Genomic DNA, 72,089 nt, shown 5'->3' with positions numbered 1-72,089 from the left:
CGTAACGTTAACAAAATCTGTGAAGTACCTGTGGATCTAAAATGCTCACTATACCCCTAGATAGAAGCCTTGAGGGGTCTAGTTTCCAAAATGGTGTCACTTGTGAGGGGTTTCTTCTGTTTAGGTACCTTAGCGGACCTGTAAATGCAACATGGTGCCCGCAATCTATTTCAGCCAAATTTGCTTTCCAAAATTCAAATATTGCTCCTTCTGTTCCGAGCCCTCCCATTTGTCCAAACAGAGGTTTCTGACCACATGTGGGGTATCAGCGCGCTCATAAGAAAGTGGGGAACAAGTTTTGGGGTCCATTTTGTTGTGTTATTTCTTCTAAAAGTGAATAAATTTGGGTTAGAGCAACATTTTTAGGTAAAATTTAATTTTTGCTTTTTTTCATTCTACATTGCTTTTGTTCATGTGAAGCACCGGAAGGGTTAATAAACTTCTTGAATGTGGTTTTGAGTACTTTGGGGGGGTGCAGTTTTTAGAATGGTGTCACCTTTGGGTATTTTCTGTCATCTAGGCCTATTGAAGTCACTTCAAATGTGATGTGGTCCCTAAAAAAATGGTTTTGTAAATTTTGATGTAAAAATGAGAAATCGCTGATAAACTTTGAACCCCTCTAACTTCCTAACAAAAAAAAAATTTTGTTTCCAAAATTGTGCTGATGTAAAGTAGACATGTGGGAAATGTTATTTATTAACTATTTTGTGTCACAGAAATCTCTGGTTTAACGGTATAAAAATTCAAAAGTTGAAAATTGCTAAATTTTCAAAATTTTTGCCAATATTCAATTTTTTTCATAAATAAGCGCAAAAAATATTGTCCTAAATTTGGTACTAACATGAAGTCCAATATGTGACGAAAAAACAATCTCAGAATCACCGGGATCCGTTGAAGCGTTCCAGAGTTATAACCTCATTAAGTGACACTGGTCAGAATTGCAAAATTTGGTCTGGTCATTAAGGTGAAAATTAGCTCCGTCACTAAGGGGTTAAAAGACATAGCAAAAACTATGTTTTTTATTTTTTTTACTGTTCACTAAAGGGGTTAACTAGTGTGACCATTTTATAGCTTTGATTGGTATGGACTCGGCAATACTAAATGTGTTTGTTTGTTTTTTGCCCAAGTATAACTATTTATTGGAATAATTTTTTCTTTTTGTTTTCTGATTATTTTTTATTTTTTCACTACAGGGGGCTTTACACGCTACGATATCGCTAATGCGAAGTCGTTGGGGTCACGGAATTTGTGACGCACATCCGGCCGCATTAGCGATGCCGTTGCGTGTGACACCTATGAGCGATTTTGCATCGTCACAAAAACGTGCAAAATCGCTCATCGGTGACATGGGGGTCCATTCTCAAATATCATTACTGCAGCAGTAACGAGGTCGTTCCTCGTTCCTGCGGCAGCACACATCGCTCCGTGTGACACCGCAGGAACGAAGAAGCTCTCCTTACCTGCCTCCTGGCCACAATGCGGAAGGAAGGAGGTGGGCGGGATGTTACATCCCGCTCATCTCCGCACCTCCGCTTCTATTGGGTGGCAGTTCAGTGACGCTGCTGTGACGTCGCTGTGACGCTGAACGAACCGCCCCCATAGAAAAGAGGCGGTTTACCGGTCACAGCGACGTCGCCGGGCAGGTAAGTACGTGTGACGGGTCTGGGCGATGTTGTGCGGCACGGGCAGCGATTATGGGGGCGGGTATCCACACTAGCGATATCGCTACCGATATCGCAGCATGTAAAGCCCGCTTTAGTCTCTTTTTGGGACATTACCCCACATTATGCTGATCGCAGCTGCAATGTTCTGTTGAGCTCAATCACTGCAGAATATTGCAGCTGTCAGAGCTGCAGGCATGATCACACAGACTTTCTTTATAAGGGTATGTGCGCACGTTGCTTTTTACCTGCTTTTTACCTGCTTTTTTGCTGCTTTTTCTTCTGCGCTGTTCAATGCCAAAATGGATGTGTTCTTCTATTCAAGCAAAGTCTATGGGAATTTGGGTTTCTTGTTCACACTATGTTGTTCAAAATGCTGCCTTTTTGAGGCAGAACTTTGGTCAAAAACTCAGCTTTTCAAAGAAGCAACATGTCAATTGTTTTTGCCATTTGGGTTTTGCACTGCAAAGCTGAGTTTTTGACCAAAGTTCTGCCACAAAAAGGCAGCATTTTGAACAACATAGTGTGAACAAGAAACCCAAATTCCCATAGACTTTGCTTGAATAGAAGAACACATCCATTTTGGCATTAAACAGCGCAGAAGAAAAAGCAGCAAAAAAGCAGGTAAAAAGCAACGTGCGCACATACCCTTAGGCTATGTGCCCACGTTGCATTTTTATATTCGTTTCCGCAGCGTTTTCAACTGCAGCGTTTTAATGCCAAATTGCATGCGTTTTGATTTCCAAGCAAAGTCTATGGGATATAGAGATTTCTTGTCCGCACTTTGCTGTTCAAAACGCTGCTTTTAATTTGCACATTTTTGGGCAAAAACTCAGCGTTTAAAGAAGCAGCATGTCAATTGTTTTTGCCATTTGAGCTGCGTTTTGCTAACATTAGAGTCAATGAGAAGATGCAAAATGCATTCTACATCAAAATCCTAGCGTTTTACATGCATTTTGGATACAGAAAACAAGCGTTTTTGACATTTTAATTGCCTGCGTTTTTGACATTATATTAAAGGCATGATATGTCCCTTTACACACACACTTAATCCGACAATTAAAATTAAGAAAAACGTTAATTTAATGTTATTTTATACATAAATATTAACAAACATTTATCATTTTAATAAAATCAGCTATTTTGTTTATGATTATAATCTTGATATTTGTTATAATTTTTTTCCCATTTTTTCATAGAGTTTGAATGTTAAAACTTTATTTAGCATTGTATTTGTCATCAAAACGCATCTGACTTTAAGCAATGAAAAAACAGGAAAATTGCGGTAAAAACGTGGCAAAAACGCGGTAAAAACGCAAGCGTATTTATAGCGTTTTTGTGGTCAAAAGCAACTTTGGCAAATACCATTTCTGCCAAAGGGTGCGTTTAGAACTGCAACTACCTCGACGCATCGTGGGCATATAGCCTTAAGGTGACTTGGAGTTTGGTGACCTCAAGTCACCAAGACAATGATTGGGCCTTCACGATTACATCGCAAGAGTCCCGATCGGAGGGGAGAGGGAGCGCAATCCCTATCCCAATCATTTTCTTAGTGCCGCGATTGGTATTGATAGCGGCAATTAGGGAGTTAAACAGCCAGGGATAGCGGAGGCACTGTCCCTGGCTGTGAGGGCTGTGTCTCGACTGTCAGGTAAGCTGAGCCCCCTGTGTCCCCACGATTGCTAGGACGAACTGGTACATCCCTGGTCATTAAGTAACAGTAAGTCCAAGGTCAGAAAAAGGTTAAAGACACGTCTCACTAAGCTAGCTGAGTCACGGTTTTTGTGACGCAACAGCGATCTTGCTAGCGATGTCGCTGTGTGTGACATCCAGCAACGACCTGGCCCCTGCTGTGAGGTTGCTGATCGTTACACACTGCTCTGGTTCATTTTTTGTTCGTTGCTCTCCCGCTGTGAAGCACACATCGCTTTGTTTGACAGCGGGAGCCAGCGATCTGAATGTGCAGGGAGCACGGAACCGGCTTCTGGTAGCTGCGGATGCTGGAAACCAAGGTACATATCGGGTATCAAAGCAAGGCGCTTTGCTTAGTAACCCGATGTGTACCATGGTTACGAAGCACAGCCTCGTTACACAGGTCGCTGGTGGCTGGTGGTGGATCTCTGATCACTGTGGAGATCTGTGTGAGAATTGACAGCTCACCAGCGACCATGTTGCGACGCTCCAGTGATCCCTGCCAGGTCAGTTCGCTGGTGGGATCGCTGGAGCATTGCTTAGTGTGAATGTACCCTTAAAGGGAATCTGTCAACAGGTTTTTGCCATGTAAGCTGAAGCCAGAATGCTGTAAAGCTGGGTTTACACACTGAGACTTTCTAGCGATCCAACCTGCGATCTCAACCTAGCCGGGATCGCTACAAAGTCTCTGGTGAGCTGTCAAACAGGCAGACCTGGCCAACGACCTAACAGCGATCCGGACCTGCAGAGCGACTAGCTGGTCGTTGGGGACGTGTCAAAAAAGCAGGTGAACTTCACCCGACTTCATTTAATGCCGCGCGGCTCTGTCTGTGTGCCGTGTAAATAAATAAATAATTAAAAAATCCGGCGTGCGGTCCCCCCCTATTTTAATACCAGCCAGATAAAGCCATATGGCTGCAGGCTGGTATTCTCAGGATGGGGAGACCCACGTTATGGGGAGCCCCCCAGCCTAACAATATCAGCCAGCAGACGCCCAGAATTGCCGCATACATTAGATGCGACAGTTCTGGGACTGTACCCGGCTCTTCCCGATTTGCCCTGGTGCATTGGCAAATCGGGGTAATAAGGAGTTATTGGCAGCCCATAGCTGCCAATAAGTCCTAGATTAATCATGTCAGGCGTCTCCCCGAGACACCCTCCATGATTAATCTGTAAATTACAGTTAAAAAACACACACCCGAAAAATCCTTTATTAGAAATAAAAAACACAAACACATTCCCTCATTACCAATTTATTACCCACAACAAAGCCCTCCATGTCCGGCGTAATCCACGGTCCTCCAGCGTCGCATCCAGCTCTGCTGCATGCAGGTGACAGGAGCAGCAGAAGACACGGCCGCTCCTGTCACCTCCACGCAGCTAATGAAGACAGCCGTGTGATCGGCTGAGCTGTCACTGAGGTTACCTGGATCCAGCGGTGGATCCAGCGGTGGCCGCGGGTAACCTCAGTGACAGCTCAGCTGATCGCGCTACTCACCGCCGCTCCGGTCAGCTCCACAATGAGGTGAGTAGCGCGATCAGCTGAGCTGTCACTGAGGTTAATCGCGGCCACCGCTGCATCCACCGCTGGATCCAGTGGCGGCCACCGGGTAACCTCAGTGACAGCTCAGCTGATCGCGTTACTCACCTCATTTGCTGGTGATTTCCCCCCCTCTCTCATACTCACCGATCCCCGATCACCGGCGCTGCACGGCGTTCACACTGCTCCGGCGGCTTTTCCTTTTTTGAAAAAGCCGGCCGCTCATTAAACAATCTCGTATTCCCTGCTTTCCCCGCCCACCGGCAAATGTGATTGGTTGCAGTGAGACACGCCCACACGCTGAGTGACAGCTGTGTCACTGCACCCAATCACAGCAGCTGGTGGGCGTGTCTATACTGTGCAGTAAAATAAATAAATAAATAATTAAAAAATCCGGCGTGCGGTCCCCCCTATTTTAATACCAGCCAGATAAAGCCATACGGCTGCAGGCTGGTATTCTCAGGATGGGGAGCCCCACGTTATGGGGAGCCCCCCAGCCTAACAATATCAGTCAGCAGCCGCCCAGAATTGCCGCATACATTAGATGCGACAGTTCTGGGACTGTACCCGGCTCTTCCCGATTTGCCCTGGTGCATTGGCAAATCGGGGTAATAAGGAGTTATTGGCAGCCCAAAGCTGCCAATAAGTCCTAGATTAATCATGTCAGGCGTCTATGAGACACCCTCCATGATTAATCTGTAAATTACAGTAAATAAACACACACACCCGAAAAATCCTTTATTAGAAATAAAAAACACAAACACATTCCCTCATTACCAATTTAATAAGCCCTAAAAAGCCCTCCATGTCCGGCGTACTCCACGGTCCTCCAGCGTCGCATCCAGCTCTGCTGCATGCAGGTGACAGGAGCAGCAGAAGACACAGCCGCTCCGGTCACCTCCACGCAGCTAATGAAGACAGCCGTGTGATCGGCTGAGCTGTCACTGAGGTTACCTGGATGCAGCAGTGGATGCAGCGGTGGCCGCGGGTAACCTCAGTGACAGCTCAGCTGATCGCGCTACTCACCTCATTGTGGAGCTGACCGGAGCAGCGGTGAGTAGCGCGATCAGCTGAGCTGTCACTGAGGTTACCCGCGGCCACCGCTGCATCCACCGCTGGATCCAGGTAACCTCAGTGACAGCTCAGCTGATCGCGCTATTGCCTTCATTAGCTGCGTGGAGGTGACCGGAGCGGCGGTGTCTTCTGCTGCTCCTGTCACCTGCATGCACACCTGCATGCAGCAGAGCTGGATGCGACGCTGGAGGACCGTGGATTACGCCGGACATGGAGGGCTTTGTTGTGGGTAATAAATTGGTAATGAGGGAATTTGTTTGTGTTTTTTATTTCTAATAAAGGATTTTTTCGTGTGTGTGTGTGTTTATTTACTGTAATTTACAGATTAATCATGGAGGGTGTCTCATAGACGCCTGACATGATTAATCTAGGACTTATTGGCAGCTATGGGCTGCCAATAACTCCTTATTACCCCGATTTGCCAACGCACCAGGGCAAATCGGGAAGAGCCGGGTACAGTCCCAGAACTGTCGCATCTAATGTATGCGGCAATTCTGGGCGGCTGCTGACTGATATTGTTAGGCTGGGGGGCTCCCCATAACGTGGGGCTCCCCATTCTGAGAATACCAGCCTTCAGCCGTATGGCTTTATCTGGCTGGTTTTAAAATTGGGGGGGACCGCACGCAGTTTGTTTTAATTATTTAATTATTTATTTCAATGCACAGTATAGACACGCCCACCGGCTGCTGTGATTGGGTGCAGTGTGACACCTGTCACTCAGCGTGGGGGCGTGTCTCACTGTAACCAATCATAGGCGCCGGTGGGCGGGGAAAGCAGGGAATACGAGATTGTTTAATGGGCGGCCGGCTTTTTCAAAAAAGGAAAAGCCGCTGGAGCAGTGTGAACGCCGTGCAGCGCCGGTGATCGGTGAGTATGAGAGAGGGGGGGGACACTTCAGTCACTCGGGGGATTAGCGGTCACCAGTGAATCCTTCACAGGTGACCGCTAATCAGGACGCTACACAGACAGAGCCGCTGAGTCGCTGTAAAGTCCCCTTTACACACTGAAACTTTCTAGCGATGCATGCTGCACAGCGGGAAACAAAGGACCTAGGAATGGTCCTGAACAATTTGTAGCGATTACAACTTCACAGCAGGGGCCAGGTCGCTGATGTGTTTCACACACTGCAATGTCGCTGGGGAGGTCGCTGTAACGTCACAAAACCGGTGACGTTACAGCGATGTCGTTTGCGATGTTGCAGTGTGTAAACCCAGCTTAAGTGTTAAAAAAAACAAAAATTACAATGCCTCTCTTATCAGGTGCTTTGCTGTTGTTTACTTAAACTAATGGCTTTATTATTTTGTGATTAACATTGCTTTGTCTAGCTGGCTTCTGCCTTGCTGTCCTGCACATCCCCTGCTATAATTGACACTTCACTATCAATGTACAATCTTTATACAGAGCCAGCTGTGGGGGGACAGCTCTGTGGATTCTGCTATGTGACTTAAGGCCCCGTCACACTAAGCAACATAGCTAGCAACATCGCTGCTAACGAACAACTTTTGTGACGTTGCTAGCGATGTTGCTGTGTGTGACATCCAGCAACAACCTGGCCCCTGCTGTGAGGTCGTTGGTTGTTGCTGAATGTCCTGGGCCATTTTTTAGTTGTTGCTGTCCCGCTGTGAAGCACAGATCGCTGTGTGTGACAGCGAGACAGCAACAACTAAATGTGCAGGCCGCAGGAGCCGGCTTCTGCGGAGGCTGGTAACCACGGTAAACATCGGGTAACCAAGAAGCCCTGTCCTTGGTTACCCGATATTTACCTTTGTTACCAGCCTCCTCCGCTCTCACTGTCAGTGCCGGCTCCTGCTCTGTGCACATGTAGCTGCAGCACACATCGGGTTAATTAACCCGATGTGTGCTGTAACTAGGAGAGCAAGGAGCCAGCGCTAAGCATTGTGCGCTGCTCCCTGCTCTGTGCACATTTAGCTGCAGCACACATCGGGTTAATTAACCCGATGTGTGCTGTAACGAGGAGAGCAAGGAGCCAGCGCTAAGCATTGTGCGCTGCTCCCTGCTCTGTGCACATTTAGCTGCAGCACACATCGGGTTAATTAACCCAATGTGTGCTGTAACGAGGAGAGCAAGGAGCCAGCGCTAAGCATTGTGCGCTGCTCCCTGCTCTGTGCACATTTAGCTGCAGCACACATCGGGTAATTAACCCGATGTCAGCTGTAACTAGGAGAGCAGGGAGCCAGCGCTCAGTGTGCGCTGCTCCCTGCTCTCTGCACGTGTAGCTCCGTGCGGTGGTAACCAAGGTAAATATCGGGTTGGTTACCCGATATTTACCTTAGTTACCAAGCGCAGCATCTTACACGCGGCGCTGGGGGCTTGTCACTGGTTGCTGGTGAGCTCACCAGCAACTTGTGTAGCGACGCTCCAGCGATCCCTGCCAGGTCAGGTTGCTGGTGGGATCGCTGGAGCGTCGCAGTGTGACATCTCACCAGCAACCTCCTAGCAACTTACCAGCGATCCCTATCGTTGTTGGGATCGCTGGTAAGTTGCTTAGTGTGACGGTACCTTCAGGCTATGTGCACACAGTGCGTTTTTTTGACGCTGCGTTTTTGTGCGTTTTTGGCCGCTAAAAACGCACCTGCGTCGAAAAAACGCGGCAAAAAACGCACGCGTTTTCCCGCGATTTGGTGCGTTTTTTTGCTGCGTTTTGCTGCGTTTTTGCTCACTGCGTCCTTATGCGTTTTTTATCAGTGAACAAAAAAAAAAGGTCTGATGTCATTTCCTTCTTCAATGTGTTCTTCATTCTCCACTAGTGTATGCAGAAGAGCAGACAGCTGCAGAACTACAAGGCTCAGCATACTCCATCCAATAGTGTATGCAGGAGAGCAGACAGCAGCTGCAGAACTGCAAGGCTCAGCATCCTCCATCCAATAGTGTATGCAGGAGAGCAGACAGCAGCTGTCGAACTACAAGGCTCAGCATCCTCCTTCCAGGACTGTATGCAGGATTTCTTTGCCTCCCCCAAACAAAAAAAATGACGTGGGCTTCGCCATATTTTTGTTTGCTAGCCGGGTACAGCAGGCAGGTACGGGCTGCCCCCAACCCCCAGCTGCCTATTTGTACCCGGCTGGGAACCAAAAATATAGGGAAGCCCTTTTTTTTTTAAATTATTTCATGAATTTCATGAAATAATTAAAAAAAAAAATGACGTGAGCTTCGCCCAATTTTTGAGTCCAGCCGGGTACAACTAGGCAGCTGGGGATTGGAATCCACAGTGCAGGGTGCCCATGCTTTCTGGGCACCCCCGCTGTGAATTGCAGCCCTACAAAAAAAAAAATAATACTCACTTATGTGTGTGCCTAAAGCTAAAAATTTAGATTATATCAGAGTGGCTACACCCAGTAATCTAAGCGATACACTGTTGGATTCAGAATTTCTTTGCATATATCATGCTTTTAGATGAGGCAGCAAAAGCCTGTTGATTGCCTTTTAAGGTTCACAGCATTTGGCTGGTGTCCTAATGGAAACTAAGCAGATGCTATTATAGATAAAATAATGTCTGATGATTTTTGTGTGCGTTATGTGACAAATACAGCTTGATGGTTCTGGTGCAATCGATAGTAAATAAGTCATTAGAACCACCATCAGTACATGAATGTGGCACCGGCCCACCATCTGTCAGTGTTTGGCTCTAAACTCGAATGTCATGGTGGCATTTGATGCTGTTCACACTGCAGAATCTGATACTCCACACTATGCATTCTCTGATGTTTCTGAGTTGCACAGACAAGTTTGGGTGTTGACCAGGTGTGTGCTCATTAGTGATCGGGCTTGCAGGAGTTAATTTATGCTAGCCTGCTGGATCACCTGTTGCTCCCCGCCTTTTTAAGATGGTGGAGCCTGTCTTTCCATGCTGACTATAGCTTTTAGTAAACTGGTCCATGTGCTGTTGTGTTCCAATTGCTGGTGATTTATTCCATGCTGTTTGGTGTGGAAATCCTCTTGTCTGCTTATTTCCTTCCTGTTCTTTATTTCCTACTTATCACATAATGTTTTATATCGCTGCGCGTACTAGCTGTGTGATAGAGTTTTTGGTTTCCCCATTTGTCTGTATCTGTGGGTTCAACCATTCCTGTCCTGCTCCTCCCCAGGGGTGGGGGAGATGGGGTATTAGATCAGGGCTGGCCAGGAGCAGAGTCAGGAAGGCAGTCCAGACATTTTCACCATTAGAAGTATCTCTGAGATTAGGGACAGCTATGGCCCTCTAGCCTGAGAGCCAGTCTAGGAGCCCTTTTCTTGTTATCCCCTTTACACCCCATGACACCATCAGTACATGAATGTGGCACTAGATCCATCATCAGTACATGAATGTGACAGCAGACCCATCAACATTATATGAATGCATCACCAAAACCACCATCAGTATTTGACTACAAGAACCAATCTTCGTACAGCAATCAGATCCATAATATAATAATAATGCATCCGCTCAATATACATTTGTTATGCATGAATTTTCAACTCCCAGTACTTCCTTATGGGCAGCAGGATTTGCCCCTACTAGATAATTACAGCGCCTCTGTGTTTGTCATTAAATACTGGTTTCATGCAATCCCAATGTTAAGGGGAAGTTACTAGCTAGCATAAATGTAGTGTCATCATTATAGTCTTTAGTTTCTACATGTGCTAACTAGGTTGACTAATTGTATTGGTGTGTACTTGGTGCTGAGCAGTCCCGCTATAGCCAGCTGAGATCACGCCCATAGAGGTGCAGTCTTTGTAGTGCCTCCTTGTTTCCTCCCAGTATACTTTATCACACCATTTCCTGGTGGCCACTGTGACCCACACCCGAAGTCTGACCAGATGAGCTCTTCCCTCTGCTACCTGTTACTGTGCTAAGCCGGGAGGTAGTGGCTCATACAGTGAACTCGTCCTATGTGCATGCCACTACATGCGGACTCCGCTCGATACACGGTAGCACAGTACATCTGCTGTAAGATTGCAGACAGAGGAGCTCGGTTCATGGCTTTGCTGCAATTTTGTCCTTATGTTTCACTACTTGCCAGCTCACCTGTTCATTAAAGGGAACTTGTCACTGTGTACATAGGGGGAGACCTGTCATCCAACTGGAGAGTGATGTAGGGAGAAGCGAGTTGGGGTGATACTCAACTAATCAGGTCTCTCCCTATGGTCCTCAGCTAGCCTTTCAGACTGCTTTCTCTGAAATGATAGTGTTTGCAATCATGTAGCCAGGCTCTGCTTCATGTTGCTAGTGGTTCTGGCAGCATGAATCTAGTGACCTTTTAAATAAAGTATCTTTTTTTCAGAAAGCACTGATATCATTTTATATTAGTTTCAGCTAAATAATTCATTCTATTTTAACATTTTTACTTTCAGTCTCCTGTTTAATAGACCAAGCTGTAAAATATTCAGGCTTCTGTCTAGCCAAACACTTTACGCAGTGGCCACTTCTACAATTGATACTGCAGAAATGTCCTCTTCTATATAAAATCTAATATATTATTGATTTGCCTTGAACCTGTCCTGCAAAGCCTTTCCTTGGTCTCTAATTCTTCTTTTTTTCCCCCACAAATGTTTAATTTTCTGCAGAACTGCTATGTTTACTTGAGTTTACTTTAGATTTTATTTTACATTTCTATACCTATTTTTACATGACTTTTTTTTATTAAATGCTCACTCTATTTAAGCAGTTTTCCCCTGCTTTAGAAGTTAAAGACTACCTGAACTCTTAAATATCTTTTTAGAATAAGCTGTCAGGTGGGTGTACATCAGGAATACTATTTACATCCATTATATGACTTGTATTCTGTATTTTCATTAGTTTCCCCTCTGCATGATCTATTTCTTAAGTTGCTATTCACTCCAAGCTAGTAGAATGAGACTAGTCACTGTGATCCCTTCTATATATAACACAAGTGACATAGGTGATCTTCATTCAGCTTTTAGCGTATAAAGTCCAGCAATAGCAACAGGAAGGCTATCATATAGCAGTGCTGAGTTGTCTTAATGTGGCACAATCTCTGATGTGAGATAAGAGTGGTTAGAAAGGTTAGAATGATTTTTCTGTGTCACCCTCTGCCTGTTTCCTCTCCCTGCTCATCACCAAATAGATTAGATCATCACATTCAGAAGATCCCTCACTCTCAAAAACATTTTATCTCCCAGCAGATTAAAAATTGTCACTTAATTCAAATTTCACTCATGTACAGGTAACCCAGGGAGCTACGAATGTTTTTCCTGAAAAAGTTTATGTTGCAAGATAATGCAAGATAAAAGCAATTTTTTCCCTCTGAAACAGAAAAGGATTGGGGTTTTTTTTCCTTTTTTTTTAACACACATGTCATGTCAATCCAAATATGTTGTTTATCTGGTAGAATGCCCCTGAGGGAAACAGTATGTCGGACACACCATGCAATCTCTCCACAAGATATTTAGTTCTCACAGACAGAGCCACCATCAAGGCATGAAAACTATGACTGGTGTATTAGGCCCGGTAAAGAGGAGTTGCCCGGTGGTGCCAGGGCAATTACTTAGCTTATTAATCCCCGGGCCCTGGCTGGGCCCCACTCTTCACCGGGCCGCAGTCACAGCCCTAGCAGAGGGGCCTGGCAGTGTCATCTCAGTGTACATTGCTAATTTGCATGCAAAGCCCTTCTAGGGCATCGCGTGCAAATTAGCTATGTGGTTGAGGCAACGTTACTGGAGCAGATCAGGGCACCGGCATGTCATCGCACGGCAGTGTGCAGCAGCGTGATGAGATCATCACTCTGTGACCTTATCATACACTGCTGCAGGCAACACGGAGGTAGCAAGGACGTGGCATCCAACGGGGAAAAGTAGGTGCTCTGTGAAGATCACCGGGGGTGGTAGGGGAGCCCACTGACCCCATTCCCTGCCTTGCTTCAGCTAGATGTGCATTGGAGGGTGCATATCCAGCTGAAATGCATCACGGCTCAGAGAAGATGCTGCACGACATGAGAGCCAGGGAGGGTGAGTAAAATGTTTTTCTTTTTTTTTTTTTTTTTTTTTTTTTTTAAGGCAGATAAATATACAAGGAGAGGCCCAGGAGGGGAATATATATATATATATATATATATACCAGGAAGGGGACAACAACCAGGATAGGGACTTATGTGCCAGAATGTGCCCTAGAGGAAGGAGATATATATATATATATATATATATATATATATATATATATAATATATATATTACACACTACAAAGGGTGCAGGATGGGGCCATATATGCTGGGAAGGGGACAAATAAACCAGGATGGGGACATATAAACCAGGCAGTTCCCAATATGGGGACATATATACCAGAATGTGCCCAGAAGGGGGATATACATACCAGGATGGGACATATATACCAAAATAGAAACAAATAAACCAGGATGAGGACATATATAAAAGGCAGTTCCCAGGATGGGGGCATATATACCAGAAGGAGGACATATATTCTAGGAAGGGGACAATAAACCAGGATGGGAACATACATACCAGGAAGGGCCCAGGATAGGGACATATAAAGTAGGAAGAGGACATATATACCAGGAGGATATTATACACAGGGAAAATGTGTGTGTGTGTGGGAGGATAACATACAGAGTAGCAGTGTGTGTTGGAGGAGATATATATAAGGGGCGGCTTGTTTGGGAGGATATTATACAGAGGAGCAGTGTGTGTGTGTGTGTGAGAATATTATACATGGGGCAGTGTGGGAGAGATATTCTGGAGCGGGGCAGTGTAGAGGGTGTATTATGGAGAGGGGCGGTGTAGGGGGTGTATTATTGATTTTCTGAGGAAAATACTTCAGTTTCTGGGAAAACTTCAAGAATCCTAACACTGTTGGCCATGACTGTCTGTATGTGTATGTGTGTGGGTGTGTATATGTATATAATATAATATAATTTTCACATTTTTCTAAGAGTGGTGGTGAGCCTGTCGAAGGTTTGTGGGGTGGATGCGGAGCTGGGGTGGATCCTGAAATCCGTACTAATCACTACTCACACGAAAAGTACGGCTTTCAGGTTATTGCTACTTAGCGAATATATCTCAATGACTGACATTGCACCTGCTACTCGTAACAAATATGCGAGTAGCGGACAGTACTCGCTAACAGCATAGTGAGTACGAATAATTAACTACTCGCTCAACACTATTAGTATTATGTCTTCAGCACAACCTGATTTAGCTTTTTCATGGCAGGTTAAACTCAGATAACCCTTGGAGCATGTGCACAGATAAAACTCCTAGGGCTATTGAACTCTCTTGACCTTGTCATGTCCTGGTGCTTACCGCATAGTAGTTGTCGATTTCTACACTGTAAAATAAAATCAGAACAATTCCGGTATATATTAGATCAGATTTTATAACAAAATATCATTGTTTTGCTTATGCGCTATCAATTTTTAATAATTGTTAAAATATAAAAAATGAGATATTGAATTTTATTTATATAAAATTTTATAACCAAGTTTAAAATGAACCCTTCTCTCTCTTTGTAATATTTTTTTTAATAGATTCTATTAGTTCAGAATCCTTTATTAATGAGATGACCTCATAAATTATTTAATAAAATGTATGTATGTATGTATGTATGTATATATATATATATATATATATATATATACACATACACATACACATACACACACAGTACAGACCAAAAGTTTGTACACACCTCATTCAAGGAGTTTTCACTATTTTCATGACTCTGAAAATTGTAGATTCACATTGAAGGCATCAAAACTATGAATTAGCACATGTGGAATGAGATACTTAACAAAAAAGTGGGAAACAACTGAGAATATGTCATATTCTAGGTTCTTCAAAGTAGCCACCTTTTGCTTTGATTAACGCTTTGCACACTCTTGGCATTCATTGGTGAGCTTCAAGAGGTAGACACCGGAAATGGTTTTCATTTCACAGGTGTGCCCTGTCAGGTTTAATAAGTGGGATTTCTTGCCTTATAAATGAGGTTAGGACCATCAGTTGTGTTATGCAGAAGTCTGGTGGATACACAGCTGAGGCCAAAAACGCACCCGAAAAACGCGCAAAAACGCCACGAAAAACGCACTGTGCGAACATAGCCTAAGTCCCGTTTCACACGTCACACGTCAGTGAAAAACAGACGTTTTTCACTGGCGTGTAAAACACACACATGTCCCTGCGTGTGCCGTGAATCTCGGCACACGTGGGTTGTCTAAGTGCAATCCGGGCTCCGTTCTCCGTGGCCCGTGATTGCACTTAGAAATCAACTCACCTGCGCCCACTCCCGCTCTCCATGGTGCTGAATCCTCCCGCGGTGCAGCATCCGGCCGGCGCTGACCCCTGCAGCAGCTGCTTCCGGGTCGGCTGTGTCGCGCATAATGAATATGCGTGACAGTAATCAGCCGGCTTAGAAGCAGCAGGGAGAACGGGCTGCAGAGGACATCGCTGGACGCCGGGTGAGTTAAAATGTTTATTATTTTAAATGCACGTTTTTTTTCTGGCACGTGTTTCACGGACCACACCACTGCGTGGTCCGTGGAACATCAGTGATGCCAGAAAAAAATGGACATGTCTCCGTGCAGCAATCACCCACACGCGGGTACGCCGCACGGAGACACGTGCAGTGAAAAATCACTCACGTGTGAGCAGACCCATTCATTATAATGGGTCTGCGTATGTCAGAGATTCTGGTACGTTTAAAAAAAAGCACAAACGTCCCAGAATCACTGACGTGTGAAAGGGGCCTAAGATATATTTTCAGTTGTTTCACACTTTTTGTTAAGTATTTCATGCCACATGTGTTAATTCATAGTTTTGATGCCTTCAATGTGAATATACAATTTTCAGAGTCATGAAAATAAAGAAAACTCTTTGAATGAGAAGGTGTTTCCAAACCTTTGCTCTGTACTGTGTGTGTGTGTGTGTGTGTGTGTGTGTGTGTGTGTGTGTGTGTGTGTGTATGTATAAACTCTTTTCATATTTCCATATACTACTGTGCTGGTGTTAGCATATAGGACCACTAGAATGATCATTTCACTCAGCGCATTAATGGCACAACCCACTAGTTTGATCTAAGCTGTATTCTGCTTACATTATTCAGAGTTTGACTCCCAAACATAAGCTCTTCCTAGAGGCATTGCATAAATGTGTCTCGACTGACTGATTTACAAAGTATAGTGGTGTAACACCATACTAGTTCATCGTTAGCTTTACCGTATTCCTACTTCTTCCAGGGTTTCGTTTCCAATATAAAACACAAATAATCATTATAATTATTTTTTTTTATCTTTATGAATATATTTTTTAATAATATGTGTTTTTTTTGTATATTTTATTTTTTTGTGTATAATTTTAAAGACATATGTGAGAACAATTGCTAATGATGTGTCGCTGCTGATACACCCCCTTTATAAAAAAAAAAAGAGGGGCGTATTCTTCAGTATAAGGTTTCTATTTAGTCCTGACATCACAATTTACCATTTCATGTGATTGTGCATGAGGAAGGAGAGGGCTTTATCTCTGAAACGCGTTGAACTGAAAATCACTGTTTATACCCTCTAGGCCTTTTTCATCTTCATGGCAGTGCAGCATCTTGTCTATCCAATGGTTATCCAGTATTTGATCTATTGTTACCTGACTTTGGACATTGCTTTTGGAGATCCTTTTGCCTAGCGCCTTTGTCTTGTTACTCTACCTTACTAGAATTTTGACCTCGAATGACCCTACTACACTTTTCTCACTCCTTTGTTTATTGCTTGCCCTCTTGGTATCTGACCCAGGACTTCTTGACTACCCAGCCTTACGGCTAGGCCCTGAGTAATGACTGGCATCCCAATTATAAGGTTATATTTATTACTCCACCTTACGTCCAATAATATTAACTTTTAAAGTATCACACAACTCCTTCAACAATGCAAGAAACTTGCTTAGCCTGTCTGCCAAAGAAAGAATCTGAGTATGTCAACAAAGCTAAGGCAATCTTTGTGCCATGTAGTTATGCTAATAAAACCTTGAATTTTTTGGCATCATGCCATTGGATATGGTATAAAAGCCCGAATGTTTTCAATGTCTTACCAGTCCACTGAATTCCAGTGAGGATACATCGAGACTATAAGCTATCCGTCAAGGTAATGTAACTTTTTATTTCCAAAAATATACTTTAGCTGCACATAAAAGAAAGCTAAATGTAAATCTTTGAGCACTTAAGCTGGGTTCACACTAAGCGACAGCGACAACGACGTCGCTGTTACGTCACCATTTTCTGTGACGTAACAGCGACCTTGTAAGTCGCTGTTATGATCGCTGCTTAGCTGTCAAACACAGCAGAAGCAGCAGCGATCATAACGTCGCTGTGCTACATGTGCAGAGAGCAGGGAGCCGCGCTTAGCGCTGGCTCCTTGCTCTCCTAGGTACAGTACACATCAGGTTAATTACCTAATGTGTGCTGCAGCTACATGTCACAGTGCAGAGAGTAGGGAGCCGCGCACACTGCTTAGCGCTGGCTCCTTGCTCTCCTTGCTACAGTATACATCGGGTTAATTACCCGATGTGTACTGCAGCTACATGTGCACAGAGCAGGAGCCGGCACTGGCAGCAAGGGCGGAGGCTGGTAATGAAGGTAAATATCGGGTAACCAGGGAAAGGGCTTCCCTTGGTTACCCGATGTTTACGCTGGTTACAGCTTACCGCAGCTGCCAGACGCCGGCTCCTGCTCCCTGCTCGCTTCATTTCGTCACTCTCTCACTGTCACACACAGCGATGTGTGTGTCACAGCGGGAGAGTGACGACCAAAAAATGAAGCTGGACATTCAGCAACGACCGGCGACCTCACAGCAGGGGCCAGGTCGTTGCTGGATGTCACACACAGCGACAGCGACGGGACGTCGCTGCAACGTCACAGAAAATGGTGACGTAGCAGCGACGTCGTTGTCGTTGTCGCTGTGTGTGACACCAGCTTTAAAGCTTACACTCTTCATTGTTCCAAAGTGGCATTTGGCTTGAAATAAGAATCCCCTTGTTTACTAACTTAATTCATTAAATTGCTTGGAAATCTTGTGTGACACGCTGGAGACGATAAAGCTACAAATTTAGAATGATTCAGGTTTCATAAGTAATTTTCTTAAACTGTGAACAATATTTTTTCTTTTTCTAGGATCCACTGTAAACATCATGGATGCCATTAGTAAATCAGTTCACAAGTTCTCGTATGACCTGTTGAAAGAGATCTTAAAATCTGAACAAAAGAAGAACATCATTTATTCACCTTTCAGCATAGTCATTGCGTTGAAAATGGTTATGTCGGGAGCCAATGGGCAAACGAAGTCTCAAATGGAAAAGGTACGGTACTTATGTTTGTGTACCACCCCGAGGCCTCGGTTGCGGCCGCCGAGCTGCTCGGATTCGTGTTCGCGTTCTACGGGTGGTGGCTCGAGCCTCTCACGGACTCGGGGGTCATGTCGCTCTGCAAGGGGGTTGGCGTTACACACGGGGGATGCGGGTATTTGGTTTTTGGGATGATTGTTCGTGACGCCACCCACGGGTTGTGGTGATGGTGGAGACCACCGCTGCGGTGAAGGTACGGGGACTCCCGGGAGTGGTGTAGTGGCGCAGCTAGGTGTTGACCCCACCGTGGGTAGTGGATGTTGGGCCCGGTCGGGCTGTGGGCAGGGGTGCAGGGCGCAGTGTTGTGGTGCAGCGCGGTGCGGTGCCTGATGGCACTATTGTACTCATGATTAAACCACACAGAGTCACTGGTAAACCAAATGGAGGAATGAACGGGGCCCACAGCTGGCTGCAGCTTCCTAGTCGGGTTGGCAATGTCCGCCTTTCTCATGCACCTGTGTTTGTAGTGTGACCACTGTGCCTGGGCACTGGTAGTCTGCTCCCCAGCGTGTATGTGTCGTAGGAGCCCCTGTTGCCCGCAGACGCTGGCCCTTGGATCTATGGCCTCTGGTGGTGGCTACTATCCGGACAGGTTGGGCTGTTGCCTTCAATCGGGACTTTGGTGGGAATGAACCCCTGAGGTCCAGACAGCAATCAGTTAATCTGACTATAGTGGTGGCATATAGCCTAGTCGGGGTCTGACTACCCTGCCTGGTGCTCCGGTATCCAGTTAGCTCCCCGGTTTGGTTCCGGCGGGCCACTACCCTGTCCCGGTCCCTTACGGTTCCGCTGGTAGTATTCCCGGTCTCCTGCAGGCGGCCACTGCCGTCTGCCTGCCTGACTGTTGCACTCCACTCCTCTCCACTGCACTGCACTGACTGGACTGAACTGTCTGTCTCTGTTTTCCTGCCTCAGGCCAGCAGACTCCTCGGGGGAGGTGGGGGCTTTCCGCCTGACTCCGCCCACCTGGTGTGCCTGTCTAACACTGAAGGAGGCAATCAGGTCTTTGTGGTTGACTGGTGGTACCTTTTCTAGTGTGGGGGTGTATGTGGTGAGTCTTGTGACTTGTGACCCCTGGGGTCCAGGGCGTCACATTTGAGCCTGTCGAGTATGGGTCAGTCTGTCCATCATATTCTAAACTGTGAAATACGAATGTGAGAAACCAGACGCTTTTTTTTTGTTGAAGCAGTAATTAATTATGCAATTTGTCTTTTTCATTCAAGGTTCTTCACTTGTTGCAAGAATGTCCAAGTCTAAAGGTACAAATTCACCTAATATAAAATGCCATGCCTTTAATCTTAACTATGTCATGCCCTTACACAACAACAGGGATGTCTAACTACTTAATAAATATACCGTAGTTTACTTCAAGACCTTAGGTACGCTTTAAGTATATAAAAACATACTATCACCAATATGGAGATGCCATTTTTTTAAGAAATTAGCAGGCCCAGAATTTCCTAATTGTAAGTTATTGTTACAAGTGTGCTGAATGTTCCCTATTGTCCCCCAAAAGGGCCTGATTTTCATCTACAGTAAGGCCGAACTTCCCAAAATGGATCCTACAACCCTCTGCAGCCCTTCATGCAGCAAAAGAATATCTCATGAGATCTCACTGTTTACACAGTGCTACAAAGAATTCTACAAAGCTGTTAGCAAACAGTAACCCTCAAGTCATGTTCCTGTTCTGTAAGGCTATGTGCACATGTTGAGTATTTGGTTGCAGAAATTTTGGCACCATTTCTGCATGTCGTGGCAGGAAAAGCACAACTGCAAAATGTATATTTTTGGTGCGTTTTTGCATAGGTTTTTCAAATTTAAGTCAATGGGTGACAAAAACGTTGAAAGAGATCATTTTCTGCACCAAATCTGCAAGGAAAAAAACTTAACATGTCCCATACACTTCAGAATTCTGATTGACTTTGCTGGCATCAAGATTTGCTTGCAGTTTTATTACAAATCTGCACTCAAAAATTAATCAAAAAGTGTGATAAAAATGCAGTGCTGTCTTCTCTGAAAATTGTTGGTGGAAGGTTTTGTGATCTTTAACTGTATGCTGGGATCTCACAATTGGGAAGGGGACATTTAGGAAGCGGTCATTTTAGAATAACTTATATTTTGAAAATTCACCAGTACAGGCCTGCCTGTTTTTTTTATTAAAACACTTCTCCAGTGTTTTGTTTCCAAGCCCTCTCATAAACTCATATCCAGGCGTCTTCCCCTTTTTTCAGCATCACTCTGGTCTTGCTGTGCCACCTTCTGACTTTAACTTCTGACTGTCTGAAAGTCAGAAGCTGCGTTACAAGCTCCCAATGCATCTCTATGAGAGCCAGAAGAAGGTTCTCATAGAGTTGTATTGATTTGTGACCTTCAATGCGCTCGATGAAACTCTGGAGCTTCCGGCAGGTCACAAATAACAGCAGACCGACCGGAGTAACGGTGATAGTAGATGATGCCATCCAAATGTGATTAGAAGGGTACGGTTCCACTTGCGCCCAGCTTCCGTTGCGAGAGAATCAGAAGGGATATGCTAATGACCCTCTGCTGCGAGCGTGAGCAAAGGGTCATGAGACAATGATGCGATCTTGCAATCGTATCACAGCTGCGGAGAAGAGGGAGGGAGCACTTTCTCCCAATCTCCTCTGCTGCCTGTCTCTGCGTACATCACACTGTAGTCGGATGACATGCAAGTGCAGTATGATTGTATGGGGGTGCATGAGCCGAGAATCGCTGCCAAACGCAGCATCCTGCAATTCATTTTTCAGGCTGACATGGCATGAGAAATCAGTCGCAGATGGACATTGCCCCATAGTTTTGCACTGGTGCGAGTGTAGTCCGATGTTTTATCGCATTATACTCGTCCGTGCAAAATGCAAGTGGAACTGTGCCCGAAGACAGAGTTCAGGAAACTTAGATTTAAAGCACTACTCCAGCGTTGCAATAATAAAAAAACACTAAACAAAACACTGGAGTGGTGCTTTAAAGGAAGCCCCAGACTAATGATAGGCAAGGTTTAAGGCCCTTGTACTCATCAGATTTAAGACTATGAAACCCAAGTGGTGTATCATTATATAATATCAATGCTTGACAAATCACATACGTGAAAAACACATAATAACTAACTAGATCTGTGCTCATAATCAAGTGTATAATTACAATTAAACTTTTTTAGCACTATAGATGTAAAGCGATATTAGATGCTTAGTAAACTAATAAAATGGGTAAACTTACTAAAATATATGTACAGTATACAAGGGGATCCAACAACGCAATAAAAATAAGGTACAGATAGACTAATTAGTCTATTCAGGAATCAGCACTTGGGCACAGTACAGGCCAGTAGTTTCCTGTAGCAAACATTGCTAATCTGCTAGATTTGGCCCCCAATATGTATTTGTGGCGCCCCTGAGGCTTCCGTCGCCACAGGACATTGCACCCCATCCAGCGGTGTGATGTACCATTCTGGGTAAGGAAAGGAGTGAACGCCGGTCCCCAGGCAAATCTACACTACACCCATTGTTAGGTACACACTGGGACCAGGGATAGTGGCAGCAACCCTCCCATGCTGCATGCTGGGAGGGGCCGTAAGACCCATCCCTGCTCCTATAGGGTACAGCTTAGCAACTGGGGAGGTGGGAGGAGCCACCAGAGTGCAGTCAGAGAAAGGAAGGTCAAGTGTAGTTAGTTGAAGTGAGGAGTTGAAGAGAGTGAGGGGAAGGAGGAGGAGGTCTGCAGGAGGCAGACGAGAAGGAGAGAAGGAAAGACAGCTCTAGTCAGACAGGAGCTAAGGAAAGAAAGTGACGCTTCCTGGTGAAGAACCTGGGACTCAGAGGGTCCAGGTGACACCAAGCAGGGAACGAAGGGATTCCAGGGCCACGGATAGCTGGTGAGCTGTGGTGGCCTGTTCCACAGGAACATCGGGGGAGGGATCAAGCTGCAACAGGGGACGGTCCCTAGAAACAGAAGGAGTGCAAAATCATCTCCAACAGTGAAAACCGAGGCCCAGGGAAAGTTGTAAACTCCCCGGGCCACAGCCTACAGCAGAACCTCTAGAAAGGGGGCAAGTAACCGACAGGCGAGCTCCCAGCCTGGAGGCTGTAGTGGAGGCCGAGCAGGTTCATCCTAAAAGAGCTAGGCTTAAGGAGACAGCTGAAGACAGACACTTTAGAGAGAAGGGTACCGGCTTTCATCCCAGAAATTACCCAGAAACGGCGGAGGTCCCTGACAGTGGGTTCCAGCAGTCCAGAGGCACCAGTGTGCATCTACCAGGATGTGTGAGTAAACAACTTGAAACTGCACCCTTGGTGTTGCCTCTGTTATTTCATCTGCATAGACTTCCACTACACCATAAGACTCTCACGAGCACCAACAGTGTCCCCGGGGCACCGCTCCACCTGTGGGGAGCAGTACCACCATTGCTGCCATATAATCACCCCGGAGGCTTCACACAGCAGCAGCGGCTTAAATTAAATAGCCGCATACCACAGGTGGCGTCACGAACACAAAAACGTTAATTACTCCCAAGTCACCAGTCATATTTCTACTGACACCCACCAGGGCCACGGAGCCGGGCCCCGCCACCACTGATGACCCTCGGACTAGTCCGGCCCGGCACCGGGTGTCCCATAGCCCTGGGGTGGGTGAGTCATATTCGAGACCAAATTAAAGGGAATCTGTTACCAGATTTTTGCTACTCCATCTGAGAGCAGCATAATGTAGGGGCAAATACCCTGATTCCAGTGATATCACTTACTGGGCTGCTTGCTCTGACATTTCTGGCAGTTCTCTGAATACTGACCTCTGTATAACCCTTCCCACACCACTAATTGACAGCTTTCTGTGTACACTGTGCATAGGCAGGAAGCTGCCAGTAAGTGGTTACACAGAGTTCAGGAAAATGCTTGACTACATGGCAGCAACTTTAATAGTTCTCTGATAATCTCCTGCTGATAAATCAATGATTTTATGATTTTATCAAAGCTATACTAAGCACCCCATTAAGTGACACACCACTGGAATCAGGGTCTCTGCCAATACTTTATGCTACTCTTTTGCAGGGTAAAAACCTGGGGACAGATTCCCTTTAATGCACCATTTAGTCTAACAAGTTCCTGTTCTCATGGATCTTTTAATGTAAATGTACAATGAACATGCTGAGATATACAATATTTCAGCAATGCCAAAAAAAGTCATGACTTCATTTAGTATGAAATAGTTTCTCATAGAAATAATTTTATCTGTAAATTGCACTAATGTAAATTGTATGTGCATTATAGGAATGTGAAGAAGAACTCCAATCAGATATCAAAGGACTTCTGTCTAATCAGAAAGACAAAAAGTATGAACTGAACATTGTGAATGGACTTTTTGGAGAAAAGACATTCACATTTCTAGATGTAAGTTGCACATTTAAATACTGTTCTTTTAGCTTCGTGGCATTAGAATGCTGTGAATTTTGTCATGTAACTTTTCCCATGGTCTGTGTGTTGTGAAATGTTGTTATTCATTTTCTGCCTTTGTTAGCATATATAATTTGTGTGCAGTTTATTAGGCCATAAACAGTGACTTCATTCAAAAAGTCCAATTTCTAATTAATTTTACTGGCTTGGTTCTCAAAGGGTAAAAAAGAGAGAATTATTATATGATTTCTAGGGCCCCTGTCAACTTTTTGTTATTTCAGTTTGTCAATCCTTTTTTTTTTTTTTTTTTTTCCTCATAACACTATATAAACGATCTTATAATTCTGCCCTCTTTTATTCCTGGTAGAAATGAGTGAATTAAGGGGCAATTTAGCTTTACCATGCTCTTAGTTAGTTGGGTATGGAAGAAATTACTGGGAGAATATATTGACCAGAAAATAGCAATGCCTCGGAGATTTCCAGGAAGAACAACACAATCCTAATTAATGGGTTCCTGCATTATTATTTTTTATTATTTTTGGGGGAAGGCAAGTACATAGAACTTCAATTCAGATTTACACACCATGTCATACTGCAGCAGCAGGGGCCAAGCAGTAACATTGACTTTGGGGGCCCAGTGATCAATCAGATGCAAATATTATATTCACAAATGTAACTCTGCTCCTATATAATAATATACTGGGTAGTTTGTAAAATGAATGATGGGATGCTTCCTTTGTACATAGTGAAACAAGTGTATTGTGCCAACTATTGGTTATGTTGAGGGGTAAGTGACGTACTACGGCAAAGGGGCCCACCGGAGGATTCTCCTGCTCTCCTGTGGGCCAGTCCGAATCTGCTTACACATTATACAAAGCTCTGTGTGTTAAATGGATTAAAAAATATCCTACTGTACTTCATAACCTCTAAAGATAACATCTATAGTGTTGTTTCTAATACTGACCGTACCTGTTATTGAATTTTGGCGATGTTTTGTCACAGATCAGGAGGCATGGCCACCTCCTGGCTTTTAACAACCAGCCCCCTGATGCTATCTCCCTCCATACCGTCTGAGATCAAGGTACGTGGCCAGTCTCTTAAAAGCTACAGCCATTCTATCTGTGCTCTGCCTCCCCTCTTGACTCAATATCCATGCTTGCTAGTTTCACAGCTTCTTTATTCAGAAGGGAGTGTAGAAACAAGGAGCAGATCCACTATCACATTCAATAGCAGGTACTGTCAGCATTAGAAGCACAATAGATGTTAGCTCTATACTTTATGAAGATATATCTAGGAGAATACTTTAACCCCTTCATGACATATGTCATGTCCCTTGCTTTTATACGGGCTCTCATATCTAGCCTGTGTAGCACCCACGGGGCAAGGGGTAAAACCGTTACTCGTCGCCGAGCTCAGTGATGTCAGGTCTGGGGATGTCACGGGTGGCCCTTGCCCTGTTTTGTGGCCCCAAGGCATACAATAAAGAAGGGGGTATGATAATGGAGGTTTGTATCGTGACACCACCTGCGGTATGTGGCCAGGGATTAGCCACCGCTGCTGTCGCTGTCCTGGGGAGTAGTAATGGCGGACACCGAAGCGCGGGGCACCGGTGATGGAAAGGACAGCGAACACAGTCTCTGTGGGTTTAAGGTTTTCTTTACTCACAGTCCTGGTTTTACACTGGAGATGCCGGTCACCGCCATGATGGGCCCTAGTTGGTCCCGAGCAATTCGAGCTCACCGCCGGTGTTCCCACTGTGAGTCCTTTCTGGTCGGGGTCCCTCAAATCCCGGTGTAGGTGGAATATGGAATAGGCTGCGGGTGTTTTCTACACTCTCCGCAGACCCTGGAATCCCGTGTAGCTGTGAGAACCCGGGCCGAGCAGCTTGCTCCAAGCCACGGGCTTGCAGTGCTCCCAGAAGTGTATCGGTAGAGAAAAAATGTGTCTGGACCGAAGCCCTGGCTGTGCTTCTCACCCCAAGCTGTACTCGGAGCTAGCTAACTATGTGTGAAGATGCTCCTTCCCTTTTTCCCCAAGGGGTCCCCGCCCCCCAGGTGGTTTTCCCAGTGACCTGGAAAATCCCATGTTTCGTGATGGCCACCCCCCTATATACTCCAGGCCATCTCCCCCGTTGGGAAAGCACCTAACTGTGATATGTGCCACACCTGAATGTTCCCTGGAAGGCAATGGCTGAATCTCTGATTTTGGCACTTAAAGTGCACAGGCAGGATAGCGCGTCATTCCACGCACCTATCGTGCACTCATGATGTGATCGTGGGGCGTCAATGGGTTGTCATGACAACCAGGGGTCTGCCAAAGACCCCCCCCCATGCTTGTCATAATGGTTCTCCTGTGAAAACCAGCGTCTGATGCATTACTATGTATAGTACAAGCCATCGGATGATTGTAAGTTCAAATGCCCTAAGAGGTCTAGCAAACACAGTAATAAGTGAAAATAAGTGAAAAAAAAGTTTTTTTTAAAATATGAATAATCAATGCCAGAATTATGTTTCTTTTGTGGGGGGCCACCGCAATATTGCTTTCATTGACTCTTAGACTCTTATTGCCTTTTTTCACAATGTATCTATTCCAAAATTGTATTTCCAGGTCAGTTTTACAGTATGGTGAATAAAAAAAAAACAATTGTGAAGTGAAATTGCACTTTGTTTGAAATTTCAATACACTTGGAATGTATGCCTGCTTTAAATGTATCAAATGATTGGTGTCATTCAAAAGTACTTGTCCTGCAATTAAAACAAACCTTCATACGGCTATGTGGAGAAAGAAAGAAAGAAAAAAAAGTTATGGCTTTTAGAAGAAGGGGGCGGGGAATGAAAACAAAACAGAAAATAGCTCAGTCATGAAGGGTTTACCTCCATGGAGTACCCCTTTAACTTTAGGAAACATCTGTAATTCTTATATTCTTTATCTTAGCAATATGTACAGCTTCTGAAAAAGGAATACAATGCAGAGCTGCAGACAGTGGATTTCAAGAAGAACGCAGACCCAGAACGACAAAAAATAAATGAATGGGTAAAATGCTTAACAAATGGTAAGTCATTTGTCTTTATTATGCTAGTATCATACTTATGCAGTATACTGTGCAGAATGTTCTATAATTTTTGCTTTCTTTGGATCTGCATAGTTTTGATTTTTTTGTGAATTAAATAACATATTATAGAAGCAATGGGTAAACCTACTGTCACATTGAAAATACGTGTGAGGTTGGGTCTTACCAGTGGAGTTACCAAGTCAGGCAGAATCCGCAGCACGAAAAATTATTCTTTATTATTTTTTCTTCCTATTTTTTGCCCATCAAACTATGTACACAGAAAAAACAGCTGCTACTTGGACTGTGTATGATGTGTAGACATGGGCTGTATATGCCTCCCCAGAAACTGATAATGCCCCAGCCAACAGACTAATCTGAAGAAAGCCAGAGAACAATGTGAAGGGTCTGAGCCAGATCACTACAGGGGCATTCAGGTCAAATGACTGCATTTTAAAAGTTCAAGAAGGAGACACTCCAGGGTTTTTTTTATTTTATTTGATTAATTGCTCTCAGTGAGAGAAATAAAATTATAATCTTGTAATTCTGATACCTTTTTAATGGCTAAACTAAACTAAAATATAATGTTCCAAGGCAAGCTTTCGAGACTTCTCAGGTCTCTTCATGGGGCATGGTATAACTAAGTATATGAAGAAACACAAATATAAACACAGAGCAGAGGCATGGTATAATAAATGGTCATTTAACATTTGTTTTTATATTGCTGCATTGCTGAAGTGTTGCTTTAAATGTAAGTCCCCCACCCCCTGTCTGATTCTCACCTTCCGGCGGCTTCCTCTTTTTCTAGCATCCTTCATGTCAGTATCGACGGATCTGTGACTAAAGGTACCGTCACACATAACGAGATTGCAGCTGAGTCACGGTTTCTGTGACGCAGTAGCGATCCCGTTAGCGATCTTGTTATGTGTGACACCTACCAGCGATCAGGCCCCTGCTGTGAGATCTCTAGTCGTTGCAGAATGGTCCAGGCCATTTTCTTCAAAGGCGATGTCATGCTGGGTAGGACACATCGCTGTGTTTGACACTGTGTGACAGGGTCACAGTGACTGCTGAGATTGTTATACAGGTCACTACTGTGACCTGTATTGTTCCTGCATCGTTGGTAAGGTCTGACTGTGTGACATCTCACCTGCGACCTCCCAGCGACTTACCTGCGATCCCTATCAAGTCGCATCTTTTTCGGGATCGCTGGTAAGTCGTTGTGTGTAACTGGGCCTTAAGCATAAATTTTGGGGTTTATAACTGACAAAAAAAGTCTGTGTCCGAGTTCGGTGTTCGAGTACTGTTCGCATGTTAATAAAATTTGTTGAAAGGATGCAAAGCAGCCAAGCAACAAGCTTTATAGCATGTGGAAGTTGCCTGTCAGCTGCTGTGTACAATAAAGATTTAAAAAAGAAAAAATGATGTGGGCTCCCTCCCTTCCTCAGTTGTCTGTTGTGCCTTGGCTGGTTATCAGAAATCGAGGGGATGCCACACAGTGTTTTGTTTTTTTTTTAATTAAATTTAAATTAATAATTTAAAAAAAATGGCCTGAGGGCTACACCATTTTTGATAACCAGCCAAGGTAAAGCAGAAAGCTGGGTCCTGGTATTATCAGGGTGGGAAGGCCAATGGTTATTTGGGCCTTTCCAGCCCAGAAATAACATCCCACTGCTGCCGCAGAAGTGTTGCATCAATTAGATGTGCCAGTACTGGCACTTTACCCCGCTGTTTTCGATTTCCCTGGTGTGGTGGTAACTGAGGTGATATAAGGGGTTGATGTCAGCTGTGAATTGAAAGCTGACATCAAGCCCCGGGTTTGTAATGGATAGGCATCTAACACCCCCATTACTAACCCCTCAAGAATACAGTATAAAAAAAAACCCACACAAAAACAAAAGGTTTAATTGAGTAAAGACTCCCCCACAATCCCTTGTCAATTAATTTATTCATTAAAAAGAAATCCTGAAAGTTCTGATGTAATACACAGAATAATGTCCATCGAATACTATGGAGGTACATTCTGAGTAGTTTCTTAAAACAAGGCTCCATAGGTCACTGCCGGTCAGCGGCAGCCCGGAATTTATCACGAGCAGTGACATCACTAACAGTGACTTCACTTCTTAATTGAAAAACTGGGCTGCTGCTGACCGGCAGTGACCTATTTGTCCCTCATTCTGAGAACGCTCTTAGAATGAGGCAGGATAAGTCTTCGCCGAACCTGGCAGACCTGAACTTCCATGAGTCTACTAATCTCCATTTGTGACTTGTCAGCAGCCCCAGTGTTTCATGGAGGATGCTGAAGGTCACTACTCAATACAAGTCTATGAGGACCTCATTCTGGCCTCATTCTGGCTCACAGTTGCATTGGGTGCTTATGTGACGCCACTGGACTATCAGGTCATCACAGGGTATTGTAAAATCTGCCCTCCCATGCAATATCCACCTCCTCCTTGGTTTTGGGTCCCTAACCACATGATGTTGCCTACATCAGCTAATCAAATCCTAGATACACCCTGCACCACACCCACCAAACACACCAGTGGACGGCCTGAGTGGAATAGGGTTGCTCACCTGGGGGGGGGGTGTTGGAGAAGAGGTCAGGGGTGTCAGTAGGAGAGAGTCGAGCTTGAGGAGTGAAAGTGAGAGGAGGTCAGGAGCAGGGCTCCTGAGGAGTAATCTAGGTGGCAGATGGTGGTCTGGGCCTAGAAGAGCTGGACCCCCGGTCGCAGGGGATCATGGCAAGGGGCACGGAACTGTAGAGGAGGACAGCCGGCAGCCTTGCACCATCACCGGGCTGGGACCAGGGCACGACGGGGTACGTGGACCTTAGGTCAGGGTTCCCACCCGCTCCAAAATCGTGGTACTATCGCAACGAGGGGGATAGGACTTTCCACTCAAATGGTCCAGAAAATCCCAAGCGTGAACCCTGAGAGCAAGCTCCCACACTTATCCATAGTGGGGAGAGGGACCCGGCAGGTTTCATACCACCAGGATCACCCAAGAAGTAAACTGAGTGCAAGGAGGCAGGTCACGGATCACCAGGAAGCACCATTGGGGACGGGACCCGAACTAAGCTCCCCTCAGCAGCAGCGATATCCAGGACTTTGGTTTATCCAGTTGTCGGTGTCAGCTTAATGGACTGATTGAGTACGCAAGTAACCCCCTTTGCATCCAACAGCACTCCTCTACCATCACCGAGCCCCGGAGTATCCCCCCTACCCGTGGAGGGTCACAACACCAGGCTGCCCCATTCCCTCATCCCCGGGTACTCCCAACTGCAGCGGTGGTACTCCTAATTACCACATACCACGGGTGGCATCACGAACTCTATAATCCCTTGTAAATACCCCCCCTTCATTTGAGTGGCTGCACGATCCCTGGGTCCGGAGACCCTCGAGCCACCACAAATCCGGATCCGAGCAGCTCAACTGCTGGCACGGGGGCGGCACACTTATGACATGACTTCCGGCCATTCAGATGTTATAGGTATAAGATGGCGTTGCTGGACCGCAGCAGTGGAAAAAACTATAAAACCACCAGAAGGTGAATATATGACAAGAGGCAGAGGTCTTAGATTTAAAGCACCAATTAAGCACTTTAAACCCCCCAAAACTTCTGGAGTGGTATTTTAAACAAATGTAAGGTGGAATAATGGAGAAAATAAGTATGAAAGTGTAAAACCATTTTAAATAATTCATTTATAACACTCAGTTTTTTTGGTTTTTTTTGTCTGTAATTTTAGGTAAAATAACTAACCTTTATGGTGAAGGATCGCTTAATGAATCATCAGTTATCGCTTTAGTAAATACAATTTACTTTAAGGGGCAATGGGCAAAGAAATTCAATCCAGAAAATACAAGAGAAGGAACTTTCCATGTGAATAAGGTACAGAAATCTGTTACACAGATGTTCGCTTGGAAAAAAAATAAACCATAGTTTAACCCAATTATCCTTAAAGAGGATATGTCACCAGACTCCATGATACAAATTGTGATATTACTAAATAGATTGACAGGGCTGGTATACGTTCTTTAAAAATCCATGTTAGAATTCTGTAAAATGTTTGAAAGTTTTCTTTCAAAATAGCCTGTCATTATTAGGCAGGACATTTTTGCAAAAGCAATATGTTATCTAGTCCGTTAAAGCATATGACTGTGGAGAACAGAGGTCCTTTACCAACACAGTACATTCACAGAGATTGAATGGGGAGATGGGTAGCACTAGCACATGAGTGTGACTTCCTCCATTTAGAATGGCAATTAGGGATACAGTCAATGTTTCAGGGGTTTGTGGGACCTCTGTTCCCAGCATTTATGGTATATTCATAAGTGTCCATGCTGTGAATCTGCCCTGATGTAAAATCCTAAAAAACAAAATATCACATGTAACTTTGGACTGAAATATGCATTTTCCATGCATTTCTTAGTGCATGTGACAATTTATGTATTTCTCAAAAACTGCATTTACATTTTGTTTCCTCTAGAATGAAAAGAAGACAGTTAAGATGATGTCTAAGAGTGGCAAGTTCAAATTTCTTGCCCTACCAGAGTTAAAGAGCAAGGCTTTAATGCTTCCATATGAAGGAGACCTATCTATGATCATAGTGTTGCCAGATGAAGTTGATGGAGTGAATGAGGTAATGTTATATATCTAATATTAGAAAAACTGGGGCACTGTAAGCCATAGGATTATTAAAATGAGTTGTCTAGTTACGCGACCCCTTTCTAAAGGGTGCTTTACACGCTGCGACATCGCTAACGATATATCGTCGGGGTCACGTCGTTAGTGACGCACATCCGGCGCCGTTGGCGATATCGCAGCGTGTGACACCAATGAGCGATGATCAATGAGCGCAAAAATGTGAAAATTCGTTGCTCATTGACACGTTGTTCATTTCCTTAATATCGTTGCTGCTGCAGGTACGATGTTGTTCGTCGTTCCTGCGGGAGCACACATCGCTGTGTGTGACACCGCAGGAACGACGAACATCTCTTTACCTGCGTCCACCGGCAATGAGGAAGGAAGGAGGTGGGCAGCATGTTCCGGATGGTCATCTCTGCCCCTCCTCTGCTATTGGACAGCTGCCGTGTGACATCGCTGTGATACCGCAAGAACCGCCCCCTTAGAAAGGAGGCGGATCGCCGGCCATAGCGGCGTCGCAGGGAAGGTAAGTCCGTGTGACTGGTGTTAGCGATGTTGTGCACCACGGGCAGAGATTTGCCCGTGATGCACAACTGACAAGGACGGGTACGCTCACAAGCGATATCGGTACTGATATCGCAGCGTGTAAAGTACCCTTTAATGTTAGATGAGCTGATCTCCTTGAAATCATTGCGATCAGCTGTAATAGCCAAAAGTTTGGTTCATAAAAAACAGTTGCTCTGCAGTTGTTCCCTAATAAATAAATAACCATATGAAGTGCTTTGAAAAGTTTTGATACCCCATGAACGTGTCTTCATTTTTTTTAATGCTACACCCATGAACTTAAATGTATTTTTTTGTCATTTTGTGATATATCAACACAAAGTAACAATTATTTGTGAAGTGTAATGGAAATGACATGCTTTTCTAAATGTTAAAAAATTATAAATTTGAAAATTTGTATTCAGCCCCCCTAAGACAATACAGTGGAACCTCGGTCTACGAATAACTTGGTGTGCGAGTATTTCACTATATGAGCAAAGCTTGCTGTAAATTTGTAACTCAGTTTATGAGCAAGCTTTGCTGTATGAGCAAATACTCACCGCACACACTACTGGTTCTGTACTTTCACCGTGCTCTGACCCACTCTTGCAGTCCGCACAAACACACACACACACATATTGTGCTCACCTTACCTTCCGTTCGTTCCCTCGCCGGCCTCCTTGTTCTTGTAGTTCGCCGGTACAGGATGTGTATCGGGTAACCATCGCGACAATGGAGGAACTTCTGCTATCAGCCGCTTCTCAAAGGCAGCGCGCTGGCCAATCAGAGTCAAGCGGCTCCTGCCTTTGACGTCAGCGCTCTGGCAGTGGAAGTTCCTCCATCGTCGCAATGGTTACCCGATACACGTCCTGTACCGGAGAACTACAAGAACCGGGAGGCCGGTGATGGAACGGAAGGTAAGGTGAGCATAATATGTGTGTATGTATGCATGTTTGTGCGTGTTTGTGTGTTTGTGCATGTGTGGAATGGCACAATAGGGGACCAGGATGGGACATTGCACAAGTTGTGGAACGAATTGTCTGAGCTTGCATTATTTCCTATGGGAAATCTTGCTTTGCTAGACGAGTAACTTGGTTTACAAGCACACTCCCAGAACAGATTGTTCTCGTAAACCAAAGTTCCACTGTATTTTGTAGGACCACCTTTTGCTGCAATCACTACTGCAAGTTTTTCCAAGCTTTGCACATATAGAGGCTGACAGTTTTGACTATTCTTCTTTGAAATATAGCTCTAGGGAGTAAAAGATTTAGGTCTGGGCCATTTAAACACATGAATAAGCATTGATCTAAACCATCCATTGTAGTTCTGGCAGTATGTTTAGGGTCCTTGTCCAGCTTGGAAGGATGCCTCATCCTCAAGTCTTTTGCAGCCTCTGACAAGTTTTCTTTCAAGATTGCCCTGAATTAGCTCTATCTTCCCATCAACTCTGACCAGCTTCCTTGTCCCTGCTGAAGAAAAGCATCCCCACAACAGGATACTGCCACAACAATGTTTGATGGTGGGGGATGATATTTTCAAGGTGATCTGCAAGCTTAGTTTTCCACCACACCACTTTTTGTATTTAGCCCAAAAAGTTCTACTTTGGTCTCATCTGAGCAGAGTACCTTCTTCCATATACCATGTAGGAAAAGGTGTTCCGGTTATATGAGACCAAAGTACAACTTTCCTGGCTAAATGTAAAATGCAATGTGTGGCAAAAAACTAGCACTGCACATCACCCTGAAAACACCATCACAAACACATAAATATGGTGGTCGCAGCATTATGATGTGAAGATGCTTTTCTTCAACAGAGACAGAGAAGCTGATCAGATGGATTGGAAAGCAGACTGAGCTAAATACAGGGCAATCCTGGGGGAATAGACTTGAGTTTTAGGTTCACCTTCCATCAGGACAAGGACCTTAAACATATTGCCACAGCTACAATGGAACAGTTTAGAACAAACTATATCCATGTGTTTGAATGGCCCAATCAAAGTCCAGACCTAAATCCCATTGAGAATCTGTGGCAAGACTTGTAAATTGCTGTTCACAGGCGCTCTCCATCCGATGTCGCTGAGCTACAGCTATTTTTGCAAAGAACAATGAGTAAAAGCCTCCAGATGTGCAAAGCTGGTAGAAACATACTCCGAGACTTGCAGCAGTATTACAGCAAAAGGTGGCCATACAAAATTTTGACTAAAGGGGGCTGAATACAATTGCATTTCGCAATTTTCAGATTTAGATTTTTAAAATATTTAGACAACCATGTATCATTTCCTTTTCCATTTCATAAGTTCTTGCTAATGTTTGTAAATCACAGAATATCACAATAAAATTAAAATTAATTCAGGTTTGTGGGTTTAAAGTGAAAACAGTTGGCATGGTATGAATACTTTTTGAAGGTATTGTATGTAATACATGGATGCGCAGGTTAGTGACAGTGAAAGTCGCTGACGGCAAGAGATCTGTAACAGGATTGTTTTTAGTGTGTGACTTTCACCCCAAATACTGACTGCCAGCTCGCTCAGCATTAGAATCCGGAGTCAGTCACAGTGGGGGTTCGGTTACAGCCGCTGCTGTCGATACACAGAGTAGTGACTGAATCCGCTCTGGCGTCGCTTCAACTAAAAACTGAATGCTGCAGAGATGAATAAAGTTAATTTCCTCCCAGCAGCGGGGTTCGATGTGCAGGCGCAGAGCAGGTTCCAAACAGTATTAACTTGCAGATTAACCCCATATCTGCAAGTTCAAAATGGGGGGTTTGAGGTTCCCTACTAAATGCCTGTTTTAGGCCCGTTTCACACGTCAGTGAAAAACACTGACGTTTTTCACTGGCGTGTAAAACACGCACATGTCCCTCCGTGTGCCGTGAATCACGGCACATGTGGGTTGTCTAAGTGCAAACCGGGCTCCGTTCTCCGTGGCCCGTGATTGCACTTAGAGATTAACTCACCTGTGCGCGCTCCCGCTCTCCATGGTGCTGATCGCTCCCGCGGTGCAGCATCCGGCCGGCGCTGACCCACGCAGCAGCTGCTTCCGGGTCGGCTGTGTCGTGCATCATGAATATGCGCGACAGTAATGAGCCGGCTGAGAAGCAACAAGCTGCAAGGGCTGCAGAGGACATCGCTGGAGCCGGGTGAGTAAAAATGATTTTTATTTTAAAAGCATGTTTTTTTCTGGCACGTGTTTCACGGACCACACCACTGCATGGTCAGTGGGACATCAGTGATGCCAGAAAAAAATGGACATGTCTCCGTGCGGCAATCACGCACACGCGGGTACGCCGCACGGAGACCCGTCCAGTGAAAAATCACTGACGTGTGAGCAGACCCATTCATTATAATGGGTCTGCGTATGTCAGTGATTCTGGTACGTTTTAAAAAAAAGCACAAACGTACCAGAATCACTGACGTGTGAAACAGGCCTTACACTGAGACAATCTCTAAACAAACATATGGCCATTCAAATAATTTACTACACACTATTCATGGCAGTGTGGGGTTCAGATTTTGATATGTTTTTATTTTGATCTACACAAGATCATGACAGCTTGAGAAATCAGGAGCAAACCTGTTATCAGCCATAAACTTTAGGTCCACAAAAAAGGTATTACAAACTTAATGCGCTAACATTCATATATAATTACATATTGTAAGTGATTAAAATATATAGTGGTTACCTGTATATGCTTAAATATATTCACAATATAATAAGAAGATGAAGACCTGGAATGATGTATTAAATATTAGTCTCCAACCAATGCAGGTACCAATTTAAATAATGTAAATTGATAAAAATTGTTTTTCTAAGGATATTTGACTAATTACATAATAACTCCAAGTGTGCAAGTAGAATTAATATAATAATGATAAAAAAAATACCGAAACTGGCGAATGTTATAATGCAAAAAAAATTGTTTTGAGTTGTATATTGCTTCTAATCTACTTACTATTAGATGTCACTTTAAGGAAATCTTTCTTAAGCTGGTGTCACACATAACGACGTCGCTGCTACGTCACCATATTCTGTGACGTAGCAGCGACCATAGATGATTGTTAGTAAGCTGTCAAACATGTTATATAAAGCAGCGACGGAGCAGCGATCATAGTGACGTCGACGGTCATTGTGTGGTTTCAGACATGTCGCTGTACGACGAGTCAGACTTTGATAGAGGCGTGGTGTTAACCCCTAGACATGGTTTGCGTTGCCTCTTTTCACGCCCCTCTGTTCCGATTGGTGATCACTACAGCGTCGCCTGATTGGGTGACCGTGTCAAACAAAGGAGGACGCAGTAGCGCTTTCATTCATTCTACCTGAGCTTTTTCAAAACGCAGTTTGTTGCAGTGATTCTATCAACTTGTTGATTTCTTCGTTGTAACCACCAATCTGTTGTACCAAGCTGTTGTAACCACCAATCGGAGTCGTAGGAGCGTTGCAAAATACACCGCAAAAACACGCCCTTGTCCTGCCTTCAGTCCTACGTCATTGTTTTCAGCGTCGTAGCAGCGGGATAGCAGCGATCAAAAAATGACCTGGAACATTCAGGAGCGAGCAACGATTTTGCAGCGGGGGTCTGATCGTTGTTATGTGTCACACACAGCGACGTCGCTGTTGAGGTCGCTGCTACGTCACAGAATATGGTGACGTAGCATCGACGTCGTTGTCGTTATGTGTGACACCAGCTTTATTGCAGCTTAGAATGTTGTTAGTTTGAAAAGTTGTCAACTTAGCACTCAGTCAATGAATGCAGCTTGTGTAACAGGATTAGGCTATGTGCACACGCTGCGTTTTTTTGACGCTGCGTTTTTGTGCGTTTTTGGCCGCTAAAAACGCACAAAAACGCACCTGCGTCGAAAAAACGCATCAAAAACGCATGCGTTTTTACCACGATTTGGTGCGTGTTTTGCTGCGTTTTTGATCTCTGCGTTTTGCTGCGTTTTTCCAATGCATTGCATGGGCGGAAAACGCAGAAAAACGCAGGAAAGAATTGACATGTCCATTTTTTTTTTCAAGCTCAAAAACGCAGCTTAAAAAAACAGTTGTGTGCGGACAGCAAAAATGAAAACTCATAGACTTTGCTGGGGAAGCAAAGTCATGCAGTTTTGAGGCCAAAAACGCACCCGAAAAATGTGCAAAAACGCCACGAAAAACGCACTGTGCGCACATAGCCTTAATGAGCTGCCTCATGTTTAGATAACTGATAGCGAATCTTGTATACTAGGACTAGAGCTCTGAGTGCAGCCTATGTAAGGCTATGTGCGCACTTTGAGTCGAGGTAGTTGCAGTTCAAAAAGCATCCTCTGGCAGAAAGGACAATGCTTTTGGCTTTAAAAATGCATGTAAAACGCAAAGAAAGTAGCCTATGCGCACCTTGCAGTTTTCATGAGTTTTTAGTGCTTTTCCGGTGCTTTTAGAAACGCTGCAGTGTTGTATTAAATTGAATGGATGGGAAACGCAGCCAAAATTGCAAAACAATTGGCATGTTGCTTCTTTAAACGCTGAGTTTTTGCCCAAATTTATGCAAATTAAACGCGGTGTTTTGAACGGCAAAGTGCGCACAAGATAGCTCAATGTCCCATTGACTTCGCTTGAAAAGCATAACGTAAGCATTTTGGCATGAAAACAGTGCAGTTGAAAAAGCAGTGGAAAAGCAGGTAAAAAAGCAAAGTGCGCACATAGCCTTAGGCAGAAATCTCACCTTTAGGCTATGTTCACATTTCCGTTGTTTTGCATCAGTCACAATCTGTTGCCTTGAGGAAATACGGTATCCTGCAAAATATTTTGCAGGAATCCATTTTTTCCCCATAAACTTCTATTAGCGATGGATTGTGACTGATGGCCTTGCGTTGAATCCGCCACCTGACAATCAGTCGTTTACTGACTGACCGTCAGGTGGGAGCAACGCTGAATGTAGCATTTTTTTTTGTGCAGTGGATCGTTTTTTTACTGTGAGCATGCGCACAGTAAAAAAACATGATCCACTGTAAATGCAGTTCCAGTTCCAGAATAATAATAATAAAAATTTTATTCATTTATATAGCACTATTAATTAGCACATTAGCGCTTTACATACATACAATCAGCTGATCGCCTGGCCGCCGGCTTTTGTGAGCAATCAGCTGATCGCCGGAGCACTGATCGCATCAGCATCAGTTATATCAGTTGTGCCACTATCTACAACATATCCGTTGCATCAGTCACACAACTGATTGTGACTGATGCAAAATAACGGAAATGTGAACATAAGGTTAAGTAATTAACGACAGCTACTGTATAATGGATTAAATCCCTTATCTAGATTTAGAACAATTATTGCTAACAGACTCTCTGGCCAGCCAGCAAGTCTGAAACAACAGCGCAATTAGGGAAGCCCAGTGACATCACAGGGGCTCCTTGAACAAGCTAGGAAAGGCTGAATAGGCTAATTTCGGGAAATGACACAGGCTCCATTCATTGACTGAGCGCTAAATTCACAACTTTTCAAACTAACAACATTCTAAGCTGCAATAAGAACGATTTCCTTAAAGTGACAATACAGTAACTAGATTAGAAGCAATATACATCTCAAAACAATTTTTTTGCATTATAACATTTGCCAGTTTCGGTATATTTTTTTATCATCATTATATTAATTCTACTTGCACACTTGGAATTATTCTGCAATTATTCAAATTTCCTTAGAAAAATATTTATCAATCTACATTATTTAAATTGGTACCTGCATTGGATGATATTTAATACATCATTTCAGGTCTTTATCTTCTTAGTATTTTGTGAATATATTTAAGCATATACAGGTAACCACTATATATTTTAATCACTTACATTATGTAATTGTACATGAATGTTACCGCAGTAGGTATATATTTTTCTCTATATTTTTCTTAGTTTTATGCCCTTGGGACTTACACACGATTCCATTACCTTACTAGCAGCTACATTTATTAATTATTATTATCATTATTTTTCCCTTTAGCACCAGTGACTTTCATTTAGGTATTATAAACTGTTTTAAATTGATTAAGACATTTTCTCTATTAAAAAACAAAATCCTAGTTTCATTAAGACCGGTAATTTTCTTGTTAGTCTTGATGAGGGGGCACGGTGGAGTCAGACGCTCCTGATTCATTAAGATGTGCACACTTCTTGATGAATCATTCATGAGTGCTTGACAAGTGGTGTGCGACATGCTGGAAATCTTACAAGATTTCCCACCTAAGGCCCTGTGCGCACACTGCGGATTTACTGCGTATTTGCAGCGGATTTTCTGCCTAAAATGTGTCTAAGGCTATGTGCGCACTTTGCGTTGAGTTTATTGCAGTTCTAAACGCATCCTCTGGCAGAAATTGTCTGTCAAATTTGGTTTTGACCACAAAATCGTTAAAAATATGCTTGCGTTCTTACCGCGTTTTTACCGCGTTTTACATGCTTTTTCCTTGCATAAAGTCAGATGCATTTTGAATACAAATACACTACTAAATAAAGTTTAAACATTCAAACACTAAGAAAAAAACGGAAAAAATTATAACAAATATCATGAGTAAAATCATACACAAAATAGATAATTTTATTAAAATTATAACTTTTTTAATATTTATGCATAAAATAACATTAAATTATGGATTTTCATTAATTTAATTGTCGGACTATGTGTGTGTAAAGGGACATATCATGCCCTTATTATAAAGTAAAAAAACGCATGCGTTTATTTTGTCAAAAAGTATGTTTTCTCCATCAAAAATTTTGAAATAAATTGCGTTTTGAAAGTTCTCATTGACTCTAATGTTAGCAAAACGCTGCCAAAATGGCAAAAACAATTGACATGCTGCTTCTTTAAACGCTCAGTTTTTGCCAAATTTTCTGCAACTAAAACGCTGCATTTTAAACAACATTGTGTGCACAAGAAATCACAATTTCCCATAGACTTTGCTGCTTGAAAATCAAAAAGCATGCATTTTGTCATTAAAATGCTGCAGTTCAAAACACTGCGGAAACGCATGAAAAAATGCAAAGTGCGCACATAGTAGAATCCCAATTTGCAAATGTACAAACAAGTATCTTTTCAACTTAACTCCTATTCATATTTTCCTCATTCTCAAAAATAGAGGGATTTTAAAATTCTATTATATAATTCTCATTGCCTAAGTTACCAGCCCCCTCTGAGGTCTATCAGCGGTAGATGGGCTCCTAGCACACTATTTGAGCCAACAGCACTGTAAATTATCAAGCACGCCCCACAGGAACCCATGAGGCAAGGTAGCTATGTGCTCCTAAGGATATAACATGGGACAAATCCTTTCAAAGAACTTCACTTATGTGATATTTTTATTTTATTTCAGTGTTACAATCAAAACAAATTTATTTACATGGTTTCCCATTTATTTGTTCTTTTAGCTTCTATCAAAGGCAAATCCTGACCTGCTGACCACCTGGGCCCAAAGAAAAAATTTAAGAGAGAAAGAAGTTGATGTGATTCTTCCAAAGTTTAAGTTGGAACATGGCTATGAACTAGTACAACCATTAAAATCATTGGGAATGACAGATTTATTCCAATCAAAGGCTGATTTATCAGGAATGTCTAATACAAAGGGTTTAGTTGTGTCAAATTTAGCCCACAAATCATATATAGAGGTAAATGAAGAGGGTACTGAAGCAGCGGCTGCCACCGCTGTTGGAATAGGTGTGACCAGTTTGCCTATACGGGAATCTTTTAATGCAGACCATCCCTTTATATTTTTCATACTAAGGAACAGCGATTTTCTTATCTTTTTCCAAGGAGTGCTTTTCTCACCATGAATACTGGGTTTAGTACCCTAATTGTCAATAATGTTAAAAACTGTTTGATCTGTCTATGTAATTACTGACATAAATACAATAAAATGTGCAAATAAAGATATTTTGATGTCTTTTGTATTAACCCCCCCCCCAAAACATTATGATATACAGTGCTAGAACACCCAATAAATGTGTAACAAATGAAGTAATGGGATAACTCACTCTTAATACAGGTTAAATCAGAACAGTGAGGTCAAAATGTTCAGAAATATGCTATTTATTTTTAAAGGGAATCTGTCACTAGGTTTTTGCTCACTAATCTAAGAGCAGTATAATATATGGGCAGAGATCGTGACTTCAGTTGTGTCACTTACTGAGCTGCTTGCTATAGCCTTCATAAAATCTTTGTTCATCAGCCAGAAACGTCCACCAAAAAAAAAAATCCTCAACAGGCGTTTTTAAATCCAGGTATGCATATATTAGAGGCCAAGCATTGTCCAAGAAAGACACAATTTGGTAGAAGAAAGAAATGGCCGCACATCCAAAATTCATAAGTTGATCTAATGCAGCTATGTAAATAATTAAATACCTGAACATGAGGTTCTTGGTTTAACATTCTGATCAGACTGTATGAAGCCCACTACCACGTCATGGCGAACTCTGAATTTTGGATGTGCGGCCATTTCTTTTTTCTACCACATTGTTGCTATTGTCCAAGAAAGAGATTACCCTGAAATAGATGTTCCATAATAAATTGTACCATCGTACATCAAGCCATAAAAACGTTGCCATGTGCCATTATCATGCCGTAATACATTGTGCCATTTTAGTGATGGGCAAACCCAGACTGTAAAAGTCTGGATCCGCGCTGGTGCAAAAGAACCTGTGCACCAATCCGTGGCCCGGAGTTCTCAGGGAACTCCGGGTAACAATCCAGATTCTGCCACCTGAGTAATAAAAAAATAAATAAATCAAAGAAAGAAGAAAGAAAATAAGAATAAAGCAATTGCTTCATACTTACCGCTCTCCGTGTGGCTGTGCACTGCTTCCAGGGCAGCTCACTCTACATCCGGGGCTGCTCATTATCTTCATGCATATGTACTGCTTTCCCTGCACAGCAGTAGTCCCTGAGTCTCTGATTGGTTGTAGTCATAGTGTCCCCACACTGTGTGACAGTGTGTCTGACTGCTTTCAATCTGAGGAGCTGTCTGCATCTAGACTGGTGCAAAGAGAATTAAAAAATTGACGTAGGATCTCCCATATTATGATACGCAGCCATGATAAAGCATACAGCTACATACTGCAACCCCCAGCTATGCGCATTATCTTGGCTGTGTAACAATATAAGAAGAAACGCATGAAGCTTTTTTTAAAATGTATTTAAATAAATAGTTTTTTTAAAAAAAAACAGCATGTCATCTCACTCAATTTTGATACCCAGCTATAATAAAGCCACCAGCTGAGAGCTGGTATTTTCAGGCTGGGGATGCCCATGGTTATTGTGCCCCCCAGCCTAAAAATAGCAGTCCGCAACCGTCCAGGATCGTTGCAATCATTAGATTGGACAATCTTTGGAACTTTACCCGGCTAAATGCTGATTGGCCTGGTGCTGTGGCAATTGGGGTAATAAGGGGTTAATAACAGCACACAGCTGCCACTAAGCCCTAGATCAGTAATAGGAGGTATCTATGACACCCCCCATTACTAATATGTAAGTGAAAAGAAATAAACACAAACACCGAAAAAAATCTTTATTTGAAATACAAAAATACACCCTCTTTCACCCCTTTATTAACTCAAGAAACATCCAGGTCTGACATAATCCACATGAGGTCCTATGACTATTCCGGCTCTGCTACATGTCACTCAGTTTATTTGTGAGGACAGCTGGAGGTTCCCACGGTCCTTCACCTGTGATCGCAGTCTGCAGCCGTTTGCTTTATCTGTGCTGGGTATCATAATATGGGGGACCCTACACCATTTTTTATTTATTTTGTCACCAATAGAGATGCACAGACAATGTCTCTTATTGAAAGCAGTCAGACACACTGTCACAACCAATCAGAGACATGGGGATGCCAATGTGTGGGGCAAGCAGTGCAAATGCATGAAGGATATTGAGCAGCCCTAGAAGTAGAGCCACACAAGAGACTCAGTAAGTATAATTACTCCAATCTCCCTATCCCTTCTACCACAATTTTAAGGTGCTGGATTCTGGTTCCTATAGACTTATATGGGAACTGGCATCCGACAAGATATCCGGGATCGATTCCGTGACCGAACAGTTTTGTTTTTTGTTTTGTTTTTTTTAAAACAGTGTCCGTCCATCACTAGCCATTATACATCAAGCCATAATACATCGTGCAATACAACATTGTGCCATAAATTTTGCCATGTGCCATAATATAAGGTGCATGTCACACGGCGTTAGGCTCTAAACTCACTGAGTGTCATGGCGGCATCTGACGCTGTTCACACTGCAGAATCTGACACTGCACACTATGCCTCCTTTGGTGCTTCTGAGTTACACAGAAAGGCTTAGGCGTCGACGAGCTGTGTTATCATTAGTGATTGGGCTTTCAGGAGTTAATTTCTGCTAGCCTGCTGGTTACCTTTTAGATCACATATGACCTATCACAGTTACTCCCTGCCTTTTTAAGAAGATGAAGAATGTGTTCCCATGCCAACTATAGCTTTTACTAAACCAATCCATGTTCTGTTATATCCCAGTCTTGCTGGTGATTGTATTACTTTGTGCGTGGAGTTGTTGTGGAGTTGTCCCATTCTCTTGTTGTCTGCTCTTATTTTCCTCCAGGGGTTAGGGGGAGGAGATATAAGATTAGTACTGAACAGGAGCAGGGCAAGTAAGGCTGCTCAGATATCCCCACCATCAGAAGTAACTCTGGGATTAGTCACAGACAGGGTCACCTAGCCTGAGGGCCAGACCCATGATATTATAGTCACCCCAATTTAAATTTCTACATGGACCCTGTTGCTGCACTTTCAAGGCAGTTGCATGCGCTGTCTCTCCAGGTGTCGGAATTAAAGGGGGCGGTTCTGCAACAGGTTCAGTCTGCTACTTTGGCTCAATCCGTGTTGGTTGCTAGATCACCAGAATCCAAACTGCCACTCTTGGAGAGATTTTCAGGGGAGCGCAGCCAGTTTCTCACCTTCAGGGAGGCATGCAAATTATTTTTTTGCCTTCATTCTCATACCTCTGGGAGTGAGGTACAGTGGGTGGGTATTGTAATCTTGCTTCTGAGTGGAGATCCACAAGCATGGGCTTTTTCCCTGCTTCTTAAGTCACCTGTTTTTTTGTCAGTGTATTGGAGGGGTAGCGTGGGCGACGGCGAGCCTCGGCTACTGCGCAGCATAGCATGGTCAGTCCGCACCCCAGTTACCTTCACAATGCAAAGGATTAAGTGCTGGATACATTTTCTCAAGCACACGTCAGACACGGAGTCCTATTTTTCAACAAACCGTTCTTTACTTGTAATATTACGTAACAATTGCAAGCAGGTATATTAAGGGCACTTTAATGTTACAAGGGCAGCACAGTTTACAATACTTTTTACTTTGAATGCACACTGTTTCCCTGGCTCCAGTGTTTCCTCTGTTACTCCAGCGTTTCTCATCTTCCCATTTAACTTCATAAATCCACAAAGTGAAGTGAAATAATCCTTACAGCTCTGTTCCATGCCACCCACAGGGATTTAGCTTCTAGAAACTATTGGGACAGTTGAGGGATGGAGCTCATTCACTATTGTGTTTCTGGCCCTTTTTGCCTGGCCCTCAGTTAATAGGGACTTGCAAGGGGACACCAGGCAGTGGCAGTTGCTATTCCTGGGGTGTTCTCCTTAGAGTCCTGACCTGGTAACACATGGACGACAGACCACTTTGCCAACTGCTTTCCTGCATGTTCAGGGCCCAGGGTTGACTCAAAGGGTCGATCTGAATTCTATTTGGTCCACAACTCTTGCCACATCTCCCACAGATACAGCTTTACTGATTTCCTTTTCCTCCATGACTGACTAAAACATGGCTGCTGCCTATCTTTTACTTACTAAGCTTCTCCCTATAGCACAGAGTCTATAAACTTTAAACCTTTCCTGCTTAAAAGGAACCAGGGAACAGTCATTCAAAACCCAGCCACTGGATGGCCACATTACACATTGAAATACAATATCACATTTACTTTAATAAACAGGTCTATTGATCCTCCCTAATTTTACCATGGTCATCCCAACCCTTACGCTCCTCCCTCCTTTTACCATGGTCGTCCCAACCATGTCGACCTACTAGACACCAAATACAAATGGCACAACATACAAAATATCTGCATATTCATTAATACCTAAAGTACTTTTCTATATAACACCATATAAAACATTTTTTCTCAGAGTCCAATCATTGCCATGACCCCTAGGCCAAAACGGCAACACAAGGCCCAAGGACCCAAAAGAGCCCGAATTCCCAATGGCTCGCTTCCAGGAGTTCATTCCCTGAGCGCCTAAAATAAAAAAAAAAGCATAAAAAAACCCCTGAAGCTCAGGTCACGTTTGAGTCCCGTCTCCAGGGCACATCCTTAGAACAGAAACAAATCCAGGAAGCTCAGGTTCCGTTTGAGTCTTCTCCCTGGAAAATCCCTTTAAACATCACAACAGGACCCGACAAGTTGTTGAGTCCTTCAGTTTCTTCTAAGAACATTGCAATAGGGCCCAACAAGCCCTTAAATCCTCAGTTTTACTCCTCCCCTTTTTCTGAATATCCTCTTGGACAGTGACAGAGTCCACAGGATACAGGTGGCAGTCCAGAAGGAGGCGTGTGACAAGCGTAAAACAAGCTGAGATAGTGGGAAAACAGCAAATAAACTGTGGCCAATGTAAGGCCAACTCACAACACTCTGATACAGCCCTCTGGAATGCAAAATTACTCATCTTCTCCAGATGCAACGGCCACAACAAAGGCTTAGCTTTGCTGACTCTAACTTTTACACTGTGTAAAAGTCAAATAATCTTTACAGTAAAGTTAAATAATCCTTAATCCGTACTGTCCCATCCCACCCAGGGAGATTTAGCTTCTAGAAACCATTAGGACAGCTGTGGGGCGGAGCTCATTCACTCTTGTGTTTCAGGCCCTTTTTGCCTGGCCCTCCAGTAATGGGTGAGTTGATACACACGGCACTTCTAGGGTGGTGCTCAAGTAGGGTCAAAAACTGTCTGAAGTAGATGTAGAAACTTGGCACTCAAGATCAATGTGAATAGTGGTTTTTATTGTGAAGAACTTGTAGGACCAGCACAAGCACAGATGTTTCGGTCAAAAACCTTTATCAGTGTGTATGCAGAGGGTCCTCAGAAAGTATAGCAACTTGGCAAACGGCGTAACTGGATATAAGGCGGTGTCCACCGCTGTCTATGTGGCAATGCCTGGGACAGTGCTGGTCCTACAAGTTCTTCACAATAAAAACCACTATTCACATTAATCTTGAGTGGTGCCAAGTTTCTACATCTGCCTCAGTTAATGGGGACTTCCAGGGAGTGGTAGTTGCTAACCCTGGGACGTTTTCCTTAAAGTCTTGATGTGGTAACACGGTAATAACAGACCACTTTGACTAGTTGTTTCCTACGTGTCTGTCCGAATTCTATTCAATCCACTACTCTCGCCATACCTCCCACAGATGCAGCTTTACTGGTTTCCTTTTCCTGCACACCTGACTAAAACACGGCTGCTGCCTATATTTTACTTACTAAGCTCCCGCCTACAGGGTGGTGTCTATAAACCTTAACCATTTCCTGCTTAAAAGCAACTAGGGAGCAGTCATTCAAAACCTGGCCACTAGATGACCAGATTACACACTGAAATACAATATCACATTTACTTTATTAAACAATGTATTGCAGGGCAGGGGAAGCCAGGCCTTACACCCCATTACAAGTGGACGGGATTTTTTCTGCGCTCGGTCTTATCTATGACGATCCAGATAAGATGTCGTCAGCCGAGTCTAAGATTAGTTCACTGCACCAGGGGAATCGTCTGGTAGAGGATTACTGCATTGAATTCCACCACTGGTCAGTGAACACTCAGTGGAACTCACTCAAACATTTTTTTCGGGGGTGTCCAAGAAGATAAAAGAGGCATTGGTCATCTATGAGACTCCTCCCTCTCTTGCGTGTCCCATATCTCTTGCAATCCGTATTGATCGCTGTTTTTTTCAGGGGTCTCATAATACCAAGACTATCTGCGAGGGGGTTGCTGTGCCTGTACTGCCTTCTGAGTCCTCAGCTGAGCCCATGCAGCTTGGAGGCATGTCTCATGTGAGAAGAAACTACTCCCTAAAGGGAAGGTGTTTACTTTTATTGCTGCAAGAAGGGACATTTTATTAGTGCCTGTCTCTTGGTGCCCATGAGAAATCGGCAGTCGAAAAACTGTTAGACCAAGGAGGGTTGGGGGGACCAAAATAATCGACACTCTGCTCCTCCCGGTTAAGGGTAAACGAGGTATCTAGTATTCTTTGGATTTTTGCCATTGACTTGTCACCTCTCTACCAAAGGATCTTTTGGGAGTGTGCACAGGGTTGGAAGCCCACATAGCATGTAATGCACCCTAAATGGTGTACCCCTATGTGCTCAAATACCTTCTGGCACAAATTATGTCAGTTTTCCCTTGCTTTACATTACAGAACCCTGTTGTTAACTGGATGACCCATGACATAATTAAATGGAACTTCTACTGCAATGAACACTGTCTAGGGACCTGTATCTAGGCAATAACCACTAGTATTCTGGATTCTTTGTTAGAGTTGGTGATGTGTTCTCTGAAAAGGGTTGTCAAGAGCTGCTGCTGCTGCACAGACTAGAGATGAGCAAACCTCCCAAGGTTCGATTTGGTACGTGTTCACTAACTTCACCTGTATTCTCTGAACAGCTCAAGGACTTTAATGCCAAGGTAGTGAAGTGATGATCTGACTGCAGGCCAGGAAATGCAGTATGCCAGACACACTTTCCACTAGCTGTCACGCAACTGTACACATTAAAGGGCCGGGGTACTTTTCACCTGCCTTCCTGTCCTGAAGGGGGGACTTTAGCAGAGCCCTTCCCAGGTGACAATAGCGGGGTGGCTGGGCACACAGGCTACAGTCATATCAAAAGCACCAATATAAGCCAGAAAAAGTAGTAAACAATTAAACAGGTATTAGGTAAGGCTAGGGACAAAGCCAATACCAAAAGACCAGAATAGAGAACCAACCAGAAGAAACACAAATTACTAACCTTACTACCCAAGCACAACTGAAAATAATCAGCACTGACCCAGATGAGATGGTGGGTTTAAATATCCTTCTCATGGATGAGCTGACAATGCTGAGGTAACTCCCAGTCTCCACCTTCAACCAAGAGTGGCAAAGGAGGGGGTGAGGAAGATTGAATAGAAGGAACCTCCCATCACCTTGCATCACATAACCTCCCTGACCCCCAGAGACCTGCCATGACGCCCACCAACATGCAAACCGCCACATCTGACAATGAACATATCTGAAAAAAATAAACAACTCCTTTACCGGGGCCCAAAAGCTGCCAAAAACAGCTCAAGCCATTTTACAGTCTAGCCACACTATCATAGCACAGCCATTAGCTTCCTAGACTTGAAATAAAAGAAATATTGAGGTGGATGAGTGACAGGTATAGGCCTCTTAGGCTGGGAGCCCTCATACACCAGCTCAAACAACTATTCTGCTCAGGTGTCTGCAATATTAGCTTCATAGACTGTTATTGCTAGTCTTATTTAAAGATAGTAAGAGAGGTAGGTGAGAGAAAGGTAGTTGTATGCCTGCCAGCCTGGGAGCCCTACTGCTAGAGGCAACACACAAAAAGGACACCCAACTAGGAGTTCCTATCCACACTTCATCAAATTAGGGGCAGACATCAGGACAGTTTCATCAGTTACCCCACAGTACCCATAGTGTTTTGACCAAGCAGTAAGCCATTCATCAGACAGGGTCTGGCCCAGAATTTTCTGCTTTCAAATGAAGAGATGAATGAGTGACAGGAGTAGGCATGTTCCTCTGAGACTCTAAGCCACTACAGACTAGACACAACTTGGATACCGAACTTGGTGTCTCCACATTTATAAAAATTAGAGGCAGACACCAGGACAGTGGCACCAATTGACCCACAGTACCCATAGTGTTTTGGCCCAGCAGTTAAGCATGTGTGGCACCCCTGAGGCTTCAGTCGCCACAGAGGTACTGCACCTCAGCCAGAGGTGTGGTATTTCATCTCCTGTAAGGAGGAGGTCAACGCCGGTTTACACAAAGCACGACACCTAGGCTCAGAAACACCTCATCAGACATGGCAGAGGGCGTGATTATACCCGAAGCCAGGCTGGGGGGGTTGGAGTCATAGGAGTAAGAACACAATACCATAAGTGGTAACACAGTGTTAAGTGTGGAGTTTAGTCTGAGGAGCAGTGGAGGAGCTAAGACCCGCGGCCTGGAGCAGGTACCGCTCGGTCCTAGAGACGACAGGAGCTAACCTTCCGTGGCCTTGTTCCACACATAATCTACAGGTGGAAGGACTAGGCTGCAACACGGGGACTGGTCCCTAGGCTAGCGGAGTATAACCTACGGGCTCTATTAGCAAAACCAGCGGCTAGGGTGTCAGCACGCACCGAAGCTACCACCTCCACGAATTCACTGGAAGGTGACCCTCAAAGACCAAAGGGATAGAGCTTCACGCCACCCCACAGGGTTCACGGGCACTGATACAGTGTTCAATGAGCGAAGGTGCAATGCAGGAGGGAGAAGCAAGCGCAGGAGTCAGCCAGGAAATAGTACACTTTAGAAAGGTGCACCTGACTCGACCTCCGAACTATCCGGGATCATCTGGAGCCCATCACAGTGAATCCCGGCACTCCAAAGGTGGTCCCTGGCGTGTGTGTAACCGGATACAGTGAGTAAAAACCTTGAGACTGCACCCCTGTGTAGCTCTGTTATTCACTTGTGCCCGTCATCATAGACTACTACCACCACCATCCGCCCTGGTGCCCAGCTCTATCTGTGGAGAGCTATACCATCTAAACTGCATCACCATCTGCCCCAAAGGCCCCCATCCTGCAGCGGCTCTACCCCCACTTCCCGCATACCACAGGTGGCGTCACGAACTACCATCCTCATCATCCACTAAGCCCCCGCCCCCTTTTGATTGACATCGCCGGGCTCACGGAAACGGGCTACGCCACCATGGTGCCCTAGAGCCAGAACCGCCACCCAGTGAGTTACCCCACAGCCCCGGAGTGGTCGTGTCATTTTGGCATCACGAATAGGATTATGTGCCCATCCCAATGTGTACTGTGTGCCTTAACAGACGTTTTAATAATGCATGATTTGCACAAACAACCGCCATTAACCACGTGGCGATGGAAGAAAGGGGGCGTGCCATTGTGCTGCTAGAGTGGCTAAAAAGTGAACCCTAGAGTCCTCAAGGGAGGCGACAGGATGCTGAACAAAGAAGGAAATCCGGCCACTGCCGCAGTCACAGCCGTAGCACCGGTAATCCAGTTCTCAATGCCGTACATCCCTGGAGCAGCCTGGCTTCCCCAATACTCGGGAGAGTCACATACCTTAGGTGACTTTAAAGAGCCTGAATATTCCGGGTGTACCCCCTGACTGAAAATCAAAAAAAAATAAAAAAAAAATCACGGGCACTGATACAGGGTTCAGTGAGCGAAGGTGCAATGCAGGAGGGAAAAGTATCATAGTATCATAGTATCATAGTTTTTAAGGTTGAAGGGAGACTCTAAGTCCATCTAGTTCAACCCGTAGCCTAACATGTTGATCCAGAGGAAGGCAAAAAAACCCCAATGTGGCAAACAAGTTCCAATGGGGAAAAAAATTCCTTCCTGACTCCACATCCGGCAATCAGACTAGTTCCCTGGATCAATACCCTGTCATAAAATCTAATATACATAACTGGTAATATTAAATTTTTCAAGAAAGGCATCCAGGCTCTGCTTAAATGTTAGTAGTGAATCACTCATTACAACATCATGCGGCAGAGAGTTCCATAGTCTCACTGCTCGTACAGTAAAGAATCCTCGTCTGTGATTATGATTAAATCTTCTTTCCTCAAGACGTAGCGGATGCCCCCGTGTTCCAGTCGCAGGCCTAGGTGTAAAAAGATCTTTGGAAAGGTCTCTGTACTGTCCCCTCATATATTTATACATTGTGATTAGATCCCCCCTAAGCCTTCGTTTTTCCAGACTAAATAACCCCAAGTTTAATAACCTGTCTTGGTATTGCAGCCCACCCATTCCTCTAATAATCTTGGTGGCTCTTCTCTGCACCCTCTCCAGTTCAGCTATGTCCTTCTTATATATCGGTGACCAGAATTGTACACAGTATTCTAAGTGCGGTCGCACTAGTGACTTGTACAGAGGTAGAACTATATTTTTTTCATGAACACTTATACCTCTTTTAATACATCCCATTATTTTATTAGCCCTGGCAGCAGCTGCCTGACACTGTCCACTAAAGTGAAGTTTACCATCCACCCATACACCCAAGTCTTTTTCTGTGTCTGTTTTACCCAGTGTTCTACAATTAAGTACATAATCATAAATGTTATTTCCTCTACCCAAGTGCATGACCTTACATTTATCTACATTAAACTTCAATTGCCACTTCTCAGCCCAATCCTCCAATTTACATAAATCTCCCTGTAATATAAAATTATCCTCCTCTGTATTGATTACCCTGCAGAGTTTAGTATCATCTGCAAATATTGAAATTCTACTCCGCATGCCCCCAACAAGGTCATTTATAAATATGTTGAAAAGAAGCGGGCCCAATACTGACCCCTGTGGTACCCCACTATGAACTGAGACCCAGTCCGAGTACGTACCATTAATAACCACCCTTTGTTTCCTATCACTGAGCCAGTTTTTAACCCAGTTACACATATTTTCCCCTATCCCCATTATTCTCATTTTATGTACCAACCTTTTGTGTGGCACCGTATCAAAAGCTTTTGAAAAGTCCATATACACAACATCCACTGCATTTCCCTGGTCCAGGCTTGAACTTACCTCTTCATAAGTGCAGGAGTCGTACAGGAAAGGGTACACTTTAGAAAGGTGCACTGGACTCTACCTCCGAACTACCCGGGATGGCTGGAGCCCATCACGGTGAATCCCGGCACTCCAAATGTGGTCCCTGGTGTGTGTGTAACTGACTACAGTGAGTAAAAACCTTGAGACTGTACCCCTGTGTCGCTCCATTATTCGCCTGCGCCCACCATCATAGACTACTGCCACCACCATCCGCCCTACGGCTCAGCTCTACTTGTGGAGAGCTATACTATGTAAGTTGCGTCACCATTTGCCCCAGAGGCCATCATCCCACAGCGGTGACACCACCCCTTGCCGCATACCACAGGTGGCGTCCCGAACTACCATCCCCATCACCCACTAATCCCCCGTCCCTTTTGATTGACACCGCCGGGGTCACGGAACCGGGCCATGCCACCGCGGCGCCCCAGAGCCACAACCGCCGTAACGAGTCACCCCACGACCCCGGTGTAGGCATGTCACATCTGCCATGCACCAAACAAGGTCTGGCCCAGAAGTTACAGCTTTCAAATGATGAGGTGAATGAATGACGGGAGTAGGCCTGTTCCTCTGAGACTTGAGACACTACAGACAAGACACAACTTTGACACCCAACTTGAAGTCGACATTTCCAAAACTTAGGGGCAGACACCAGGACAGTGACATCAATTGCACCACAATACCCATAGTGTTTTGGTCCAGTAGTGAGGCATGGGCCATGCACCAGACAGGGTCTGGCCCAGAATTTACAGCTTTAGAATGAAGAGGTGGATGACTGACAGGAGTGGGCCTGTAGTCTTCTGGCAGGCCTGAACACTTAACTCAATCTTAAATTTTGACACAAAACGTCTTTCACTGGTAGAGTTCTACCTTCAGATATAATTTTGCTATGAAATAAAGTTGACTCTATATAATATATCAGGGTCTGGCCCAGAATTTACAGCTTTTGAATAAAGAGGTGGATGACTGACTCCTACAGTCACTGCAGTTCTCCCTACTGACTTCCTGTGTTCTTTCTGTCCACGGTCTGGACTATTAGTAGTAACATTCTGCAGCGGCGGGTCCATACCTATAGCCGCAACACCGCAAGTGGCATCAAATATGAACACTAACCTAATCCTTTGTAAATATATCACCATTACAAAACAGGCCCAGGGCATGGAACCGGGAAGCGGCCACCACCGTGACATCCCCCAAGACAGATATTGCCCGGGACCGAATGCCCCATATCCCTGGGTGTGACATAATTATGTAGCGCCCCTGAGACCATCATGGTGCTACAAGGTTCTGCATCCCCACAAGGATGCAGGGCCTACCCTTTTAGGGACCCAGAACCCCAGTGTCGGTAACACCAAAAACCTAGGTAATCCCAGTTTTCCCCGACATTCCCCCAAACAATGGTACCCAGCTAGGGTGGGACCAATGGATGGCCACCTAGAGGTGGAGCCAATCCAGTCCACTAGTTGACCAGGTGGGAGGAGCACACTGTGGCCAGAGAGAACACAGGAAGTCAGTAGGAAGAACTACAGTGACTGTAGGAGTGTGAAGGTGGAAGCAAAGTGACATCCTGACTCAGGTTAACGGTGACCTGGTACCCAGAAGTGTTTGCCGGTGGAGTACTCCCGGAACTATGCACCGATGGGGTACAGGACCCTAGGACAGGAAAGAGCTTCAAGCCGACCTGTTAACACCTGCACAGCAAGGGGACCATCAAGGACCTTGCTGATCCTAAAGAATCCGAAGACTCAGTAGCAAAGGGAGAAACGGGGACAGGACTAGAGACTCCAACCCCAAAGGGTTCATGCTACCGTCAGGCAGACAGAAGTGGACAATCCGCAGAACGGGACCCCCAGTTGTTCTATACCACGGGGACCCACTTACGAGAGACAGGTGCAGAGAACCAGACTGGCACTGGAACGAAGGGGGCCTGGAGGCGAAACCAGCCGGCCTCGGGCAACCAGACAACATCTACCAGCAGTGAGTAAACCAGTTGCACTGAATATCTGTGTGGACTCCCTTCTTCCGACGCCCACTGCACCATACACCCTCTGGGGTAAAACCCTACTTGCGGAGGGTCTACCATTCTAGCTGCCAATATCATCAGCCCCAGTAGAGACATTCTGCAGCGGCGCTCCCTATACTTAGCCGCAACACCGCAAGTGGCGTCACATGTGAACATTAATTTATTCTTCCCTGTAAATATCCCCCTTTACAAAAAGGGCCCAGGGCACGGAACTGAGTAATGGCCACCACCATTACATTCCCAATAGAGACTCTGCTCGGAACAGAGTACCCCATATCCCTGGGTGCTACAATCACATACAGCCACCTGTGGGTGTGTTTGGTCTAATTTAAGAGACTGTTTGTTTGGTCACATGGTCTGGGGGTGCTTGGGTGGACTTCACTTCCTGGAGGCACCCTGGAAGGAGTCCATGTAGATTAGAGTCGGCTACAGTTTCCCCTGATGTCACTGGCTTGGAGGCCAAGTATATGGAACCTGTGGTCGCTCTGCACTTAGGGAGGAGGAGTCCTCCTTGGATCTAGACTCACCAGCATCCGTGGCTGAGAGCAAGGCACAGTTCCTGGTTGGTGATCTCAGAGAGGCAATCTTCCTAAGGATCCGTGGGAACCCTGCTCACGCTCCTGAAAAGCTGATGGAAATCTTTGCAGAAGGTAACAGCTTTGAAAGCCGTGGGTGTGTATACTGTGTGTGATACCTCAGTTAAACGCACTGTAATAACGTGTCTGTTCCCTTAAGCTGGAAGAGGCTTTTGTGCTTAAGTTGCAAAGGTGGTTTATGCAGCATTAAATAAATCAACTGGACTTTTAAATGGAAAAGTGTTCCTGTGTGCCCAGTGGCGTAGCAACTGCTTTTTCTGCCCCCTCCATTGGCCATCGATAATCCAGAAGATATAGATAAAACTTGGGTATCTTGGGTATTGGGTGACGGATGGAGGGGGGCAGCGGCTGATGGTGATAGCGGTGGCATATGAAGGGGGGCAGCGGCTGATGGGGAGAGCGGTGGTGTATAAAGGGGGGCAGCAGCTGATGGGGAGAGCGGTGGTGGATACAGGGGGGGCAGTGGCTGATGGGGAGAATGGTGGCAGATGGAAGGGGGCAGCAAATGGAGGAGGGCGGTGACAGATCGGAGGCAGTAGTGGCGGTGGATCGGGGGCGGTGACTACTGCTGCTGCAGCGTGGCTGAAAGGGGGCAGTGGCGGGGGCAGCAGTGGATCGGGGCTGAGTGGGGGCAGCGGTGGATTGGGGGCACCTACCAAATGGTACTTGCAGGGATCACTCTCCTCAGCTTTCACTGATGAAGTAAAGCTGAGGGGAGTGGTCACCTACAGGTCACCAGGCCCAGATCCAAGGTGATTGGAGAGATCGGCCTTGTGACCGATCTCTCCAATCAGAGCTAGGGGCGGGTGAACCAAAGTTCACCCAGCTCCAGCTAGCGATCAGTGCTATAGCTGCACTGATCATGGCTGGATTTCAATGTTTCAGCCATTTTCAATGGCTGAAATATTACAGTGGCTGTGATTGGCTGAGTGGCATTCGTCAGCCAATCACAGCCTCAGTAGGGGAGACACCACCCCTCCTAAGGTAAGGCAGAGGTCCCTTCCTCCCCGAATCTAAGGTTTTTGCACACTGATTGCAGCTACTGAAGCTCCGGGGCCACGATTTCGCCATGACGTACTTGGTACGTCATGGGTCGTTAAGTACCAGGTCACCATGACGTACCCAGTATGTCATGGGTCTTTAAGAGGTTAATCAACAATTATTATTTCCTCTGTGTTTTTCTATTTTTTATGTTTTACCCCCAAAATACCGCCTCCCTGACACGTGCCGCCTGAGGCGGACCGCCCCCTCCGCCCCCCCTTTGCTACGCCACTGTGTGTGCCTCAGTTATAGCAGCCAAGTGAGTGTCCCCCCAATACATTCAGTGAGCACAGCCTTACACCATCTACAACTACAAAATATGTGATTCAGGTGAAATCCCAGATGGATTCATGAGGCAGCAGAGTTAGGGGTACTTCACACACAGCGAGATCACTACTGAGATCGCTGCTGAGTCACTTTTTTGGGACGCAGCAGTGACCTCATTAGCGATCGCACTGTGTGTGACACTGAGCAGCGATCTGGCCCCTGCTGTGAGATCGCTGCTCGTTACACACAGCCCTGGTTCGTTTTTTTATTGTTGCTCTCCCGCTGATAAGCACACATCGCTGTGTGTGACAGCGAGAGAGCAACAATCCTGAATGTGCAGGGAGCAGGAGCCGGCGTCTGACAGCCTGCGGTAAACTGTAACCAAGGTACACATCGGGTAACCAAGGTGGTTACCCGATATTTACCTTGTTTACCAGCCTCCGCAGCTCTCACGCTGCCAGTGCCGACTCCTGCTCCCTGCACACGCTAAACTAAGCGGTGTGCGCTGGTAACTAAGGTAAACATCGGGTAACTATACCCGATGTTTACCTTAGTTACCAGTGTCCGCAGCTTCCAGACGCCGGCTCAGTGCAAGCGCAGCGTCGCTTGCACGCCGCTGCTGGCTGGGGGCTGGTCACTGGTCACTGATGAGATCTGCCTGTTTGACAGCTCACCAGCGACCATGTAGCGACGCAGCAGCGATCCTGACCAGATCAGATCGCTGGTGAGATTGCTGCTGCGTCGCTAAAGTGTGACGGTACCCTTACTCCGGACTCTGTTTGGCCTTTATTCAGCAGTCAACTCTTTTCAAAGGTGAATAAAACTGTTGTTGACTGCACTTTTGTGAATGCCTAAAAAGACATGTGAAAAGATTGACATCGCCAAACTACTGACCAGACGGCAGTTCAAAGTGACTCTCTCTACATCATTACAGTAAATTTTCCATAGAGAATTTTATCTGAATCACGTTTTCAGAGATTTACACGTAATCATCGGTGTAAGGGCAGGATAAATATGAGCCACACCATACTGCGATCCTTGGGAGGCAGAATAAACAAATCAACAGCACCTGGAAGAATTTGAGGTTTCTATCGCCACTATGTTGGGCCACATAATATTTTCTAATTGCCTTCTATTCCGATATTTTTTTTATGAGGCATTTTTTCAGGAATTACTTTTTTTTTTTAATAGCATTCACCATGTCATAAAAGTGATGACAGTTTTGTTATTCAGGTTAGTACCAATACAGAAATTCCATAGTTTTTATGTTTTGCTACTTTTACACCATGAAAAGCATTTTATAGAAAAAAAATGTTTTTGCATTGCTGTATTTTAAGAGCTATAGTTTTTTATTTTTTGCTGACGGAGCTGTATGGCAGCTTCTTTTTTGCGGAAGTAGATTACGCTTTCAGCGGTACAATTTTTATTTGTATATGACTTTTTGATTGCATTTTATTCCACTTTTTTTCAGCTATGTGAAGAGAGTTTTTGCTACTTTTTTTTACGGTGTTCACTGAAGGGGTTAACTAGTGTGACAGTTTTATAGACCAGTTTGTTACGGGTGCAGAGATATTAAATATGTGTATTTTTACTTTTTAATTTTATTTTACATAAATATACATATGTACTGGTGTGTTTTTAGTTTTTTTCTCATTTTTTATTCTTTTCTCATTCTCTTTTGTTTCTTAAAATTTTTACAATTGTTTTACTTTTTCATTTAGACCCTATATGAGACATTATATTTTATTGTACTATTTGCATATATAATGTTTTGCAATGCGCCATACGGTTATGTTCACACATGGCGTTTTTGCAGTGGGTTTTTTTTCCTGACCTACACCTGAGTTTGTGGCAGGATGTCTCCTAGGAGTCATCTGTGGTTTTGGTGTGGTTTCTGCAGCAGTTTTTCAACAAAGTGGGTTGTTTCAATGCAAAACCATAGCAATAATGCAGTAAAGAATTGACATGCTCATTCTTTTAAAAATGATGCAAAAAAGAAGGTATTTGACAAAACAGTCAGGAAAAAATCTACATGTGTTTGTATGAGATTTCTGAAATCTCATAGACTTTGCTGGGACTGTAAAAAGCAGTGTTTTATTTGCAAGGATTTGCATAAAACCAAGCCAAAAACGCCATGTGTGAACATAGCCTTACACTGTCAGTGCAGTACTGACAGAAGCCTCCTAGATCATGCACTGGCATGATCCCATAGGCTTTTCCATATCTTAGTTACCCAGAAACCTTCATGACAACCTAGGGTCACCATGGCAATGATCAGAGGACAGAAACAGTGTGATCCCTCTCTCAGACCCCTAAATGCTGCAATCTGTATCGATTGCAGTATTTAGAGGGTTAAACAGCCAGGGACGGCACGGAGACTGTCTGTGGCTGTTAGAGCCGGTGTTCATCTATAAAGTAAATCAAGTCCTCAGCGGCGATCACATGGGAACAACTCCTGTGCCCCGTGATCACAGAACATACTGGGTACAATCAAGGTTTGGGAAGTCCTCCAATAAGCAGGATGTACCAAGTATGTCCAAGATCTTCAAGGGGTTAAAGTTCATTTTGTCCCAGCAGCGGGGTTCAATGTGCAGATGCTGAGCAGATTTTAAACACTACTACCCTACAGATTAACCCCATATCTGCAGGATAATAGCGTTTTTTCGCATCACAGGTTCCCATTAAAATCCACTCTGCACCTACTGTAATTATTGTTCTACAAGTTTCTTCTGTGCTGTTTGCTGTAAAACCTTATACCTAAGTGTTTAAATACAAATCTTGCAAAAGATAATTGCAACATTTTAACAAAACCACGAAACCAAAGGATGTGAAATCCTGTAACATAATGGACACAGACATACCAACTGTAATTTTCGATACTTTATTTTTTTGTGTGTGTTTTTTTTTTGTTTTGTTTTTTTAAAGCGTTGTTACCTTCTTCAAGGTCAGTTTGGGCCAATTTGAAATACTGAGTTGTACACAAGTCTACAAAACAGGCTTACTTTACTGTGCTGTATTTCATAAAGAGGTTTACACCTATTAAATGCTAATGACCATTATTCCATATTTGTGTGCTAATTAACCCCTTAAATGACCACCGATAAACGACCGTTAATGGACCTAATTCCTCAGCGCAGCTTTTTAACAGCAATGATAAGTGTGAAGTACCCCCCAATGGGTGGAAATCCCACATGTGTCAGATGTGTTTCCTTTATGTGTGGCATCAGTTTTTTTTTACAGATACCGGTCATGGGTGCTCCCTGCTCTGGGGGGGATCTCTGAGTAGTCTGGGACCAGAAGGTCACAGTGCCTTATTGTGCACACTTATATTTAAATGTATTTGCTTTCCTTTGGGCTGGAGAGGTTAAGGACTCTTTCCTATCTGGCTATCCTTTGGAGCCTTATCCTCTTGGAGCTCTTTGTGACTACTCCCCTATGCTATAAATAGCAATGTGTCTTAACATCCAATGTTGGTTAGAGATTCTCATATCTAAGCTGTCCACTTTAGAAGGAGCCAGTCTCTGGAAGAAGCTGAAGTTTCGTGACAATTGCAGCTATGATGATAGCTGTCTTGGAGTTGCTTGGAGTGGATTCCTTTTGTGTCTATTATCCCCTATCTGTCTTCCTAACCTTGTGTTGGATTATTGCAGTGGAGAAAGGAGAAATTCCACAGTTTCGGGAAATCTCCTTCTAAGGCTATGTACGCACAGTGCGTTTTTCGCGGCGTTTTTGCGCGTTTTTCGGGTGCGTTTTTGGCCTTAAAACTGCAGGACTTTGCTTCCCCAGCAAAGTCTATGAGTTTTCATTTTTGCTGTCCGCACACATCTGTTTTTTTTTACCTGCGTTTTTGAGTTAAAAAAAAAATGGACATGTCAGTTCTTTCCTGCGTATGCCATTGGTTATAATAAAAGCATATGCAGAAAGCCTGTGATGTTTGTTCATTTTTAGGGCTTCCTCTCCAGCCCCTCCTGTTTTCCTACTCACCATAACTTTCAAGGTCCCTGTCACGTAACTCAGTCATAAATTTGGACTTGTGCAGATGCAGCCGGCCACTGTTATCAACATCTTCATTTTGTTCCCTTGTCTCAAGACATCAGCTGCTAACCTTGGTGTACATATACTTACAGGCTCTATCTTCTTACTCATATAGAAAAAAAACTACGTTATGGAAAAGTATATAGAAAAATATATTGTAGTCTCAGTAGAAATACACATAGAAAAATATATTGTATTCTCAGTAGAAAAGGACATAGAAAAATATATTGTATTCTCACAAGACTATTGATCTCTTCATCCTTCTCACTAGCCAGGGAGAGTTCAAGACATGCAAAGTCCTAGGCATGTGATCAGCAATGAGGTGAAAAATTAACCCATATAAGTATGTTGGGGAGTGCAGAGAACAACCTCAGATGAGTGCAGCAAGTGACTCTGCTACCCTCTCCCTAGCACCAGGATCCACCATTGTATTGTGTTCCTGGTGTACCCTGGTTGTTATGACACTCACTGGGGGTTCCCTTACTGCTGACAGAACACCAGTAGTCCCTGCATGACATTGTGTCCCGACTTGAGAGAGGTGTACTGCGCATGATCAGATGCGCAGAAGATGACTGTTGTTTGGCTTTTCTGTGTACATAAGCCATCCTCTGCACTTCTGATCATGCGCAGTGCGCCTCTCTGAAGCCAAGACCTGTATACCCAGTTTCATAAGCTCAATGATGTAAGCAAAGCATGCGTGAGATTTGTTGGACATGAAGCTGGCCCTAGTAAATCAGGTTATCACACCCACAGGGGCGTGATAACATAATAAATGGGACTATTAGTCTGGGGAAACTAACACCACATCGACTAGTCAAATGGACAAATTGACTATCATGCCTGTTAGGCAGGAAATTTAGATAAGTAGACAGAATTGCTGGTGGTTCCGGAACCTGTCAGGTTCACTGTAAATGTTAAATAGAACCTAGACAATGAGCAGTTAATTGTCACGGATGTGTCTGGAGTCTGGACCTTCAGATGCTACTACTGGGACCAGGTGCAGAAGGGCCCGGCGATTGTCCAGACGTAAATGGACGCTGTCCCTTTAAGGGCTTGATTTAGGCTTTTTTTTTTCTGTTTCTTTGCCAGGTTGGAGGAGCCTTTCTTCCAGCTGGTAATTAAGGGCCTTTATAACGTGGGGCCTCTCACTCCTCCTGCAGGTTATACTCTTCACTTGGAGAAGTTGCTTGCTCAGGAGTGCATGTGGCTTCAGACTACTGTTGCTGTATATTCTGAAGATTCCCTCTCAAGATAAGTTGTTATTTTTCCTTTCTTTCCCCTTTTGCTGATTATTTTTGTGTTTGTTTTTCCCTCCGTGGATTGGTGGGTGGTGGGATTTAGTCCTCGGGTCTGGCTAGGAGACAGGGGCATGTTGGCAGGCCACACCTCCTAACCCTTATTGGCAGGGCTGTATTTGGCCTTCGTGCTGCCCTAGGCACTTTAAGTGGTCGCGCCCCTTACTGACAACGTAAAACTATGATTTTGGGCACACGACATCTATTTAAGGTGGATCTACTCTGTAACACACTTGAAAAAGTGCTAAATGCTATAAGAATGAAGATCTGCACTTGCTGTGCACACGTTCAGTTTTATTTAGCTTACTGTTAACAGCTTCAGATTTTCAAAGACACTAAAGGCCGCTTTACACAATGCAATCTCGCTAGCGAGCGTACCCGCCCCCGTTGGTTGTGCGTCACGGGCAAATCGCTGCCCATGGCGCACAACATCGGTTGGACCCGTTACACTACTTACCTGCCTAGCGACGTCGCTGTTGCCGGCGAACCGCCTCTTTTCTAAGGGGGTGGTTCGTTCTGCGTCACAGCGACGTCGCTAAGTGGCCGCCCAATAGAAGCGGAGGGGCGGAGATGAGCGGGACGAACATACCGCCCACCTCCTTCCTTCCTTATTGCGGGCGGCCGCAGGTAAGGTGAGGTTCCTCGTTCCCGGGGTGTCACACATAGCACTGTGTGCTGCCGCAGGAACGACGAACAACCTGCGTCCTGCAACAGCAACGATATTTGGGAAATGGACAGCGTGTCAACGATCAACGATAAGGTGTGTAATTTTGATCGTTAGTGGTCGCTCGTACGTGTCACACGCAACAACGTCGCTAACGAGACCGGATGTGCGTCATGAATTCCGTGACCCCAACGACATCTCTTTAGCGATGTCGTTGCGTGTAAAGCACCCTTTAGGCTATGTGTCTACGGGACTTTGTACCTGTGGATATTAAACATTTAAAAATTGTTCAAAAGACCCCTTAGAAGTGCACAGCTCAGGAGACAGGACTATGACTTTCTACAGCATCCGCTCTGCATGCTCTTCTAAAAGAGCTTTTCAGCTGTGGTTGGGGGTCTCTGGACCAGATTTCTCACCAATCTTCTCAGAATTATTGGGCATAAAATATAAAAAAACCAAAAAGTTGAGTTACTCTTTGAGGTGCATTTAAAACGCTGCTAAATCAGAAACCGAATGATCTATCTAAACCGGCTGTCAGATCACCCAGCACACAAGCAAAAGTTTTGTTTGTCGGGTGAAGTGATTTTTTCCATTTACATAAATAAACATTTATATAAGGGACGATTCCACTACAGAAATCACACACAGTTTAGCTTAAAAAGGGTTGTCCGGTCTAGAATGACAAGTCTGTAGTTCGACTCTGTGTCCCTCTATGACTGCAGACCTGTGAATCCTCCCAGCGCACTCATGGTGGTCAAGTATGTGATATGCAGACTCTTAGTGAGAACTCCATAGGTAAGGATGGTTGACCTTAGGGAGATCAACATCCAGCACCGCAGAGACACCATCACGTGTTTCTCAACGCAGTGATTCTAGAGCAATGCCCCCTGGGAAATATGCAAAACAAGGAAGCCACGGAGACACCATCACATGTTTCTCAACGCTGGCAGGAAACTAGCCAGGTCTTTCACCGGGAAGGAAAAACCACGGGAAGGGCAGTCGCCAGTCAAGGAGACCACTTATACCAAACATGGTATCCATCCACAGACAGCTGTTTCGGGGTATTTGTCGCGGGCGGGGAGGAGGGTGTCAGCACACCGCGCTCACCCCTTCTGCTCGGGTCCGGCAGCTGCTCCTGGTGGCTCGAGCTGTGGGCCGGATCCTGGGGTTTCTCGAGCGACACTCCTCGCCCGTGAGTGAAAGGGGGGTGTTTGTTGGGTGTGGGGATTGTTATAGTTCGTGACGCCACCCACGGTTGTGGTGATTGCACCACCGCTGCTCAGTGTGGGGGTCCCGGGGATGGTGATGCGGAGCAGCCAGGTGTTGTGTTGCCCCTCCGTGGGTAGGGGTTGGTGATCCCGGGGCCCGGTGATGAGATGTGAAGTGTAGGGCCTGGAGGGCGCAGGGACGCGGGGGCAGCGCTGTGCCTTGCGGCACTATGGTACTCACTCAGCCTGACACACGGACACAGTTTGTACGGTAAACCAACGGCTGGTAGGACGGTCCCACAGACGGCTGCACCTGCACTCCCGGTAGGTGACGGTGATGTCTCTCTTCCTTGCACCTATGTTGACTGATGGTAGCGGTGGATTCCCTCCGGTTACCCGCTCCCCGGCTGCAATCTGGGCTGGAGGAGCTCTACACTTTGCCCGCAGGCGCTGGCCCTGAGAAACTTGTGCCGTGGCGGTGGCGGTGTCTCTCCAATACGGGTTGGGCTGTTGCCTTCAATCGGGACTTGGTTGTTGGGGGATCTGCGTCCCCGTCACTGACGGATTTGGCAAATCTGGCGACTCCTAGCCTTGCCGGGGTCCGAGAGGCCCCTGCCCTGGTGCTGACTGTCCTTCGGAACACTGCTCCAGACCACCGGGCACACAGCCAACGGGGTCCTTCCAGGAACTTCCAAACGGTCCCCCTCCAGACAGTCACCGCCGTTGCTGACCTTGCTGTTCTGGCCCTCACAAAGCTGGGCTCTCAGGCTTTCTTTCCTTCTGTCACTTTCACTTAGCTGTTTACTTTTCTACTTAGCTCCTCACACTTGCCCTGCCTGGGCTTCACTTCACTCCTTCCACTTCCTCCTCCCTGACTAGACTGCCTGGTTTCTTCCTGCCTCCAGAGCTGTGAGCTCCTAGATGGGCGGAGCCAACCGCCTGGCCCACCCCCTGGTGTGCATCATCAACCTCTGGAGGAAGGCAACAAGGATTTGTGGTTAGCTGTGATGTGCCTACCTGGAGTGTGGGGTGTGGTGGTGTTGTGACCCGTGTCCCCTGGCTTGCCCAGGGCGACACATTCCCCCTTAGCAAAATGCAGACCGTCCGCGGGCTGCCGTCCTACACCGGTTTTATTTTTCTGTAAAAAGGGGATAACAGGGTTAAGCAAAACATAAATACATTTTTAATCAAAACTCTTCCCAAGACGGGAGGCACATTTACTTAAACGTTGCAACGGTGTACGGTCACGGTTTCCGCTCTCTCCCACCCAAGCAACCTGGCCCTGATGCTGCCCCTAAAACCCAGGCAGCACCCCTTGACCCACAGTCCAGCACAAGTCACCCGAGCGGGATCTGTCCTTCCCCTCCAGAGGGTGGCCACCGGTTCCTTTGGTGGCTGGGCCCTGGCCTGCTCTGCTCAGGGCCCTCCCTCCAACCTGCCTCTCCGGAGGCGGCATTGCGGAAACGGTAACGGTACCCAACATATTTACAAGCCACTTAACGTTTGTGGTGCCCTGCTAGTTCACGGGCTTGTCCATGGATAGTTCCCATGCAAATAAACTTTAAACGGTCCCCACGGGGACAATGGTGCCGGCTCCTGCCGGTTGCAAATCAACACACAAATCAGGTGAAGTACTCGGTATCATTTTCATTTTCCTTATCATTTGCAGAACTTTAAACTTTTTCAAACAAACACACAACTTCAATGAGGGTCCCAACGGGGACGGTGCTGCGGGCATCCATTGCCCTACTCCGGTCTGTCAAGCGCTGGGGCTGCTGGCAAGGGGTAGAGGTCTGCGCTCGCTCGGGCCTCCGGGCCCCTCCTGAGGTTAACGTCCAGCGCAAACCACCCTCGCTCCCCAAAGTGCCGGGTATAGTGCACAATATCTCCCGGCATCTGGTTACGGCCGGGATGCTCTTCGGGCAGGTGAGCATGCACATCCCGCCGGGCTACAAACACCTCGGCCTCCAGGCCTGGCTCGTAGATGAACCCGTAGCCCCGGCGGACATCAAACCGCCTCACCTGTCCCTCGTGCAGCGGTCCCCGGTCACGGAATGACGCTTGCCGGAGATTCTCCTTCTCCCGGATCGCTCTGGCCACCAGCTCGGCCTTCCTCCTCTCCCTCTCCGCGATCTCCAGGCCCAGCTTTGTCGGCTCCCTGTCCCAGTATGGCGCTGCTACCTGCTCCGGCGCACGGGTCGAGCCCCGCGGGACATCCAGCACGTTACCCACTGTCAGGAAGGTGGGCAGCGTATCCCGCGGTGTCATGGCCTTGGGCGCTGCCTTGCAGCAACAACCCGGCGCCACCTCAGCCGAGGTGTGGGGGATGGGCACAGGGGCTTTCCGCAGCCGGGCCTTCGGCTCGGAACGGGTCTTCGGCTCCGGCTCGGGGAGTTTCTCAGGGGATGCCTCCGGTTCGGTCTTCGGAGTCTTCCACGGCAACACCGCTGACTGGCTGCGGGCTCCGGCTACAGGTTGGCCCGCTTGGGCGGGGACGCGGGGTACTGCTACCGGTTGCGGTGGTAGCAGGCCTAGTGGCGGGGTCACGGCCTCCGGGACGGGTGGCGAGGGAGGCAGCGAAGGAAGAGGGCTTGGACCGGGCCCCACAGCCGTGATGACCGGCCCCTCAAGGGCATCGGGACGTGGGTCACTCACCCTCCCTTTCTCCGCTTCCTCCTCGCGTCTCCGCACGGTGGCTACAACGTCCGCCATGTCGGCCTCCCACTCCTCCATGAGGAGCTGCATCTTGACCTGCAGCCGTTGATAGAGCTGCGCGGTCCAGATCTCCACCCACGCCGCGGTTCCAGGCGCGGGGGGTACGGTGTCGCGGGACGGCATCCACATGACGGCTGGTTCGTTTGCTTCCAGGAACGGGATGTTTGCAGAGTCCTGGCGTCCCTGCTTTTATAGCCGCAGCTACATGCGGCCGGCCGCCATCGCGTCCCCCTTAGCTCTTTCCGGCCCCTCCTCTCTCGGGGCGGGGTTTTGGCCTTCGCGCCTCTACTGCTCGAGAAGACGCTCGAGCGGGAACTTTTCGCGCCAAAGATGGCGGCTTCTGAAATTTTTCTGCCGGATGCCTCCGGCGGTAACAAGGCGCACCTCTACCTGACGGCAGAGCGGTAAGATCCTGTTCGTGACGCCAAGTTGTCGCGGGCGGGGAGGAGGGTGTCAGCACACCGCGCTCACCCCTTCTGCTCGGGTCCGGCAGCTGCTCCTGGTGGCTCGAGCTGTGGGCCGGATCCCGGGGTTTCTCGAGCGACACTCCTCGCCCGTGAGTGAAAGGGGGGTGTTTGTTGGGTGTGGGGATTGTTATAGTTCGTGACGCCACCCACGGTTGTGGTGATTGCACCACCGCTGCTCAGTGTGGGGGTCCCGGGGATGGTGATGCGGAGCAGCCAGGTGTTGTGTTGCCCCTCCGTGGGTAGGGGTTGGTGATCCCGGGGCCCGGTGATGAGATGTGAAGTGTAGGGCCTGGAGGGCGCAGGGACGCGGGGGCAGCGCTGTGCCTTGCGGCACTATTGTACTCACTCAGCCTGACACACGGACACAGTTTGTACGGTAAACCAACGGCTGGTAGGACGGTCCCACAGACGGCTGCACCTGCACTCCCGGTAGGTGACGGTGATGTCTCTCTTCCTTGCACCTATGTTGACTGATGGTAGCGGTGGATTCCCTCCGGTTACCCGCTCCCCGGCTGCAATCTGGGCCGGAGGAGCTCTACACTTTGCCTGCAGGCGCTGGCCCTGAGAAACTTGTGCCGTGGCGGTGGCGGTGTCTTTCCAATACGGGTTGGGCTGTTGCCTTCAATCGGGACTTGGTTGTTGGGGGATCTGCGTCCCCGTCACTGACGGATTTGGCAAATCTGGCGACTCCTAGCCTTGCCGGGGTCAGAGAGGCCCCTGCCCTGGTGCTGACTGTCCTTCGGAACACTGCTCCAGACCACCGGGCACACAGCCAATGGGGTCCTTCCAGGAACTTCCAAACGGTCCCCCTCCAGACAGTCACCGCCGTTGCTGACCTTGCTGTTCTGGCCCTCACAAAGCTGGGCTCTCAGGCTTTCTTTCCTTCTGTCACTTTCACTTAGCTGTTTACTTTTCTACTTAGCTCCTCACACTTGCCCTGCCTGGGCTTCACTTCACTCCTTCCACTTCCTCCTCCCTGACTAGACTGCCTGGTTTCTTCCTGCCTCCAGAGCTGTGAGCTCCTAGATGGGCGGAGCCAACCGCCTGGCCCACCCCCTGGTGTGCATCATCAACCTCTGGAGGAAGGCAACAAGGATTTGTGGTTAGCTGTGATGTGCCTACCTGGAGTGTGGGGTATGGTGGTGTTGTGACCCGTGTCCCCTGGCTTGCCCAGGGCGACACATTTTTGCCCCTCATCAGTGTGGAGTAGGAAACTGGCTAGTGGGAGCAATGCCTAGTAGAAGACTACATAAGCAAGGATGGTTGACCTTAGGGAGATCAGGGGCCATGTTCTAGTGTCACTGCGTTGAGAAACACGTGATGGTGTCTCCGCGGTGCTGGATGTTGATCTCCCTAAGGTCAACCATCCTTAACTATGTAGTCTTCTACTAGGAATTGCTCCCACTAGCCAGTTTCCTACTCCACACTGAGGGGCAAATACCCCAAAACAGCTGTCTGTGGATGGATACCATGTTTGGCATAGGTGGTCTCCTTGACTGGAGACTGCCATTCCCGTGGTTGTTCCTTCTCGGTGAAAGACCTGGCTAGTTTCCTGCCAGCATTGAGAAACATTTGATGGTGTCTCCGCAGCTTCCTTGTTTTCCTAGTGCGAACTTGTCTAGTGGGTAGGGCCTCACTTAATGCACTTGTATTGGGTGAGGTGGAGTCCCCTAGACGGGTTCTAGCTGGGACTCTGCATATCGCATAATTGACCGCCATTCCTGGCACAGACACCAGAGAATCCTCGTAGCACACAGTGAGTGCACTTGGAGGAATCACAAATCTGCAGTCACAGAGTGACACACAGAGTGACAAACAGAGGGACTGCAGACTTGTCATTCTAGACTGGACAACCCCTTTAATATTTGCTTCTAAATCTATTTTTTAAAATGCAAATTAGGGGCTTTGGTGCACCCTTGGCGTGGCCTATGCCTTGGTGCACTCTTATATTTGAATATGAAGCCAGTCCCTTCTGTTGAATGACAGCGCTCACTTAGTAAGATAGGTAAAATCAGACATACAAGCTAATATTAAACAGCACTCACTTTTACTAATGGAGCGCTGTCAAAAACAAAAGACTTTAAAATACAAATATAAGAGCGTAACGGTGCTCTGAGAAAAAGCCCACCACAACGGTGCACCGACACAAAGACCACCCCAGCGGTGCACCGAGACACAGCCCACCCCAACGGTGCACCAAAGCAAACACCACCCCAACGGTGCACCGACACAAAGACCACACCAACGGTGCACCAAAGCAAAGACCACACCAACGGCGCACCAAAGCAAAGACCACACCAAGAGTGCACAAAAGCAAAGACCACACCAACGGCGCACCAAAGCAAAAACCACCCCATTGGTGCACCAAAATGCCCTCATTTGCATATTAAATAAAAGTAGATTTTTCTGCAAATATTAAAGGGAACCTGTCACCAGTTTTTAATTTTATAAGCTGCGGCCACCACCAGTGAGCTCTTATATATGGCATTCTAACATGCTGTATATAAGAGCCCAGGCCGCTGTGTAGAAATATAAAAATCTCTTTATAATACTCACCTAGGGGGGCGGTGCGGTGCAGACTGGTCGAATGGGTGTCTCCGTTCTCTGGTACTGGTGCCCCCTCCTTCGGCCATCTTTGTCCTCCTTCTTCTGAAGCCTGGGTGCATGACGCGTCCTACGTCATCCATACTCGCCGGCAATGTGGTCCTGCGCAGTCGCACTTTGATCTGCCCTGAGTGCATTGTAGTGACCCTGTGCAGGACCTCAATGTCTGCTAGTGTGGATGACGTAGAACACATCATGCACCCACGCTTCAGAAAAGGAAGGACAAAGATGGCCGAAAGAGGAGGCGCCGGTACCAGAGAACGGAGACACCCATTCGACTAGTCTGCACCGCACCGCCCTTTAGGTGAGTATAAAGTGTTTTTTATGTTCTACACAGCGGCCTGGGCTCTTATACAGTTAGGTCCAGAAATATTTGGACAGTGACACAATTTTCGCGAGTTGGGCTCTGCATGCCACCACATTGGATTTGAAATGAAATCTCTACAACAGAATTCAAGTGCAGATTGTAACGTTTAATTTGAAGGTTTGAACAAAAATATCTGATAGAAATTGTAGGAATTGTACACATTTCTTTACAAACACTCCACATTTTAGGAGGTCAAAAGTAATTGGACAAATAAACCAAACCCAAACAAAATATTTTTATTTTCAATATTTTGTTGCGAATCCTTTGGAGGCAATCACTGCCTTAAGTCTGGAACCCATGGACATCACCAAACGCTGGGTTTCCTCCTTCTTAATGCTTTGCCAGGCCTTTACAGCCGCAGCCTTCAGGTCTTGCTTGTTTGTGGGTCTTTCTGTCTTAAGTCTGGATTTGAGCAAGTGAAATGCATGCTCAATTGGGTTAAGATCTGGTGATTGACTTGGCCATTGCAGAATGTTCCACTTTTTTGCACTCATGAACTCCTGGGTAGCTTTGGCTGTATGCTTGGGGTCATTGTCCATCTGTACTATGAAGCGCCGTCCGATCAACTTTGCGGCATTTGGCTGAATCTGGGCTGAAAGTATATCCCGGTACACTTCAGAATTCACCCGGCTACTCTTGTCTGCTGTTATGTCATCAATAAACACAAGTGACCCAGTGCCATTGAAAGCCATGCATGCCCATGCCATCACGTTGCCTCCACCATGTTTTACAGAGGATGTGGTGTGCCTTGGATCATGTGCCATTCCCTTACTTCTCCAAACTTTTTTCTTCCCATCATTCTGGTACAGGTTAATCTTTGTCTCATCTGTCCATAGAATACTTTTCCAGAACTGAGCTGGCTTCATGAGGTGTTTTTCAGCAAATTTAACTCTGGCCTGTCTATTTTGATGAATGGTTTGCATCTAGATGTGAACCCTTTGTATTTACTTTCATGGAGTCTTCTCTTTACTGTTGACTTAGTGACAGATACACCTACTTCACTGAGAGTGTTCTGGACTTCAGTTGATGTTGTGAACGGGTTCTTCTTCACCAAAGAAAGTATGCGGCGATCATCCACCACTGTTGTCATCCGTGGACGCCCAGGCTTTTTTGAGTTCCCAAGCTCACCAGTCAATTCCTTTTTTCTCAGAATGTACCCGACTGTTGATTTTGCTACTCCAAGCATGTCTGCTATCGGTCTGATGGATTTTTTCTTTTTTTTTCAGCCTCAGGATGTTCTGCTTCACCTCAATTGAGAGTTCCTTAGACCGCATGTTGTCTGGTCACAGCAACAACTTCCAAATGCAAAACCACACACCTGTAATCAACCCCAGACCTTTTAACAACTTCATTTATTACAGGTTAACGAGGGAGACGCCTTCAGAGTTAATTGCAGCCCTTAGAGTCCCTTGTCCAATTACTTTTGGTCCCTTGAAAAAGAGGTGGCTATGCATTACAGAGCTATGATTCCTAAACCCTTTCTCCGATTTGGATGTGAAAACTCTCATATTGCAGCTGGGAGTGTGCACTTTCAGCCCATATTATATATATAATTGTATTTCTGAACATGTTTTTGTAAACAGCTAAAATAACAAAACTTGTGTCACTGTCCAAATATTTCTGGACCTAACTGTATACAGTATGTTAGAATGCTGTATATAAAAGAGTCCACTGGTGGTGGCCACAGCTTATAGGCCCCAAATCTGGTGACAGGTTAACTTTAACCCCTTCAGCCCCGGGGCACTTTCCGTTTTTGCATTTTTGTTTTTTGCTCCCCTTCTTCCGAGAGCTGTACTATTTTTCTGTCAATCTTGCCATATGAGGGCTTGTTTTTTGCGGGACAAGTTGTACTTTTAAATGAAACCATATGTTTTACCATATGGTGTACTGGAAACAAAAAATCCAACTGTGGAAAAACTGCAAAAAAGTGTGATGGCACAATAGTTTTTGGGATGTTTTATTTACGGTGTTCACTATATGGTAAAACTGATGTGTGGGTATGATGCCTGAGGTCGGTGCAAGTTTGTAGACACCAAACATGAATAGGTTTAAGCTGGGTTTACACACTGCTACATCGCAAAGGACATCGCTGTAACGTCACCGGTTTTGTGACGTAACAGCGACCTCCCTAAGTCTCTGCTAAGTCGCTGGTGAGCTGTCAAACAGGCAAACCTGGCCAACAACTCAACAGCGATCCGGACCTGCAGAGCGACCTAGCTGGTTGTTGGGGACGTTGATAAGCAGCCTTTTGTAAAGGGAAGTTGCTAACAAAGTCGCTGCAAAGTCTTCACACACTGAAACTTCATGCTGCACACAGGGAAACAAAGGACCTAGGAATGGTCCTGAACGATTTGTAACGATTACAACTTCACAGCAGGGGCCGGGTCGCTGATAGGTTTCACACACTGCAACATCGCAAACAACATCGCTATTGCGTCACAAAACCGGTGACGTTACAGCGATGTCGTTTGAGATGTTGCAGTGTGTAAACCCAGCTTTACTTGTATCTAAGGGGTTAAAAAAAATCACAAGCTTGTCCAATAAAAGTGGCTCACGTTTTGCGCCATTTACCTAAAACCGTGGCATTCTCATTGTTCGGGATCTATGGCTCAGTGACGGCTTATTTTTTGCGTCTCGAGCTGTCATTTCTAATCGTACCAGATTTTTTGCGCAGATGCTGCGTTTTGATCGCCTGTTATTGCATTTTGCGTAAAACTTGCAGCGACCAAAAAAAAACTTAATTTTGGCGTTTGTAATTTTTTTTGCCGCTACGCTGTTTACCAATCAAATTAATTGATTTTATATTTTGATAGATCAGGCATTTCTGAACGCGGCGATAACAAATGTGTATATTTATTTATTTTTTAACCCTTTAATTTTCAATGGGGGGGTAGGGGGGTGATTTTAACTTTTAGGTTTTTTGTTTTATTTTTTAAAACTTTTTTTTTACTTTTTTTTTATTTTACTAGTCCCCCT

At 45.5% G+C, this 72,089-nt stretch overlaps 1 protein-coding gene across 1 annotated transcript; it reads left to right on the top strand.

The window, feature by feature from the left end:
- The first annotated feature begins 17,016 nt into the window (after positions 1-17,016).
- Positions 17,017-40,848, top strand: LOC142243180 (serpin B3-like). The gene is made up of 8 exons (XM_075314821.1): positions 17,017-17,064; positions 18,090-18,274; positions 19,543-19,578; positions 23,596-23,715; positions 26,653-26,770; positions 30,513-30,655; positions 31,254-31,406; positions 40,351-40,848. Exons 2-8 carry the CDS (start codon positions 18,107-18,109, stop codon positions 40,750-40,752), a joined length of 1,140 nt encoding a protein of 379 aa, XP_075170936.1. The 5' UTR covers positions 17,017-17,064; positions 18,090-18,106; the 3' UTR covers positions 40,753-40,848.
- The last annotated feature ends 31,241 nt before the right edge of the window (positions 40,849-72,089 follow it).

This window comes from Anomaloglossus baeobatrachus, chromosome 6 (assembly GCF_048569485.1).
Source record: "Anomaloglossus baeobatrachus isolate aAnoBae1 chromosome 6, aAnoBae1.hap1, whole genome shotgun sequence".
Classification (NCBI taxonomy): Eukaryota; Metazoa; Chordata; class Amphibia; order Anura; family Aromobatidae; genus Anomaloglossus; species Anomaloglossus baeobatrachus.
Note: the sequence above shows the minus strand (reverse complement) of the source record. Positions and strands in the feature narration are given on the sequence as shown.

Coding starts and splice junctions, on each gene's coding strand:
- LOC142243180 (XM_075314821.1), top strand. CDS start 18,107: ATGGATGCCATTAGTAAATCAGTTCACAAGTTCTCGTATGACCTGTTG. Junction 26,771..30,512: donor GGTAAAATGCTTAACAAATG/GTAAGTCATTTG, acceptor CTGTAATTTTAG/GTAAAATAACTAACCTTTAT. Junction 30,656..31,253: donor GAACTTTCCATGTGAATAAG/GTACAGAAATCT, acceptor TGTTTCCTCTAG/AATGAAAAGAAGACAGTTAA.